This window comes from Lissotriton helveticus, chromosome 4_1 (genome assembly GCF_964261635.1).
Source record: "Lissotriton helveticus chromosome 4_1, aLisHel1.1, whole genome shotgun sequence".
NCBI classification, from domain to species: domain Eukaryota; kingdom Metazoa; phylum Chordata; class Amphibia; order Caudata; family Salamandridae; genus Lissotriton; species Lissotriton helveticus.
The window spans coordinates 1737444817-1737516905 of NC_136063.1; the positions used below are offsets into that span (position 1 = coordinate 1737444817).

At 41.9% G+C, this 72089-nt stretch overlaps 1 long non-coding RNA gene across 1 annotated transcript; it reads left to right on the top strand.

The window, feature by feature from the left end:
• Positions 1-15816: 15816 nt before the first annotated feature.
• Positions 15817-52342, top strand: LOC144827670 (uncharacterized). The gene is made up of 5 exons (XR_013610294.1): positions 15817-15942; positions 32704-32915; positions 33832-33977; positions 34433-34513; positions 51178-52342. It is a non-coding gene; the product is annotated as an uncharacterized LOC144827670 (long non-coding RNA).
• The last annotated feature ends 19747 nt before the right edge of the window (positions 52343-72089 follow it).

Consider the following 72089-nt stretch of genomic DNA (forward strand, 5'->3'; position numbering starts at 1 on the left):
TTGAATGCATCTCCCTGGCACTACAACACAATTTTTTTCAATATGACAAGACAATATACTTACAGAGTCACGGCACCAGTATGGGCAGTACTTTTGTTCCCAGTCTGGCCGGATTATATGTCCACCATCTAGAGCAAAACAGGATACTACATACAAACAACCCATACAGAACCCACATCAATACCTGGAAAAGGTATATTGATGACGTCTTCATCATCTGGGACGGGGAAACAGACACGGCCACCAACTTTGTGAATTGGCTAAACAATCAAAATGCGTATCTGAAATTCACGAGTACGATCTCTAATCAGTCCATGGTGTTTCTTGATCTCAATATCTATGCAGAAGGGGATAGACTCAAGAGCACCACACATTTCAAACCTACGGCGAAGAATTGCTTATTGAGGTATGACAGCTTTCATCCTAGGCATCTGAGGGAGAATTTGCCATATGGACAATTCTTGCGGTTGAGACGCAACTGCACAGAACTTACCGAATTTAAATCACAAGCTGGTGATCTAAAAAAGAAATTGATACAGAGACAATACCCCACAAAAATGATTGACAAGGCTATGAAAAGGGCCAAGAACAATCATAGGGGCGCACTCCTGGAGGACAAACTACCAAATCAAGAATACAACAAAAGACCAATATGTGTCACTACTTACTCCACAATATCTAATGAGGTTTCCAAAATTATAGACAAACACTGGAGGATACTGAATTGTGGTAGTCTTAATCTTAAGAAACCGATGCATGCACACCGCCGAGGTAGGAACCTCAAAGACCTACTGGTTCACACCAGACCCAAACCTAGTACCACAACGAGACAGACCACAATAGGGATACAGAGACATTTCCCTTGTGGAAATTGCAGTAGTTGTCATCTCACGCAGAAAAGCAACACCTTAACATTCAGAAATGGTACGACTTGGGAGCAACGACAATTCACAAATTGCAATACTAAAAATGTTGTGTACATGATCACATGTCCGTGTGGTTTGGAATATGTGGGCATGACCACGAGGCCTGTAAAAACAAGAATGGGTGAACACAAAAGCAATGTCCGCTGCAAGAAGTCCACAACTAAAATGGCAACTCACTATTTAGAGAAACAACACTGTGTGAACGATCTAAAATGGACAATAATCTAACACTTGCCATTGTCATGTATTCCTATAGGTTCTGAATCGATCCCCCTATTCCTGACCCTATTCTAGTTAAACAAACCAACAAGTTAACTAGCAGTCAGCCCATCAGGCAGAAAACCCCCATGATGCAGATACCGTTATCTGACGCAGTCACACTACGGCACAGGAACGTGTTATCTGATTAGGTCATAACGCTTGCGATCTAATTAGACAAGCGATATTCCTCCAGCCCCTGATAAGGCATACGGAGTTCTCATAACAAATCAAACCTATGACAACCTGGGCAAAACCCTGCGGCCATTGTTTTGATTTCACAGAGAACTTCAGTAAAAGAATGTGCTAACGAGCAAGTCGTATGACATCCTTATTGACGTATCTATGTCCATCCTTACGTCAATCTCGGCACCTTAAAGGTATAAATATTACCGATCTTGCCCTATGCAAACACACGCGTGGTGACGAGACGGAGCAGCCATACTTGCCGAAGCCAAGAGCAGAGCAGACCCCGCTGGCAGCAGCCCCGCCTTCCTGACGCGCTGAGAGACGCGCTGCTTTCTCCTGCCGAGAATCCAGCACGGCGTTTCTGGGTAGCCCTCGCAGGCAGCCTGGAATATCGAGACCAGAGAGAGAGATACCATTCCTCATTCATCCTAAGATTCCAGGTACAGAACTGAATAACCCCTCACAGAGAATTCTTTAGTTATTCACTTGGCAAAAACAAACTTAACTTAAACTGTAACTTTCTATTCCCGCCCACGTATTAGACTTAGGTCAGGTACACGGGGTAGGCGTATTTAGAAACACCAGTTGAGTACGTTTAGTCAAATGTATATGTGTATGTAATATATTTTATTCATTTTAAAACATCTTATGGCTTAGAAACCATATCAATGTTTTTACAGTATTATTTTATACTATTGCTTTTAATGTATGCACTTTACTTAGCTATAAGTATTGCAATAATATCGATCCATTTCTCTTGTATGAGAAAAGAGACTGATCAATAAATAACACCTTTTTATTGAACACGCCCGTCTCTTCCTTTTCTCTACATTCTGATGAGACTAAGAATGCACGTACTGACTGAGTAAAATAAATTGCCTTTTGTTCACACGACTCTCGAGATTTACTCTTGATTAGGGGAGAGCAAAGTTGTCATGTTCTATGGTTGTCAGAAACTAAATCCCTTCTTGTCTAATCAGGGAAGTTAAGTCCTCCTTGAACATTCGAGAAAGTTTCTAGTGAACTCTGAGCTAAGCTGGCAAACCCAAAACTTTAAGTCTAGTATCGACAGTAGTAGACCTAGTTAACGTCTGGCCTAGGCCTTTACTGCTGTAGGTATTATTCCAATGCGCAGAGCCTATTGGGATGATAGGAACTACACTACATGGCGCCCAACGCGTTTGGAAAGGGCGATAAAACTAACATAAGACATTTAGAGTAACTCAGTCGTGCTTTCTCACTCAGACCCCTTTTCCCAAATACTCCAAAGACGTCTGGAGTGGGTGAAAGGTTATATCCGCCAGACCTCGCAGGAGGGAACTCCTATGTATGGTTCTTGGTATAGTCAACGTTGAAGGATACACTGTTCCAAAATATTTTGCATCTAATCTTTGTTTCCATAAGAAACCTGATCTGCAAACAAAAAAAATAACCTTCAGGACAGTAAAATGTCAGACAATGAAGAAGAAAGAGAGGCAGTTAGATTAGCAGCTGAACTCGCAGCGGCTGATGCTGCAGCACTAGATGCGGACGGGGATATAATACTCATCCCGGTCATCAAAAGGAGATCTATAACCCTGAAACTTATAGAAAATGGACTGACACCTAGAGGTGGCACAGTCATATTCGTAATTGAGGCACACGAATATCGGCAGACAGAGGTATACTATTCATGGATACATTTTCCAGCAGCAAATGCTGTAACAAAGTACTTCCACTATTACAAAATAGAGGAACCTCCTAATGAGTACACTCCTTTCGAGGAGGTGGAAGTACCACTCAAATTTCAAGAGCATTTGCTCTTATTTGATGGCGCCCTAAAACATAACAATCACATCACCAGGCTCGGTCCTTTAGGTAGACCAGGAGCAACGTGGCCGGTCCTAGCCGGATACACACCACATCCAGACATCAATGGGATGTCTGTAGCAGAGCTGTTAACACAGCTAAAACAATTAATAAAAATTCATAGACAATTAGTTCAGTATGTGATGCGGACATCAACAATTCAGCCAGCGATTAAACTTCCACAGCTGACCCCTCACCAGGGGAACACAAATAAAATTACACCACAGAACATCCAATCCTGCCTAGGTAAAGTACCGGCTAAACGGGAACAAATACCATTCTGGTTGGCACAGAAAATTACCCAAATAGAGGCTGTGTTTCCTGACACCACCCTGCTAGAAAAGCACAGGATTCTGACTATCTGTCTCCCAATGGGAATCGCACCACACATAGAGGACTGTGACACTTGGGGTACAGTCTTTGCTTCCATCTACACAAAAACGCACGGTGTTCCATCCATTTCAGTAATACCAGATGTGCTAAAACAAATTCAAGATGAATATGGTCCTGAACCCGCTTTAACTCTTGGTATGAAATTACTAAAAGACTTCAAGCAGGTCTCGGCTATATTATTAGCCAACATAAAGGGAGAAGCAGCAAACGTGGCGATCCGCCAGAGGTTAAAAGAGACAGATATAGCAGACCAACCAGCTGAAATTGCCAGAATCATAGAAAAATCCTATGAGGAACTAGGTAGAGATAGTTTAGGTGGAATACCAGTAAAACCACAACTGACTGAAAGTCCAGAAAAAATATTTTTTAATAATAATTCACCAAAAAAGAACTGGGATGGAAACAAACAATCCAATCCTAAAGAAAAGAAATTCCAGTCCAGAGGAAGGTCTCCTAGGCGAAAAGAGAAATCTCCGAACCAAAGACACAGGTCACCCCAGAGTGACCCCTCTGGGAAAAGATATAACCTTAGAAATAGGGATAATATAAAAAAGCCTGATAGATATCAAGACATTGATACACGTCCCTCTCAATCTTTTCAGACTTCCTCGCAGAAATCGGAAAGAAGAGGACGATCAGAACAAAGAGAAGAGCACACCAAGTCCAAAGACAAGGAACCTGCTCAGCTAAAAAAGAAATTACAATTTCCAAAAAAGAAGGTAGCCAGTATCAAGGTAGTTAACAATGCCGAGAATACTGAGGACACAACTGAAAAACGGAGAGTGGGCTCAGACAATGCTAGACAGTGCAGCAGAAGTGAGCATAGCTCGCAAAGTCCTTATGAATCATCTGGAGACAGTGGACACGAATGAATATCTTCAAGTGGAAACTGCGGACACCAGAGTTAGCAAACCTCACAAGATATACGAGATAACATTACGTATAGAGGGAGATAAGACTAGGAAAATAAGGGGACTATTTTGGGATAACCTATCCGAGGGCTATGACATCCTTCTAGCTGAAAAAGACTGGCCACCAGAGTTTGTTAGGGAGTGCCCTCATGGCGAAGAAATAATTATGCCTGCCTTCTCGAATCATATCCCGATTCATAAAAAATACACACTTGCCAGAAAATGGGCAGTGGCTTTAGCGCCTGCCTTATATAAAAATCATGTAGGATGGGATGAGGACTCTCCTCCTCACAAAATCCAGTTAAAATCACAACCTACTGCACAAAGGCAGTACCCAATTAAGCAAGAAGCTAAAAAACAGGTAAATGAAATACTAGATCAGCTAGAATACCAGGGGGTGATTGAAACTTGCACCTCACAAATGAACAACCCTTTGTTTCCGGTCTCCAAACCAGACAATTCATATCGTCTAGTTTTGGATTACCGACACCTTAACACATGTTGCAAAACTTTTGCAGTGCAAAACTCACACAGTGCTGCACTAATGAATAACATAGTGCGCAAAAAATACAAAACAACCTTGGACATCTCTAATGGATTCTTTTGTCAAAACATAGCACCAGAGAGCAGATATTTAACTGCATTCTCAATAAATGGCACTCAAAAACAATTCTGTCGGTTAGCCCAGGGGTCCAAGAACAGCCCGGGGGTATTCTCAGCGAGAGTAACAGAATTACTACAACTATATGATGATGAAGCATTATCTTATGTCGATGACATTTACTTAACAGATGATGACTTGGAGACTCACTTGAAGAGAGTGAACACCATAATACTTGGGTTCGCAGCAGAGGGTTACAAATTCAACTTTAAAAAATCGAGAATTGCCCATCTGACAGTCCTATTCTTAGGATATGAGTTATCAAGTGAAGGCAAAAGCCTGGCTGACAATTTCCTAGAGAAATGTGCCGTACTCCAAGCACCTAGAACACTAAAAAACTTACAGTCGATTCTAGGCTTCCTAAATTTCGGAAGAACATACATTGCAAATTACGCAGAAAGGGTCAAACCCCTTTATGATCTGATAAAACCTGATTTTAAAAGATCCAATTGGACTCAAATACACACAGAAATTTTGAGATCCCTACAAACAGACATGCTAATTAAAACAAAATTAGAAACACGTGATAACACACGCAATCTTGTGATTCGAGTCATCCCAAGGAGATGTGGATTCACATACCTGACCTCTAATGAGGGAGAAAAGGTACCAATTGCATTCAAATCACACTTGTACACTAAGGCTGAAATGAAATTTAGCCCTACGGAAAAAATTCTAACTGCAACACAGACAGCTATAGCAAAAGAACGAGCCCTGGCACAAGGTAAACGAATAATAATCGTGACACCGATACCAGCCTTAGAGGCTGTAACAAAAGCAAGCATTCCGAATGCTAAAGCACTCCATCCAAGATGGATACAATGGGCTAACTCTCTTGCTGCAACAGACGTAGCATACGAATTTGATCCCAACTTAAAAACACAAGAATTTCTCCAATATGAATTTGAATGTCCTCTGCCGACCGAAATTCTGCCTCTAGAACAATACGGCTGTATAATATATACAGACGGATCAGCACAACCCGCAGTAGGGGGTAAACAAGCTTACAGTGCTGCGTGCGCGATTGTCAAAGGTCGCTGGCACGAAGGAAAATTTAAACCAACCCTCACTAAAACACAATCTCTAGGAGATTGTACAGCTCAGCGAGCTGAACTACTGGCGTTCAAGATGGCGCTTGAAAATACCGATCGAGAATTCCCCACACTCATAGTGTGCGATTCGTATTATTGCGTTCAGTCTTATAATGAATACTTGCAGATCTGGCTTCAGAATGGCTTCAAGGATGCGAAAGGTGGCACAATCAAGCATAAAATGCTCTGGGAACAAGTAGTTTTATTACAAAAAGAACTACCAAAGACTCACGTGATACATACGCTGAGTCATCAACGTGATGGCGTTCACGTTGCAGGGAATTCATTGGCTGATGAGGCCGCGAAGGCAGCTGTGCAAACGGCTTCCGTAGCTGCCGTCACCCGGTCAAAAACAAAAATAGACAGCGAAATATTACAAGCTGTCAGCGCTTCAGAAAAGGATTCGATAGAACCACTCCCTAAAGGCTTTCCAGTAAAATACTCATACATAACTGATGCAAACAATGTTCCTTTTGCTCGAATCCCTGGAGTGGGGGATAGGGCAATTCCAAACATGGAACATAGGTTAGGACTAATAATAGCGGCACACGAAGGGCTTGCTTCTATACATGCTGGCGTCTCAGCCACAGTATCATTATTAAAACAGAGATACTGGTGGCCACAAATGAGAAGACAAACAAGGAACTATGTTCTAGAATGTGAAATATGTCAAAGAATGTGAAATATGTCAAAGAATGAAAGTATCAACGGTGAGACGTCCAGCTCAGACGCCCCTTCTAATCTCGGATAAACCATTAGCATGTGTTTATCTAGACCACTGCGGTCCCTTACAAAGGGATGGTAACTATAAATATATCTTGGTCGCAGTGGATTCATGCACGAGATTCATATGGATGTGGCCCCAGCGAACGGCTGACGCCAGAACTGTTATAAAAGATTTGCGAGTCTTTATCGGCACATACGCAATTGGCATGCTGCATTCGGACAATGGTCCTGCTTTTAGCTCTAGAGCTTATAAGGAGGCCATGGTCGGAATGGGCGTGAATTTGCGGTACTCTTGTCCATTTCACCCTGAGGGGAACGGAATTGTTGAAAGAAAAAACCGTGACATAAAGCAATCTATAACGGCAAAGGTATTAGGTACGGGAGCTGGGTGGGTCAAACATCTAATAAGTGTCCAACGTAGTCTCAATAACTTGCCAAGAAATTCTCTGAAGGGATTCAGTCCGTACGAATTATTATTCGGAACTAGGATGATTATCTCTGACCTTGACAGTCAGACTTCAGTGGTGAAAGAAAAAAGCTTTGATATCAAAGACCGTTTGGCTATTTTGCAGGACTTAAACAAAACAAGAAAAGACCTGAGCAACATAAAGTTGAAACAACAGCCAACAACCACTGAAGAACCACCACCTGTCCCAGCAAGACCTGTCTGGATTCCTAAAGTCGGGGATCTAGTCAGGGAGAAGATCGCGGTAAAGAAGGAATTTGGGCCTTCTTACAGAAAAGCAGTTCCTGTCTTGTCTGTCAACGGGACAAGATCAGTTGTACTACCGCCACTTGCTGGTAAAAAGGAGAACCGAGTTGTATCCATCGACCTGGTAAAACCACAACATGTGGCCGATAACAAACAGTAGGCCAAGTGGACTCCCAATAAGTAGCAGAACACCAAGGTTTGCTACCAGTACAGAGGTTCTTACGAAGAGGCTCATCACATTCGAAACGCCTACAGAAGAACAACAAGGACTATGCAGCAATGCAATAGAACTCAGACCTCTGAAAACCCAAATAAAAACATTTAGCAGAGACACACCAATCTATAATGAAGTACCAAGTGAAAATGCAACCAATGAACCAATTGGAACAATTGACAGAACTGCTTCCGGCTACTTCATAAACTTCGATGATTCCTCTGAAGGCTTCACTGAATCAAAGACACAGCCATCATCAAAAACCTTTAAAGATAAAGCTAAAGAACTTTTGAAACAACTGAAAGAAACATATCTGATTTCTCCATGGATTGAATTTTGGGTGGGTTTTGGTGCATTTATCCTCATACTTTGGCTCATCATGGTACTTACTTTGGGACGCTTCATTGAGGGAAAATATGCTAAAATGGACACAGCAAGTCAGAAAATCAACTTGATCCTCAAACCACACACATCTTCACACGTCGAGAAAAGAGAACTTTCTTCAGCCAACTTCACAGCCAATCCGATACCTGGTGGGGTAGCCTGGGACAACACTGACTATGAAATTTATGGTCCGGTCGAGATCCTGAAATATCCACACCAAATTAAGATCTCCTTGAGTGACTTTGTAAAACCAAACTCATTTGCTGATGATTGGGACTTCGAAAGCATTAATAATATGATGTCTGACTTAGTAATGTCTGCTAAATTTACCAAACATGATTATTTGCAGGGTTCTACAAATTATGATAGTATGTACTGTTATAACCATTATGGTAACCATTTTCTACATAAATCTGCACAGCCTAGAAATGTTTTAAATTATAATCAATGGGAACATTGTGCAACCCCTCCAAAAGGAAGCTCAAGAACCTTCTATGACAAATATTCATACTTTTCAGGTTTTAACACAAGTAATGCTGAAGCATTCTATTTTAAATTGTCTAACAAGACAGGAAGCAAGACCATGATAACCAACACAATATTGATTTATTCAGACTCATTTTTTGAAAAATTGAATACCTTTGGATTTGATTATTGGGACAAAAATATTGAATTGAAAAGTGTTTGGGGTACAAAAGAATGGCAAGTACAGGGTATAGAAGCTTTGTTTAGAGCCTGCATGATCCCAGAACAAATGATATTTTTAAATGACACTGTTCAACAAACCACCTGTCTTGGCCCTAGCCAAAATCAAAGATTTAATTAAACCGTCTATTCCAAAACCAACAATGTTTAGCAACACTTCTACAGATGAAGAGATAGACGTAAACCATATATTAAACCAAAACAGAACACATCCTGATTGGAAACAGTGGTTGATCTGGCCCACAGATACTAATAACTGTCAAGACAGATTCCTGAACAAAACGCAGGGGTTCAAAATGACCAGGCCAGACCCTAGATATCCCCAAAGACATCACCCAGGGATAATAACCACCTACAGTGTGGGCAAATTATGCCTTCAGTGGCTACAAACTTCCACACTGGCAGAAATTAAACAACACCTAACTTTACTTACTGATGGTGCTGACTTGCGTGATTTCACTTTGGGACCACGCAAACAGCGTCAAAAGCGTTTCATAGCAGCCTCTGTATATGCAGCATACAATGAGGCCTGGAAGGTTACTCAAATTGAAACAGCAGAGAGAATACGGGAAATTGACCGTATTAATTTGGAAAAATCACTTTCTGTAGTGGACAATGGGTTAATGACTCTGTCCTCCAGAATTTTTTCTTTGGACAGCATTGTGTCTTCAGCAATCGATATATTATCGCAAGACTTACTGTTATTACAACACGGTCAGTCACAATTGCGTTCTATTGTACAGCTTGGCTGGACGTTACAAAATCTGCGTTCAGGCTATGTGCCTTGGCGTCTAATCAACACAACGTCATTATTCCAAATCTTTAACCTTACTGATAGACAAATCAGTATGGCACAAAAGGGTGCTGATTATACAATCTTGAGCATTGAAAAACTCGAAAGATTACCAGTGACAATGTCAGAACGACCTGTCAGTGAATGGATAATACATGGGATAATAAATATTCCAATCTCAACCTTCAGGTTTCAATACTGCCAAAAATATATACAGGCTGGCATGTACGAGAAATTGGGAAAGGGGTACCTTAAAACAACATGGAACCTGCCCTATTCACATGCATGTGTCAGTAATAAAGGACAGAAAGTGTTTCTTAGTGGCAACAATTGTGCGATGTCACTAAGTAGCACACTTCTGTGTAACGGAATTAGTTTGCATGGAGCCTGTGAAGGGAATTCATACAACCTTTCATGTCACCAGCAAGGCGCACCTGCAACAGAAATAGAACCATTCTTTCAAAGACTCTATAATGGGAGTTACATTCTTATTGTAGACCGCAGATGTTGTAGTCTTATGCCCGGGACTCCTTATCTAGTAACTACTACTGCAAAGGTCAAGTGCTGTGGACGCTCATTGTTCCCCAGCTCCTTCCCAGACAGGGAGGCAAGGGCATGGCCCGATTTGAAAATTACTTCTTTTCGAATAGATACTTTAAGCAGAATGAAAACAGTGCTTCTTCAGACGCCTACCAGGCTCTCGTCATCAAAAGAAACGTATGATCTACAAGTCGCAAGGACGACTGCAGAGATACATACATTATTATCAACTAATTCCCCCGTACATTTCGCGGAAATCCTGAATGAAATCTTAAATATTTCTGATACCAATGGGGTCTCAAAGGTATTTAAGACAGTATTTTCGATGGCATTAACACCATTCAAAGCCATACTGGGTATTTTTCCAGATTTCGTCCATTCGATTTTTGGCGGACTTCCCCTGATCTTGGGACTAATTGCAGGAATCCTATTCTTAGTCCTTATTTTTCGTTATGGCAACCCATGTCACAGACAAAACTCTTGCGACAAGGGAAGAAACAATCCTAGCCATTGGATACCGGGACAGGATATCAAAAATCCTGGGACTCTCCCGGCTTAGAGACCTGAACATGACTTGGTTTCTATCATTTCGACCAATGTGGCAAAGATGTGTTTTACCTGTATTAAGGTGTCTGCTATGCGGAGAAGAATGCGTGTTAGACACCTGTCTGACGCTACAATCGGATGCGCCGATGGATGCAGAAACATTGTTGAGCCCGATCAAGGTTCATGCTTTGTGCTGCCCTCAAAGGCTACCAATCCTGATGACGGCATTCGTGGGAACTTCACCACTACGATTGATGGGTAGTGAAGTTCAAGATGAAAGCAGCATCGAACAGGTACGACCTTCTGTCAGCAATGCGAATCAGAATGTCAATGGAGACAATCATGCACAAGAATGCATGATTACACCTATTTCCGAGTTAGTGGAACTTTCCCAGGAAGCTGTTGACAGTTTTTTCGAAAGCCTAAATGATATGATGTTCTCACCCGAACAGAAATAGAGACCTTTGAGCAAGCTCGCACACGGCGTTCCCTGAATTCGGCCTTCAACCTTAAATAATAAAGTCACATGAACTATTTTTCACTCCAGTTCACGGACAGCAACTCTTTCAGAAGCCCCAATTCATTTTTTCGGTTTTTCGGGACACTTATCTTCTGCTTAAAGTAAGAAACTATTCCTAAAGAACTAAGATTTCTATTTTTAGATACTTTATAGACTTTAGCTGCCCGCTGGTATGTTCACAAATATTTTATTCTGTGATGGAATGGTCTCGAAACTTTTTTCTGTATTTAAGAAACCATTTCATGTGTAATTCTCATATACCAAATAAGCAATAATGTATACAAATGCGTGATTACTTTAGCATTATTCCATAGCTTGAGTGCATACAATATATATGTCTGCAAATTTTCCGTATATTTGAAGAATTTCAAAATGCATTTATGTATTTTGGGGTGGTAAGGTATACACACTACTCTATAGTATGTTGTACTATGTTATACTATGCCTAGATTAGTAAATATGTCCATAGTTAGCGTGGAGTGGGTGTCATGTATTCCTATAGGTTCTGAATCGATCCCCCTATTCCTGACCCTATTCTAGTTAAACAAACCAACAAGTTAACTAGCAGTCAGCCCATGAGGCAGAAAAGCCCCATGATGCAGATACCGTTATCTGACGCAGTCACACTACGGCACAGGAACGTGTTATCTGATTAGGTCATAACGCTTGCGATCTAATTAGACAAGCGATATTCCTCCAGCCCCTGATAAGGCATACGGAGTTCTCATAACAAATCAAACCTATGACAACCTGGGCAAAACCCTGCGGCCATTGTTTTGATTTCACAGAGAACTTCAGTAAAAGAATGTGCTAACGAGCAAGTCGTATGACATCCTTATTGACGTATCTATGTCCATCCTTACGTCAATCTCGGCACCTTAAAGGTATAAATATTACCGATCTTGCCCTATGCAAACACACGCGTGGTGACGAGACGGAGCAGCCATACTTGCCGAAGCCAAGAGCAGAGCAGACCCCGCTGGCAGCAGCCCCGCCTTCCTGACGCGCTGAGAGACGCGCTGCTTTCTCCTGCCGAGAATCCAGCACCGGCGTTTCTGGGTAGCCCTCGCAGGCAGCCTGGAATATCGAGACCAGAGAGAGAGATACCATTCCTCATTCATCCTAAGATTCCAGGTACAGAACTGAATAACCCCTCACAGAGAATTCTTTAGTTATTCACTTGGCAAAAACAAACTTAACTTAAACTGTAACTTTCTATTCCCGCCCACGTATTAGACTTAGGTCAGGTACACGGGGTAGGCGTATTTAGAAACACCAGTTGAGTACGTTTAGTCAAATGTATATGTGTATGTAATATATTTTATTCATTTTAAAACATCTTATGGCTTAGAAACCATATCAATGTTTTTACAGTATTATTTTATACTATTGCTTTTAATGTATGCACTTTACTTAGCTATAAGTATTGCAATAATATCGATCCATTTCTCTTGTATGAGAAAAGAGACTGATCAATAAATAACAACTTTTTATTGAACACGCCCGTCTCTTCCTTTTCTCTACATTCTGATGAGACTAAGAATGCACGTACTGACTGAGTAAAATAAATTGCCTTTTGTTCACACGACTCTCGAGATTTACTCTTGATTAGGGGAGAGCAAAGTTGTCATGTTCTATGGTTGTCAGAAACTAAATCCCTTCTTGTCTAATCAGGGAAGTTAAGTCCTCCTTGAACATTCGAGAAAGTTTCTAGTGAACTCTGAGCTAAGCTGGCAAACCCAAAACTTTAAGTCTAGTATCGACAGTAGTAGACCTAGTTAACGTCTGGCCTAGGCCTTTACTGCTGTAGGTATTATTCCAATGCGCAGAGCCTATTGGGATGATAGGAACTACACTACACCATCTGAAACTGGTCTTTTCCAGAAAGAACAACGGTGGGTGTTCCGTCTGGGCACACATACGCAAGGTCTGAATGATGATGTCCCCTGGGGTCAACTATCCAGTTAATTAAAATGCCCCCTACAGTAATTCATCGGTCCTGATAACTAAAAGGCCCCTTGCAGCAATTAAGCTGCTCAGCCTACTGACATGCCCCCTCAGCTCTTTGGTTTATTGGAATATGCCGCTACCAATAATTTGCTTGCCCCCATAAACCTTTAGCCAATTGCAAATACCGTTACCAATATGAGCTTATTGGAGGCCCACACATCGTGACTCAAGTGCATTATAATGATCTTTCTAAATGCTTTGCTGCCAAATCAACGTTGGTAGAGTAATCCCAATACGTATGCACGTTAGAACACACATCGCCGCATACAGCTCCAGGCGCAGACGCTTCTCACACGTGCATGCGCCTCTCAACGATCAGAACGCTGAAAATCTAGTTACCAGACGTGTGCGCAAGGAATGTATGACGTTACAACGCCTACCTTTACAACGCCTACCTTTACATCGTAAGTTTTACAACGCATACCATTACAACGCATAATGCTTTTGGGCGCTGGATAGTGAATAGTTTAATTTACTATTCCAACTCCAGTCCCCGTGGATAGTAGGGAAGGTTATTGGATAGTAAATTAACCTATTCCCTATCCTAGAGCGCCCCCCAGAGCAATGCGTTGTAATAGTTTGCGTTGTAAAAGTTGCGTTGTAATGGTAGTTCGTTGTAAAAGTTTCGTTGTAAAGGTTGTATACCGTGCGCAAGCCGCAGATCATTCACGCATGCGGGTTTCTACCGTCCACCGCCGCACCGGGCCCATTTGCTTACGCTACCTGCCTCACCGGACATACCATATATGGTGTGTCCACTAACTGAACGGATTACCCATGCATGGGCATCAGGCACATCCGACAATTAACCTATGACTGCCGAACCATTTAGGGAATCGTAGCATAAATAGCGCACGGCATACATCCCCAGTCACTACCAGCGGAGCAGCGTGTGGGGTAGCACGGAGGCGAACTTGTCCCGAGTCTGTGAGTACTGGGTAAACAAACACCATTTTCCATCCAAAAAGTGAGTAAAAAATACTGAAAACGATCCTTTGTCCCTCTAGATTGCAAAATTAGCAATCAACGTACTTGAATGCTCATGAAGCAAGACATCTTTTTACAATGAGTATGACCAACATGTTTCAAACAGCTTTTTGTGCGTAATCTATGTTGTGTGTCTTGTCTGTCTTTTTCCTTTCCAGGGTCAATATGCCATGTGGTGTTCCAGGTGACTGCACCTGTATGAACCACCCTATTAAGGGTAACCATATTAATTTTCTTTTTTCCTCTTTGTAGATCATGCAAATGCATGGTCTCAAACCGCTGTAGGCACATTATAGCCATTATTTAGTATTAAGTCACTGTATATAGTCCTGCACTTTTGGTTATTTACACAAATTATAGAGATACGTGAGTAAGGTGGGGAAGTTGTGCCCCCGTCCTGAAGAAGGAGCACATGCTCCGAAACATGTCGACGCACACCAGAGGTACTGTCCATAGTTACGACAGTTAACTACCTCACTCTGCACTTTTTTTAATAGTACCAGCCCGGGGTTGTGAATAAAGTTTTTTCCTATACACCCACGAGCCAGGTACTTTTTAAACCTTCACTATATCCCACCACTCACATTTAAATACCCCTACCACTTGCATCACACACACCACACATAGTCAACCTTCAGTGCTCCCGCGTAGTCGTAGGTTGCAGCACGCCGCATCCCGTCAGAGGGGTGCGAAGACCCCGATGATGAAGCATGACACCAAGGGGCCTGATGGTGTGTGAGGGGTATTTTACAAAACACTGTGTGTCCCCACACCTGATGGTGACACCTTTCCCTTTCCACTGTGAGTAGGATTCCTTTTGTTTATGTAACAGTGCCCGTGGAGTAAGAATCCTACCCCTGTACTCTACCTCCCTCCTATTGTTTTTTTCGTTCAGAAGTAAGCATATGCCACAAATACTTCTTCAATAAAAGTTCAGTGCCAAACTCCAACAGACACGAAACCTCGCATGAGACCGTAGACCAAAGGAGGTGAGCCTGCACCGATAACTCCTAACCCCACAGTATAAAGACACTAGGGTGAGCGTGCGGCGAAGCTCCCAACTCTCCCTAAGATTAAGGACGAAGATTAACGTAGCCCTTTTAACTAAGTCTTGAAACCATAACCTGGAAGTAGTATGGTAAGCATAGGAGCCTCATAAATTACAAAGGGTGAGTCCGCACCGATAGAAAGCTCCCAACCCCACAAAATATCACTAGAGTGAGTGTGCGGCGAAGCTTCCAACCCTCCTCCAATTTGATTAATAAAATTAGAAAGGACTGTCTAGAAATGAAGTTGTATCATGAAGGGCAGATGGCACTAGGTCCCAGAAAATTGAAAAAGTACAGTACCTTTAGGAATAGTGAACAAATGCGTGAGGTTGTTGTGTCCTTTTCCTTTCCAGCTGCCGACTACGCCAGTGAAAGATCTTCATGCAGCTGAAAAGATCAAGATGACGCAGGCTTGATTTTACAGTATATTCCAAGTTTATTTCGAAGGAAAGAACCCATCCAATCCACAGCCAGCCCAGGTAACTGCTTAGCATAAACTGAATGTAAACATTCCTGAACCTTCACAACTGAGGTGGAACAGAATCATGTGTGAAGTCATATGTTGCTATGGTACCTTGGCATCTGAAACAGGATATGTCTCAGATGCCACAGTGCTGTTTTAGGTTTCGCACAGGACGCTATCTGGGCAGAGGTCAGCTCTATAATTTATCCTTCTCAGTGTCTTCTAAGTTACCATGTGTTTGTCCTATTTTTCCTGTTTGTGAGGTCTTTGCTTGAAACCAAAAGACCATGATTCCCTGTAACTAGTACATACCAGAGGATAACCCTCTAGCAGTCCTTTCAAACTTTACAGTGCCTTCTTTCTCTGATTACTGTATAGGTCATCTAATTATCTATCATGGAGTCTATTAGTTCATTAAAAAAATCCCCAGTTAGGCATACCTATTACTAACTCTGAGGTGGTTGTTGCCCTTCCCATGTTTCTGTTGTGTTGGGGAGGTTCTAACCTAAAACAGACATACGCACCCAACCAATGTTATGTATATAATTGAATTGGGTGTACAAGAATCGGAGCTGTTTCTTACTGCACTTCCACAGTTTGTATTGCTTTTAGTAGATTAACATTCTCTCTCTTCTGTGTTGGTCCTCTCTTGTACAAGACCAGGTCAGGTTGTCAAGAGCGATAACATATTTCTTTGGGTGGTCTCCACTTGTTTTATTTAGCAGACTGCCTGAAATAATCATCCACGATTGACTACCTATCGCTGGAAGTAAGTGTCTTCACCACCAAGGGATTAAATAGAATATTCACCAAGGCTGCCAGTATCCAGCACATCATGAATCACGCCACTCTTGTCCATAGGTGAAGCCTTAGTTCTGATAGAGTTCTCATTGCTCATCTTTCTGTAATCTGCATCGTCATGAATACTGTAAATTACCCCAGAGTTGAAGGAGCAACGTAATCACTTCTAGGCCTGTCCTAAGGCCCTGGTGGTGTCAATCACACTGAGTCACAAGCATAGCAAAGTCCCTGATGTAGAGTCCTGTCCTGTGGATAAACAAGGCTTTAGTGCTAGCTTTGACCTTGGTTTTGCAGTTCGCACTGTGGCTGAAGCCCCTGTACATCCGATGTTCAGAAGCTTTAGCCCCCCTGTTGTAGCATTATATAGGAATGCTAGGCACATCCCTGTCAGTCCTCTCTGAATGTACAGATGCGTGTAGCTGCCAAAGTAAATTCCTTCTCGAATCAATCTTGGTAGACTTCTGGTACTAGTGAGAGAAGTTTAATAAATGGCCCTAGGAGTGTCTGGCAATAAACCAGAAGGCACTCCTGGTTACACAAGTGATTACATACTGAGCATAAATATGATAAATACACTGCCAATGAGACATCAGTTTAGCCCCTGTAGTAAATTAAGTAGACTTTTCCAATGAATATTAGTAGATATATTTAATAAGATATAAGAGAGTAACAAGAGCGGACTGCTCCTTACAAAAGCGACCAGTAACTGTTGTAGAACAGTACTCTATTTTACAAGCAAACATAGAACATTATGAGAACACATTCTGGATGAAGTAATTAGATTCTACAAAGACTAGAGCACATACTTATGTACTACACATCTTCTTCCTTTCTATTGTTAAAAAACAAAAGAAGAAAAAAAAAAGAAACCGTTAACATAAGAAGCTTTCTAACAAACAAAATCCTGTAAATAAGTTGGTGGTCTTCGATGTCTTGGAGTGCGGTCACTGAGTAAACCACCAGCAGTTAGATTAGACGACTGTAGAGAAAGACTAACTGTGTTGTGGGCATCACCAGCACCCACATCACGTGACTCACCTGTTGGAACTTGCAAAGTAGGTTCAACAGGAGTGTGTGCTAGGAGATAACTAGTATTACAAAGAGAAGAAGCACCATTGTTGACATTTTTCACATTGTTAACATTTTTCACAGAACTTGAAGCACCTCTTGTATAGCGCTACTCTCCTGACATTCCAGCATTCCCCATTGTTGAGAATTACACAATGATCAAGAACTTTCTTGACAGTAAAAGGTCCTTTGAACTTGGACAAATCTTTTTGCACTCTCCCACTCTTGATTTTAACCAGATCCCCTACCATGAAAGGAGAAGGGACTTTAGCAGAAACAGGTAAGGCAGGTGTTTCAGTTTGTAAAGTAACAACCTGCTTCATCCAGGCTGGTACCAATGTCAACCCAGGGGCCCGTCCTCTCATAAGCTGAAAAGTAAAAAGTTGACCATCAAGCAAGGGAGTAGTGCGATAGGCCCATAACATCTCATTAACCATCTTCCGCACAATAGAACCATTGGCAGAGGCCATCTGCCATAATCCCCTTAACGACTTTGTTAGCTCTTTCACATGCTCCATTTCCCTGGGGATTGTACAAAGAAGTGCGATGATGTGAAACACCGCAACTCTTAAGAAAAGCTTGCATCTCTTTAGAAGTAAGTTGTGTACCATTATCAGTGATGATGACTGCAGGAATACCTTCATCTTTAAAAAGATTGCCTAAGAACTTAATAGTTCTTTCAGTGGTAACTTCATTGGTGAACTCTACAACCAACCATTTAGAAAAAATATCAACGACAACGGTTGCAAACCTGTCTTTTTCATTTAATTCCCCCATGGGACTAATAAAATCCAAAGAAATTGTGTGCCATGATGAACCTGGGTTTGTTATGTGTGCATCTTTAGACTTCGGACCTACTTTAAGTCTCTTCTCACCTTGCCTACAAATAGGACAGTTCTCCACCCATTCCACAACATGAGAGTCCATTCCTGGCCACCAGAAGTGATTCTTGAGTCTGTGCTGTGTAAGAGTTTTGCCCAGGTGCCCCTCGTGTGCCAAAGCTAAGAGTTTAGATCTGATACCGAAAGGAGGTATACATTTTTCACCTTTGACCAAAATAAAGTCATTGATAATAGCAAGATCATCAAGGACCCTAATTAAAGGTCTGACAGCTAAAGGAACAGAACTTTCTCTCCTAGTACCAAGTCTGAGAAGTTTGATAACATCTTGAAGAGTTTCATCAGAAACCATGTCATGTTCCCAGTCCTCAGCTTCAAAAACACACTCACCCATGAACACAGCATCTTCCACAGAGGCAACAGCAATGTCATCAGCATCGTCAAAAACAAGATAGTCCGATATAGTACGCCAATCCAGAGACATTCTCGGGAAATAGTCGGCCTGTACATTCCTACACCCCTGAATATATTCAATTGAGAACTGAAACTCCTGAAGCTAAGCCGCCAGTTTGACATGCCTGGCTGAACCTTTGCCAGTACCCCCAGAGAAAGAATTTTAAGTAGTGGCTTGTGATCTGAACTGAAAACAAATTTCATGCCCCACAGATAGGTTCTGAAATACTCCACAGCCCAAGAAGCAGCCAGTGCATCTCTTTTGATAACCAAATAGTTATTTTCGGCATCGGTTAGAGTCCGAGAAGCAAATGCCTCAGTATATTCAGACCCGCCTTTAATTTGAGAAAGCATAGCTCCCAAACCAGTAGAACTGGCATCCACTGTAAGAACAGAGCTGTTGCGTACATCAAATGGTGATAACACTTTTGCATTACAAATTTCTTTTTTAAAATTCTCAAAACATTCCTGATGTTGGAGACTTCATGAAAAACTCACACCCCATTTCAATAAAGATCTCATGCATGATGTTTTGTCAGAGACATTTTTAACGAATTTCGAGTAATATTCGATGAGACCCATAAAAGAACGTAATTGGTCTTTGTCTTTAGGCTGAGGCGCTGAATGAATGGCTTGGCATAAATCCCTTTTTGGTTTCACCCCAGAAGAACTAATCGTATAGCCTAAGTAATCAATCTGATCTACCAAAAACGTGCATTTCTCCCTACGTAGAGTGAGACCCACTGCAGACAGTCTGTCTAAGACCATCTTCAAAGAAAAATGATGTTGCTCAACAGATTGGCCAAAGACTAGAATATCGTCCTGAAAGTAAACAGTATTACTCACCCCCTCAAAAATATTGGACACCATTCTCTGAAAGACACTGGCCGCAGAATTAAGACCGAAAGGGAGGCGTGTGAACTGAAAAGCGCCATAAGGTGTGATGAAAGCTGTCAAGTATTTTGAATCTTTGTGTACGTTGATTTGATGGTAGGCACTCCTAAGATCTAACTTAGAAAACACCTTAGCCCCCGTCAGAGTGGTAACAAGTTCAGAAATATTGGGCAATGGAAACGTGTCTGCAACTACACACTGGTTTAATGACCTTAAATCCACACAGAAGCGGAGCTTGCCATCCGACTTTATTTGTGACCACAGTGGGCGAAACCCATGGTGAAGCCTCAACTGGTTCTATAACCAAACTTGTATCTATTCATGACCAAGTTTTCTTCCTTAGAGTACCTAACTTCTAGTCGAGTTATTGCTTCCTTATATTCATCAGGAAGAGCTTGTCCACTTGCTTGTAGAGCTTGAGGAAGAAACGGAAACACACGTTGACCCTCTTTCCCTAAAGAACCTAATAACAACTCTTTTTTTCTTTTAGCAGAATACTCCTGAGGCGTCCAAGGCATCCAAATAATTTTCAAACATTGGGAACCAATCTTCCCAAGATATGCTTGGCTGACCTGGGTGAGGAAGAAAACTTGGAGGGAATACCACTGAGCCATTCTGTGGAAGATTTTGTGAAGCCATGAGACTCTATGAATAGTCCAAATTATTCTTGAACACAAAAGAATAACTATAAACAAAGGCTCAAAACAAAATAATAAGAAGAATATGCCCCAAATGGCGAAAAGAAAGTACCTGAAATGCAGAGAATGAGAAGCACTGTGGCGTTTGTATCGCCTAAATTAGGGCCAAATTAAAATGTAACGAGGGGAAATCAGAAATCCTACTATATGGCCAGTTTCCTCCTAGCTTTACAGAAGCTTTGTGGCCCTCTGATTTCCCCCGACCTCTATCTCAGGGTGGCCCGGCCAAGAATCTAGGTATTTAGTTTGGAGCAGACCTTAGCTTCGCGGAGCACATCAAGAGACTGACGGGCGTCTGCTTCGGGACGCTCATGTCCTTAGGCAGATTCTTTCCCTTGCTCCCTCAGCCGGCCAAGGAGATGGTCGCTCGGGCACTCATTCTATCCCGCCTGGATTATGGCAATGCGCTCTTTCTTGGCATCCCGGCATATCTGGTAAATAAATTACAACTTATCCAGAATGCTGCGGCCAGACTTCTTCTTGGCATTTCTAAGAGAACCAGTATTAGATCACAAATGAGCACTCTGCATTGGCTGCCGGTGATCCAGAGGGTACAGTTTATGGCTCTTGTCCTAGCACATAGAGACTTACACGACTCTGGTCCCTCCTATATTAGAAAAAGAGTGGACTTCTACACTCCTCGTCGATCTCTAAGGTCTGCTGCCCATCGACTGATGGTGATCCCTCATTTCCGTCGGGCTAGGATGGGTGGCCAGTCTCTTTCAGTTAAAGTAGCCATTCTTTGGAATGCCCTCCCTATGGCACTGCGCCATACTCAGGATTTAAGATGCTTTAAGAAGCTCGTCGAAACTCACCTTTTTAAGCAGGCCTACTAATTCCTTTTTTCTCGCCATCTGTTTGTTACCGCATTGCGCCAGGATACTCAAGAGTAGTTGCGCGCGCTACAAATTTCCATCTCCGAGACGTCGTCAACTTCTCCCTCAATTCCGCTACCTTCCCGGAAAGCTGGAAACATGCCGAACTCAGCGCCCTTCTGAAGAAATCCACTGCAGACCCCACTGAACTTAAGAACTTCCGCCCCATCTCGCTCCTCCCATTTCCTGCCAAAGTCATTGAGAAAGCCGTCAACAGTCAGCTCGCCACCTTCCTCGAATCCAACAAATCCCTCGACCCTTCACAATCCGGCTTCAGAGCCAAACACAGTACCGAGACTGCCCTCATCGCAGCAACAGACGATATTCGAACACTACTGGACAACGGAGAAACAGCTGCCCTCATCCTACTTGACCTCTCCGCAGCCTTCGACACAGTCTGCCATAGCACCCTTATACAACGCCTCAGCAATGTCGGAATACAAGGAAAAGCATTGGATTGGATCATCTCGTTCCTCGCCGGAAGAACCCAGAGAGTCCGCCTTCCCCCTTTTAGATCAGAGGCCACCGAAGTCATCTGCGGCGTACCACAAGGATCATCACTCAGTCCCACCCTCTTCAACGTATACATGAGTCCCCTCGCATCCATCGCGCTACAACACAACCTCAACATCATCTCATACGCAGACGACACCCAGCTGATCCTCTCCCTCACCAAAGACCCAAACACCGCCAAAACCAACCTACACGAAGGAATGAGTGAAGTAGCCAAGTGGATGAATAACAGCCGTTTAAAACTGAACTCGGACAAAACGGAAGTCGTCATCTTAGGTTCATCCCCTTCCGCCTGGGACGACTCATGGTGGCCACCGGCCCTGGGGAATGCACCCATACCAACGGACCACGCACGTAACCTGGGCTTCATCCTGGACTCCTCCCTCTCGATGACCAGGCAAGTCAACGCCGTCTCATCATCATGCTTCAACATCCTACGTATGCTCAAAAAAATCTTCTGTTGGATCCCCACCGAAACAAGAAAGACGGTCACCCACGCACTGGTCACAAGCCGACTGGACTACGGAAACACCCTTTATGCCGGAACCACAGCCAAACTACAGAAAAAACTTCAACGCATCCAAAACGCCTCAGCCAGACTCATACTTGACATCCCCCGCCAAGCTCACATTTCCGGTCACCTAAAAGACCTCCACTGGCTCCCCGTCAACAAGAGAATAACGTTCCGTCTCCTCACCCACGCACACAAAGCCCTCTACGACCTAGGACCCGAATGCCTCAACACGCGCCTGTCCTTTTACACCCCCACCCGCCAACTTCGATCGTCCAATCAAGCCCTTGCCGCAATTCCACGCATCCATAGATCCACCATGGGGGGAAGATCCTTCTCCTACTTAGCGGCCAAAACCTGGAATTCTCTCCCCACCCACATCTGCCTTACACAGAACCACCTCTCCTTCAGAAAACAACTAAAAACTTGGATATTCGATAAATAAAGTACCCCCCTCCCTCAAGCGCCTTGAGACCCTCTGGGCGAGTAGTGCGCTATACAAATGTTGAACTAGAACTATATAACACAGCATAACATAAAACAGAGCGCCTCCAAAATGCAGGTCTCAGATACACAGAAAGCGTGTGTATCGCTGACGTAGAAGAAATCTCCTTGAAGATCTGAAAAATAAACAAGCTATGAGACGCGTATGTCTGTGCGTCCGTAGAAACCAAATGGTTGCCAGAGAAACAAACAAGCAAAAGAAAATGGCCGCTACGTCGTGCGTGATGACAGCACGAAGGTAAAAGTACGGAGGCTGGAGTGCAGAGCTGATGTGTTAGAAGAAACGAAGAGGAGCATCATGAAAGCTCCGCTAAACCCTTTGAACATTCGGTGATGTCATCACTTGAACGGAGACAACAGAGAAGGAACAACCACTCCAGACTGCAAAAATTAACGGTGAGTTTGGCGCAGGTCCTCAACACAAGCTATTCGACAGCGTTACTGTTTGTCCTCGCTGACAGATTTTCAACACACTGTACTGAAAGGCGTTACAGCTTGCCTGCATAAATGAAAAGCATTCTGCACTTTCCTATACGCTGCCTACAAAAATATAAATAGTGCGCTGCGGGGCTTAAGCGTAAGGTTAAGATACAGGTCGTGAAGATAAATGTTGCGCATTACTTAACGCTGCCTGGTCCGGTTAGTACGCAGGACGTAGGCATTTGTAGCTGAGAAGGACAATGCTTGCACAAAACGCTGCTTATACTGCAGGACTTAAGATTTATGTCCGAAACAACCGACACTGCTGCCTGATTCACTTGTGCCACAGAGACGACGAAACGAAGGAATAGAGAGCTCACCAGAAATGTAGATGTTCAAAGTTCAGTTTCCTTCAGTGAAATTTCGATGTGGAGAAGGAACCGGCAGGGCTGTTCTTGTCCGCTCTTGTTGAAAACTGCTGATTCAGTAAATTACTGAACTACTGAACATTGGGTGAAAGACCTCATCGTCGCCAAAAGTAAATGAATTAGACTGTTTCCAATGAATATTAGTAGATATATTTAATAAGATGTAAGAGAGTAACAAGAGCGGACTGCTCCTTTCAAAAGCGACCAGTAACTGTTGTAGAACAGAACTCTATTTTACAAGCAAACATAAAACATTATGAGAACACATTCTGGATGAAGTAATTAGATTCTGCAAAGACTAGAGCACATACTTATGTACTACAGCCACCACGTTAAGAAATCAAACATTAGAATGGCCACTTGGATGGATGACTGCTGGACTGAGTTGCGGGGATGTTCTGTGTATCTTGTATACCTGTCATGCTGTGGACATTTGACTACTTGTATGATGGATACTGTTGTGCTTCTACATTGTCTTTATATGTGTGGTGTAAGGGTAATGGTTGCTTTATGGTTAAAAATCTATAAAAGTGTTTAAAAGAAAAATAAGACAACAAACAGGACATCAATTAGGGAGGAATGGTGAAAGGCAACTTAGTCTTACCTTGTGCCTGCGGTGGTGTGTGTCCCTCCCTTTGCTGTCTCTGATACGGAAGAGAGCCACACAGCACCAAATGCTCATCTATCCCTGTGTCAAGCAGCTGGAACACAGGGTCATTGTCTGCATTATAGTCCTCAAACACACTGTCAAACAATTTGGCTTTAGTTAGTACAGGACACAGAACACTTTTATGGGGAAGGTGCTCTGTATGTATAAGAAAAAGGGGCAACCCAGTTATCCTGGGACCTGGGTGATTAAGTAATAAAGAAACAGTAGTTCTTCAAGGGAGAAGTGTAAACCTCTACTTCATTGGAGAGGGTAATTGTAACCATCAAAAGATTGGCTCTATTTCTCAATAAGTCAGTTTTATTTCAATTTACTTTCGAAACATTGACCAGACACAATAGTGTATTATTTCTTTTTATTTGATTCTGGAGCATTTCACTCAGTGTCAGAGTGTATCAACCACTTCTGCATCCTATATAAGTCACTATTCCATGTACATAGGTTGTATAGCACCAACTCACTTCACTTTTACTGCATAGTTACGCCGTTTGGGATCATCTAATTTTAAAATGTACTTGAGTAAAACATATCAATGATTTTCTTCTCCAATTGTTAAAGAAATTGATGCAAAACTGTCGTATTGAGAAATGGAAGCAATCCTAAATTCTTTAATTAGCACAGGGTACAGGGCAGCTTTATAGGGGAGGCACTTTGTGGCTGCCTGGCTATCTGTTTAGCTTCTTTCAGCTGTCTAGTTTAGAATTTAATATCCTGTAAACCTTTGACTTTCCCTTGTGTGACACTCTTAAATGACTCTTCTTGCCAGTGGATAAAATAATTCCATTGTTCTAATGTTGCTTTAAGGCCAAATTTCAACAAAACTGCCTTCAAATAATGTAAATATTTAATATTAAAGGTACTGGTTTGTGGAAATCTGAAATCCCTCCTATCCTCAGTATACCTTTGCCACAATTTTACCCCTTGCAAAAATGGGGCCCCCTTTGAGAATGAGGCACAACCTTTAAAGATGTGAAAGTGGAGAGTCAGTGAGCAATAGTAATTTCACATATTTCGATATCCTGACAGTATTGCGTTTATTGAAGACGTTGCAAGTTACAGCAAATGGACATAGTTGATCAATCTGTGTTTATCTGTGTAGATTCAGTGAAGGTAGTTGGTAAAACCAGCCTGCTTACTAGGCCCATCACAGTGCCTATGGGGTTTGAGTAAGTTAAGGCATCTTAATTAGATTGGTATTGTTCACTTTGTGAGCCACTATATTTATTCCTTATGAAGGTGGCTAGACCCCCATTTATAGTTGCCTTCTTTGGCCCATGACTCCTTCGCTTTTTACTTTCAATGCCTTCGAAGACGTCATATGTGAGTCACATGTCTGGCAGACTAACAGTTGGGCTATGTTTAGGTTTACTAATGACATCCCTACATATTCCTTTAAATCAGTAAACACTCCGAGGATTCCTTTTAAGTTATAGACTACAACTTTTCAGGAGTAGATATTTTGTATTTGGACACATTTTACTGTGGAGATCTCTTCCTTCCACCCTGCAAAGAGACCTACCCAATCTTTCATAACCAACTGAATACGTAGAGCCTTATTTAGATTTTGGCGGCCAGGATATTCCAGTACAAATATAGTGGAGTACCCTGTCTGCCAAACTGACAGGCGGATAATCATGTTTCTGCCACTAGAAACCTTAGTCCAAGAGAGTTCAGGGTGTCGTTCTACCCTATTTAAAGCACACAATCTGACAAAGTTGTGTCTGTATTTGAGACAATCGGGAAAAACCTTGTAATCCTTTTATACACTGATGACTTTATAGGTGAAGCTAGGCGACAACTATTGGACACAAACTGTTATGAGAAATTACCAAAGACACACAGAAAAAACTGAAGGCCAAACTTCAAGAATGGTATTACCTGAAGCTAGTCACATAGGAAGAGAAGACTAATCTCTACCTAGAACACCCTACAGTGGCCACTTTATATCTACTACCAAAGGTTCCTAAAAAAGCATTGCCCCACCCCCCAACCAGGGAGCACTATTTATGCAAGCATTAGCTAATCTGCTTACACCTCGAAGAACACACTAACCATCATTTGTAACCTCTCATGAGAAGCTTTCTCGACTATATTTGAGATACTAAGGACATCCTACTCCCATTGAATTCCATATTATGGCAACAAAACTACACATCATCAGCTATCTATGTAGTCCGCCTATATACCTAACTCAAGCATACTGATGGAATCATTGCAATACGGAGAGTACTGGGAACCAAACCAGCACAGTTTATGGAATCTAACAGTATGATCATTGAAATGTTATCCTACTGCCTATTCAACAACACCTTCAGTTTCAATGGAGAATATTACAAGCAAATACAAGGGACAGCAATGGATAAAAAAGTTGCCCCACCATATGCATGCCTATTCATGGGATTATTTGAGGGATTATGACTATGGCATTATCAATTTCTATAAAACACTTTCCACAATATTTTGGGGCAGGTATATTGATGATGTACTTTGTATACGGCAAGGCATTGAAATCAATTTAGAGAACTAGCTTGTAACAATTAGCTAATTCTACCTTGAGAGCAATAGTTCCCACCCTTACAGTACTATCAGAAATATCCTTAAAGGAGAACTGCAGTACATCAAGTGTACCTGCATTGAAAAAGAAGCATGAATAGCAGCATCCCAAGAACGATCAGGTTGGAAAAAAGAGGTTATGATAGACATTATCTTCAGACAACTGCAAGCGGAATTGATCGTAAAAACATGTCACACCTTTCTACAAACCAAAGCCCACTAATTGACAGAATCGGAAAACTCCATAATATTCCTAATAGACTTTCATGAAGGCCATTACATAATTAGAGAGGTTCTCAAGCGATATTGGCACCTGTTGATTAATAATTTCTCCATCAAGAACAGTATATTGAATAATCCCCAAATAGGTTTTCGTTGTGCCAAACATTTCAGACCACTTTCATTCAAATCTGAATATGTCAACGAGAAAAATAACATGACACCTTCCTAGACAAACCAGTGGGCTTTTATACCTGCCGCAACTAATATGTGCAAACTAGGTATCTATAAAACCAAGGAATTCAAACCAGAACCTGGAATCTCGATACTGTTGATGGACTGTATCAGTTGCAACAGCACTTACATAATATACATCATTCAGTGCCCTTGTTCCAAACTATATGTAGGTAGCACCATCAAACCACTTTAAACTCTCATCCATAAATACTACAGAAATATTAGCATATCTGAAATAGACCTACTGTTAGAAATGGTCCTCTGTTTGGCAGTGGTTTGTACACTGTCGAAGCAGGGACCCTCACTCTAGTCAAGGTAAGTTACAACCTCAGAATAGCCCATGCCCACCCCCTTTGTAGCTTGGCATGAGCAGTCCGGCTTCTCCTCAGAGGATCTGTGTAAAGTATTTGTACACATACAGTAACAGTGAAAATGTCCCAAAAGTACTCCACACCAGTTTACTCCACACCGGTCTTGTTTAAAACAAGACCGGAACAACAAAAATCCAACATGCACAATTCGAAGTATGAACTCTCAGTGATTAAATGCAGTTATAGCACCTAGAAACACAATAGCTGCAAATGGGGCTATAAAGACAGGGTTGACTGAGTCTAATCTCATAGTTTGTGACTGATCGAGTTCGGCGCGCGGGCCAGCTACGGAGCCGTACAGACCCCGTTTACAGTACCTTGGAGCGATGACAAACCCAAGACGTTGCGATGGGCCGGGAAGGGTGAGGTGTTGCTTACTGCCGGTGCAGGTCATTAGCATGTTGGTGCTCGGGATGGTGCATTGCACAACGGAGGTGAGGCATCCCTGAAGCAAATGAGGTGTCAGTTTGTGGAGGCAGTGCGGAGTCATTGAGTTTGTGACACTTGGGACATTGCAAGGCACAGGAGATGTTATGAGGCGTTAGTGGCGAGGAGTTGTTGTGGTGCGGGGTCAATGAAGTGTGGAGAGTCAAGCCACGTGGTGTCTATTTCACAGTGTTCATATCACACCTTGAGGCCACTGGTGAGGTAGAGTCGGGCGCCACAGACTTCGGTGACACAGTACTCTGCAGCGCCATTGGGGCCTGTGTTCCAAGTCGTTGCTTTGAGCGGGGACCACAGCTCTGGTGCAAGCATCAGCGTGGTGTCAGAGCGCACTAGCTCCGAAGTGACACTCAAAGTTGAGGTGCTGATTCCTTCTCTCTTACCACATCAAATTCACTTCCAAGACCCCAGGAAACAGATTTGGCACTACTTGGCAGAGTAGGGCTCTCAACAGAAGAGTCCAAATGCTGCAGGTGAAATCTTTGATGGCCCTGAGGCTTCCAACATGAGGCAAGCTCAACTCATCAGCACCCGCCCCCCCAGGGGTATCCAAGGAAGGGCACTGGAGGCTATGGGGTCTACAGGGTGAAGCACACAATTTAAGCTACTCGAGGATTGTATTCAGTTACATTACAGTATCCCACTCAGCACTACTTAATAGGAGTGCTGAGCACACACGATAATGTAACTGGTTGTCCTCCCACACCACCAGGTGTCATGCCTCATCATAGGACAACCATCGCCCTCCGAAAACTTGCTTTGGAGAGTGGGCCTACACCTGAAAACGGGGAGGCTCTTCTAGGTTAGAATGGGCCAGTATAAACAGTGAATTAAAAGCTAATGTTGAACCCTTTCTAGATTCTTCCCTCCTCCTACCCATCCTTGCATCAACTCGTACTGAGGTTCTTTAATTTTGACTCCATTTACATTTGTCGTCATTTTTGTGTTGCCTTTACACAGGCTTCTCTAGTCATGAAGTGACTCTGCCCTTTGGACTGCAACGTGTTGAAAACCCCCCTCTGTCCTTGCTTTGAAATCAATCTCAGACACCAGCTGGCCTAACTGCATACATTCATGTCCTGCCATTACTGATTGGCCTATAGGTGCTGTAATTAATTTACTTGTGGGTTGGGCAGGGGGACGTTCTGGTTACATGATGCTTTGTACTGAATGTTTTCCTATTGGCTAATATTTTGCAGATCTTGTATGTCCATATTAGGTATTTTGCATGCTTGCAAAAGCTAGGACTGCCCCTTTTCTTTTGTGCTGAGTTTGTAACCCTAAGCATATAAAAGGCCTCTACGGCCTCTGTGTGACGTAGTTTCACTCATTTGAGTTTAATAAAAATGTTCTCTTTATGTTCCAGCTTCTGTGTCAGATTCTTCTTTTGTATTAGTGAGACCCCTGAGAATGAAGACTTGAGTTTCTTCAAATGGCGCGGCCAACGTGGTCTTCATCAGAGAAGTGACTTTCTGAAGGAGTGATCTTGTCAGGAGACTGAAATCTACTGAGGAGGACAGGACGGGACTCTACTACTTTGTGCACAAGGATTCTGGAGATTCTTTGTCTTTGCAGCCCAGTATATTTCTGATCTTCCTGATTTTGATCCTCCACATGATGTCACTCCTGACTGAGAACCTTTTTGGCGTGAGTATTCTAAAAAAGGACCGTTAGGTCATTTAGAACTTGGCAGTTAGAATTTGGACAATCTTTTGATTGGGAAGAGTAAGGTAGTTTAGTAACGCTTACTGTAGCTTTGGAACTTTGGAATTTGTGTTGGCCAACTTTTGATTTGTATGGATTTGATATGCAAATTGCAATTTGTGTAGACGGGTAATGAGGAGATTTTTAGGTCTCGTTGGAGACCTATTGCAGTTGAGTCGGCTCTCAAGGGACACAGGGCTGGGCACGCGCGTCGATTTCACATCGTGGACGCGCACGCCCAGCCCCCCCCCTCCGAGCCGTGCACTTCTCTTGCTCCAACTGTGCACAGCCAGTCAGCCTCTCACCTCTCAATCGCGCGCGTGCACACACAGACACACAGACACACAGACAGACACACAGACCCACACACAAACGCTCCCCCTTACAACCAAGCCCCACACCGCACACACAGACACGCGCACACACACATTCTCCAACCCCCCCCCCCGCCTCCCCCCCCTCACCCCCCCCAACTCACCGGGCTCTTTCCGCCTGTCCCTCTCCCTCGGCAGCAGGTCAGTCTCGGCATCAGGCTCCATGTCTTCTCCGGCGATCCTCCTCAGCTTGCGTGCACGCTCACGACGACGTCTCGTGCGCTTCCACCTCGTGCACGACTCATGCCTGAACCTGGGGAACGGGATCATTTTTGCGGGTGTCTCGCGTTGGTGCGCGTGCATCAGTTCTCCGGCGGTATGTGTTCCTGCTGGTTAATTATGTTTTCCTTTAGGGGAACTATTGTCCCTCTTCTGTGTTCGGGTAAATTGCGCATCACTCTCCATGCGTGAGATTCCTAAGCTGCGGTGACAGGTTGGGATATTTAAGGTGGTCCCGCGCGCGGCCCGTGATGGTTCCTGCTGCCGGGCGCCTGAGCGCGACCTTGATGCTCACGCAGCACCGCGCGCGGGGGGCTGTCTGGGCCGCGTTTCTGTTGCTCGGATTTGGCCTGCTCCTACCCGCCTGGGCAGTGGTGTCACTTCTGCTGCTTGCGGGCGGTGCTTGGTGCCTGCACACTGGACCTCCGGGGCTGTGTCTGCTGCCGGAGCCCCCGCCCAAAGCCTGTGCAAACGGCGGCCCTTCTCCCTCTCCTCGTGTAATGCTTCTGGGCAGCTATCTCGGCCACCCTGAGGCAGGCGTCGAGAGGGCCCGGGGTCAGCAGCAGTGTTTGCGAGAGGCATTACACTGGCCGAACCCCGCCGTACCAAGGCCGCAGCGGAGGCTTAGTTACGGGTAAGGGCGATGGCACTTGAGAGTGCGGATCTTTAATTCATAGTGTGTGTTCGTGCCATATGACTCTCTAAAGCTCAGGGCAATAGGTGCTTTTAGTGTCCATAATAAAATTGGAAGGATTCTGTGTAGCAGTAAACTTGTAAAGAGCAGTCCTAAGATCATCCCTCAGAGCATCCCTCTTAACCCCATGAGTTTACAATCACGTTGGGGGCAAGTGGTTTTGGAGGATGTTTCTATAGAAGTAAATGAAGGTAAACACGGTCTACAAGGCTGGCGATCTAGTTGTAGCGCATGGGGGGGGGCACTTTGCTTGTTTGAGCTGGTGGCGTGCGTTGAAAGGCGTTGTAGTGGTATGCATGTGAGAGCGCACCTGTGGTTTGGTTGATGGGATCAACACGAGCACAAGCAGTTTGAGAATATCTAGAAGCTTAGAAGATGTTGAGTGAGCACTCTGTAGGTGTTTCTTGGGACGCAATTCTAATTGCCACGTGAGCCGTTATGATACTGTTTTCATTTTGAGTAGGTGAACAATATTTACTGGCACGTCTGTTGGGTTACAGGCGATGCGTTACATAGAAATAAAATAAGTTTGTAATAATGAAGCAGGTCTGCAGGAGTTCGGTTCGATAAATGAAGCTTTATTGTGACAGCCGGCAGTAACCGTGATTACAAGAAAGGCATTCACTGTTTCAGAGTACCTGTTTGCTACTGTAAGTCCTACAGGAGACATCCGCACTGAGTAGAAAATGTTGCCCTCTGCTGTGGATGTGATTGATGTATACTTGATTCTTGATAGGTGTCTGCGAATGACGGTGCTGTCAAAAGCTACATAAAGTTCACCTGCGGGTAATACACGTCTTGAGTGGCGCATGTTTTCGATCTTTTGCGCACTGTTTTTGTGACGAAACAATCCAAGCCCTGCATCACATCCTACTGACCTAGCAATATATTTTCGAAGGATGAACGCATTTGTGGGGCGGGTGGGGTTGAAAGTGTGCGGATCAATATGCCAGGGTGAACACGTAGCACTCCTTTCAACATCTGCCAGGTTAGAGGCTCCCGACTAGTTCTTTGGATTACAAATATTAAAGTTTGCAAAGTAATTTTCTAATGAGGGGGATATACTTCTTCACGTAGCGCAGAGCTGGAGATTGTCGCTTGGTCCGTCGCTTTGTCACCGGTTATCTTTAACTTCTAAATACATTGCATTGTGTCTGTTCTACACACGATTGTATTATCTATAATGCTTGGCGAGTCTCGGAGTTTGCTGCTGCTTTCTCCAGCATCTGATAATTTAACATGCTTGAATGGCCTTGCTTAGTTGCCCAGTATTTCATTATTTTCTTTTCAGAGAGCTCCCATGTATGAATCGCTTTGCTCTGACACCTAGACGGCGGTATCCTATTCAACAGACACAGTATGCTATGACGGGGGCAATGCCTACGGTGCACTGGGATGGCTACTAACGCAAGAACGTGTTAACGGCTAAAAACGCCACAGTGATCCACAGTCCAGTTACAGTGAAGATTGCTCCCCAGATAACAAGATTGCCCGCTCTCCCATGTAAGTGTATAGCGTCTATTTGCTGTTTTTGTGCAGACAGCTGGACATTTTCAATAAGCATTAATATTTTGTAGCTATCCTTGCATTGAATTTGAGCATTTTGATGTAAGTGACTTATTCAACACTTGTTCAATTGTCTACATATTCGGCTTCCTGTATGCATTGCTGTGATTGCTCCTGATGTCTTGTAGACTTCAACTTTAAATCAAACTGTTGGTGGTACCGATGGTTCTTTTGTTGGAGCGTTGTGCATTTTTTTTATAGCTGTTGTGCAACTCGAAGCTTGCTTAAATTGCTGCATGCTTTTTTGCAATTCATTCTTATAACCTGTTCTGTTTTCCATTTGTTGATGATCTAAAAGTGGATTTTGTTATATAGTTGGGGGCACCCTTCTACCCCTTACCCCTCTCCCCAAACCATATATGCCCGGCAAAATAAACTGACGAGAAAATCCCTCCCAGCTCTACCTCTCTCCACACATCCCAACTCCCCCCTCCCCCCCACTATAACCCTTACCCTAATCTTTGCAACTCAATTCACCTCTCATCTCACCTTATTCATGCACCATACCTGGCAGCCTGAGTCTGTTAAATTAACCTTGCTGAATGCGTATAGTATAATAATGTTACGACATCCTCCTAATGTTATATTTTCTTGCTCATCTGTCTAATACCCATTTCGTTCATTGTTATTTTTGTGTACTGTACTTGTTTGCTTTTTCTTTTTGATACATTTGTCCTGTATTCTTTTTACTATCATACCTACAATGTAAAGCGCTCTGATACCCTTGGGTGAAGCCAGCGCTATATAAAACTTCAATAAATAAAAAGTAAAAATACATTTAAAAAAAAGCACGGAATAGCATCACTGCCAAAAATGTAAAATTAGTAGTCTCACTGAATTCTTGTCTCTGCAGCTTTGACCAGTTGACATCTCCAGTCCGGAAAACGGCACACCAGACCCATGTGCAAGAGAGACTGTGCTTAATGCCCTGAAAGCAAGTCGAAAGAGGGTTGTGGAAGAAGATATAACACGTTTAGATGGCCAGGAAAACAAACGGAGGTAAACGGGTATTACCTTAAGGGCGATAGGGATCCTAGATACAAAGCCCATTTTTTCAGCAGCCTTCTAACTATGATTCAGTTTTTTCATTGAGCCGCCTTGCCTGGTCCGTCTTGCTGCCATGACCCTTCCATGTTTTTAACATTGTACTAGTTGTCGTGTTATAATTTAATAAACGCAGAAGTTATCAGTGATGAAGCATGTTGCATTCAGCTCGTCTTTTAATGTGGCTTGTGGATTTCCCTACAGTGGATGGTTACTGGCTTTGCTCTAGGGATTGTGTTCTCTCACGGCCCATATGGACTGTATTCTACCATGACCGTGGTATGCTTAAAGTGCTTTAATTTCTATGTGATATGTATAGTATCTCTAGAACAGTTGTGATTGTTTCTGAAGTGGAATCTTGTTCTGTTGTCTCCTATTTTATTTGCTTATGCTCTGTCCATCTTCTACAGACGCCATGACAGCAGTGGCAGTGGACAGTCTGCATTTGAATCCCTAGTGGCAAACGGCTCGCCTGCGTCCCTGATACCAAAGTAAGTAAGAAGGGAAAAGTCACATGGATAAACTGTTTCATATAGGGAGGGGAGGTTGCATTGGGAATATTAGTTGATGCGTGTAAGGATTGTTGGTTGTTGCTGATGTTTTAGTTTAAGGCGAGAGCATATCTGGTCTAGAGACAAACTGATTCTTCTCGATTTCCTTTTTCACAGTATTGCAACAACCTTCTTCTTCAAGCTGATTTCTAAGTATTCCCTTTTCCCTTTTTTTTGTCGATGATGGTCTTTGTTGTGAGGCATGATGGATTTCCTTAATAGATAAGATTGTTTTAAGTGCTTTTTACATAACTGATGTAGTACGTTACAAGCCAAAGAATAGTAAAGTAACACAAGTAATACACAAGGTTATCAACCAATTCCCTTAGTTAATAATTTCAGCACATAGTAGTAAGCTGGGGCTTGCAATTTCTTTAAGTTAAGAGAAGATAATTTCAAAGATGGGTGAGTTATCTGGGGCATGGCAGTTGGGACTAGGTAGAGCGGTTCAGAACATTCTAGAGTAGGACCGATTCTTGAGGAATCAGTGAGGTATGGGGTTTTAAATGATGGGTAGAATCCATACAAGTAGGTACTTTTTCAGACTTTTGTCATAAGCAATATGAGGCATTTGTGTCTGTAGGGATGCTGTTCTAAATCTTCATTGAACTTTTTAAAATCGCGGAGTGCAAGCATAGTACAGTTTTGCTATCTAGCACTCTATCCACCAGAGATGGTTACCACCTTTGCCTTAATTTAGCAATATTGCAGTAGATGGAAAGGCTCCTTCAGAAGTAGGAATTGTTGGAACAGCTCTGGCTTCTTTTGTTAATTTTAAGTTGTCTCATAGTAATACAGCTTTGAATCAGGAAAGCGGCTTTTCGATTGGAAAATGGTGCTGTTTCGGTTAATCATCCAACGTCATCTGAATATTTAGTAGTCTCACATTCGTACTGCTTTTTAGGTCTCTCCTGAGCCAGCGCATACGCTGCTCTGGCGAGACATTTAGTAAGTGGGCTCTTAAAAGTCTAACCACACACTTTTGCTGGCCTCAAGCTTGCGGTTACGTGTGTGAGCACGTGCACAGCCGCCATCTGGCTTTCCTCGCAGCACCCTTGCAGCGCGCCTCGCTCCGCCCCTCCACCACTACAGAGCGCGTCCCCACAATAGATTTCGCGGCTGCGTTAACTTTTACTTCTCTTATCTCCCATTCCCCATTTAATCTTGAATAATGGCGGTCGAGTGGCTTCATATAAAGCAGGTCACCCAAATCTTTTGTTTTTAACTGTATAATTTTCAGTGCATATGATGGCAGCGCGTCTTTCTTATAGCATGCACTGCCAAAATCCTTATTAAGAAAATGCAGCACGCTGAGCTTGTGTTTTTTGGTGGCACATCGCTGATTTGAGGGCGCATGTTTGTCAGCCTCCCAACACCGTTCCGCTTCGCAGCTTGGCCCCAGGCCACTCCGATTTCCCCCCGAATCCCCGTTGCAGCATGTATGCTTTATCCTTGAATCAGCCCAGACCATTCTGCTTTCCTTCCCTGGTACGTTCACTTCAGGCTGCGTGAATCCTCTGCATGTGTATAGGGTAACATTCTGTTGCGCCTGTCTGTGCTTAACTAGTTACGTGCTGGATTCTTTTAGTACAGTTTCTGTTCACTAGATGTTCCAGAGATGAAAAGTTAATTGATATTTTATAAAGTGCTGCATGCAAAGCTTAATTTTTATCAGCACTGTTTTCTAAGTGTGCCTGTTCAGTTCGGTCTCCCAACACCATTCTGCTATGCAGCTTAAACCCCCCCCCCTTACCTCCCTATTAGCTTTATCTATGTTGGCCTCGTAAATGCTTGTTATTACAAGACACTGGCTAAACGCTACATCAGTCAAACCTGACCTAAAAATCCCACCCGAAAACGTTACAGAAAATGTAGAGTTTATGAAGGTCTTCCAGGGGATATGAGAAGTAGATTGTGTGTTTTATTGCCTGTAAACTGATGTTTAATGAGCATTTACAGTCGCACGTCAAAGCAAGTCATTCTGATCACGTCACAGTGCTCCGGCCCGGTCGTCTAAATCTGTTCATGAGATGACCACGCTTGAAAACACTTCATTACGGCACCGGGGGTCAGCAGGCACGGGTTTAAAGCAGCTCTGCTAGCACAGCGATACTGTATGCATGTAGTGTCTGTGGAATGAACCGTCATCTCTTTCCCCGTCTTACATCCTCGGGTTAGCTTAGAATGGAAAGGGAATTCGGTGAATGAAAGACAGACTGCTTTTTGGCCATCACAAGGTACCTATGCCGACTGGCCCATCTGGCAATGCCAGAAGGACACATTTGGTAATAAGTGCATTTGTATGATAAATTCTGAAGCGGAGAGCTGAAACGTGCACACACTTTCTCGCCTCCTTATCCTGTTTACCACCTCTACAACCAGCAGGCAGGACTTCCACCCATGAGTGTAAGATATATCACCCCAGTTTTTGGGATCATGGGAGAAAAGGCGACGCAACAAAGGGGATTAAAAACTCCAGGGTTAGTAGGGACGTTAGCGCTTTGCTGAGCCATCAGCACACTAAAGTGCTACCTACGATGGTCCTGCTTTCGACCTTCTGTCCTGTCCCTAGTACTTGTGACCAATCTGTAGGTTATGCAGTGAGGCAGAGTTCTGTGCTTGAGGACAAGAGAAGAGCAGGAAAGGGGGAGGAAGTGGTTTACTGCCTGCAGCATGCCCTGGAAGAGAACCAGTCACCCACTGGCTGGCAGGCATAGGCTGTGGGCAGGTTAGTGCTCCTGGCCCTCCTTAACCATAGCCCTACCAAGTTTCCCAGTTCCATGAGTTATGAATTGCTCCAATCCAGGTTCTATTATTTGTAGAGGCAAAACTGTCACCTAAAAAAAAGTCATCCTGACACTAATCTAAATGTAGACCCATCCAGACCTGACATGTAAGAGCTTTAGAGCTTACAGAGCCCGCTCTTTAAGGCTTTCCTAAAGGCACAGAGATAGCTAACAGAATGAAGATAGTCCAGCATACTGTCCCATAGCCAAGCCACTTATACAAAAAATGTTCTACCACTAAGGTGAGCGTTCTTAAATTTGAGAACTCTGAGCAAATTGGCATTCGCAGAGTGTAATGACCTAGTTGGAAGATAGCGTTGCAGCTGTTGTCGAAGTGTAAGGGGACCAGTGTGATGAAAAGCTCCATGGACGGTGCTTCAAAACTTTATACGCTTGGCCATGGGGGAGAAACCTGCTGACTTCTAGAACATAGTACATAAGTAGGGGGTCCCAGTACAGAACCATTGAAAGGAAAGGTTGAATAGAAAATAAAGTTTTTTAACAGAACAAATATACATACAACTTAGATTCAATGTTATTTAATCACAATGAATCCAAACATAGGTTTCATATGCAGATTATTGAGTCATAAATTATGTTGTCCAAAATACGACAAACAAAAAAGTGCCCCAGGGAGGGTGGAGGGGGGAAGGTGAGGTCAGTGCAAGGTAAGTGCGAAGGTTTGCTGGGAAATCGGAAAGGAGTGCTGGTCAGGGTGACCTACTTCCTTGAATAGTTAAAACCGTATTGACTAAGAAATGTAGCCACACTTATAACATGAATGTTCAAACAATTGCATCATAAGCCATCAGAAGGGAAACCATTGCAAATAAATCAACAATATGGTCAAAATGCAGGCACATAGGATGAGCGTCAATGTTTCAACCCCACAGGTTCTAGGTAGCAGTGTGAATTTAGGAAAGGGTCTTCTTCAGGACAAAAAGGGAATGAGGAACACAGGGGTGTGGGGGGGGGCCGGGAACCTGGGAGACAAAGGCAACAAATCAATATATGAGTAGGCTCACTAAATGGCAATAAATGGTAGCTAATGTGGCAAAAAGGGTTAATTACCGTGATCAGCAGTATCACAATGTGGGATTTACATGGTATTAATGGGCCCGCAGGACTCCAAAAGCGAGAAGAGATGACATAATTGGGTGTCTGGAGGAGGAAAATAAAAGATAAAATAACTAAATTCTATGCGTGTTTACAGAAAGCAATCTGAACAGCAAGGTAGGCAGTTACTCAATACACTCACCCCGCGTGATAATCACAGTATTCAAGAAGTGCGGGTGCCGCCAGGAGCAGGTCGGCATAGGACGTGGTCTGGCTTTCCTCGCAGCACCCTTGCAGCGCGCCTCGCTCCGCCCCTCCACCACTACAGAGCGCGTCCCCACAATAGATTTCGCGGCTGCGTTAACTTTTACTTCTCTTATCTCCCATTCCCCATTTAATCTTGAATAATGGCGGTCGAGTGGCTTCATATAAAGCAGGTCACCCAAATCTTTTGTTTTTAACTGTATAATTTTCAGTGCATATGATGGCAGCGCGTCTTTCTTATAGCATGCACTGCCAAAATCCTTATTAAGAAAATGCAGCACGCTGAGCTTGTGTTTTTTGGTGGCACATCGCTGATTTGAGGGCGCATGTTTGTCAGCCTCCCAACACCGTTCCGCTTCGCAGCTTGGCCCCAGGCCACTCCGATTTCCCCCCGAATCCCCGTTGCAGCATGTATGCTTTATCCTTGAATCAGCCCAGACCATTCTGCTTTCCTTCCCTGGTACGTTCACTTCAGGCTGCGTGAATCCTCTGCATGTGTATAGGGTAACATTCTGTTGCGCCTGTCTGTGCTTAACTAGTTACGTGCTGGATTCTTTTAGTACAGTTTCTGTTCACTAGATGTTCCAGAGATGAAAAGTTAATTGATATTTTATAAAGTGCTGCATGCAAAGCTTAATTTTTATCAGCACTGTTTTCTAAGTGTGCCTGTTCAGTTCGGTCTCCCAACACCATTCTGCTATGCAGCTTAAACCCCCCCCCCTTACCTCCCTAATAGCTTTATCTATGTTGGCCTCGTAAATGCTTGTTATTACAAGACACTGGCTAAACGCTACATCAGTCAAACCTGACCTAAAAATCCCACCCGAAAACGTTACAGAAAATGTAGAGTTTATGAAGGTCTTCCAGGGGATATGAGAAGTAGATTGTGTGTTTTATTGCCTGTAAACTGATGTTTAATGAGCATTTACAGTCGCACGTCAAAGCAAGTCATTCTGATCACGTCACAGTGCTCCGGCCCGGTCGTCTAAATCTGTTCATGAGATGACCACGCTTGAAAACACTTCATTACGGCACCGGGGGTCAGCAGGCACGGGTTTAAAGCAGCTCTGCTAGCACAGCGATACTGTATGCATGTAGTGTCTGTGGAATGAACCGTCATCTCTTTCCCCGTCTTACATCCTCGGGTTAGCTTAGAATGGAAAGGGAATTCGGTGAATGAAAGACAGACTGCTTTTTGGCCATCACAAGGTACCTATGCCGACTGGCCCATCTGGCAATGCCAGAAGGACACATTTGGTAATAAGTGCATTTGTATGATAAATTCTGAAGCGGAGAGCTGAAACGTGCACACACTTTCTCGCCTCCTTATCCTGTTTACCACCTCTACAACCAGCAGGCAGGACTTCCACCCATGAGTGTAAGATATATCACCCCAGTTTTTGGGATCATGGGAGAAAAGGCGACGCAACAAAGGGGATTAAAAACTCCAGGGTTAGTAGGGACGTTAGCGCTTTGCTGAGCCATCAGCACACTAAAGTGCTACCTACGATGGTCCTGCTTTCGACCTTCTGTCCTGTCCCTAGTACTTGTGACCAATCTGTAGGTTATGCAGTGAGGCAGAGTTCTGTGCTTGAGGACAAGAGAAGAGCAGGAAAGGGGGAGGAAGTGGTTTACTGCCTGCAGCATGCCCTGGAAGAGAACCAGTCACCCACTGGCTGGCAGGCATAGGCTGTGGGCAGGTTAGTGCTCCTGGCCCTCCTTAACCATAGCCCTACCAAGTTTCCCAGTTCCATGAGTTATGAATTGCTCCAATCCAGGTTCTATTATTTGTAGAGGCAAAACTGTCACCTAAAAAAAAGTCATCCTGACACTAATCTAAATGTAGACCCATCCAGACCTGACATGTAAGAGCTTTAGAGCTTACAGAGCCCGCTCTTTAAGGCTTTCCTAAAGGCACAGAGATAGCTAACAGAATGAAGATAGTCCAGCATACTGTCCCATAGCCAAGCCACTTATACAAAAAATGTTCTACCACTAAGGTGAGCGTTCTTAAATTTGAGAACTCTGAGCAAATTGGCATTCGCAGAGTGTAATGACCTAGTTGGAAGATAGCGTTGCAGCTGTTGTCGAAGTGTAAGGGGACCAGTGTGATGAAAAGCTCTATGGACGGTGCTTCAAAACTTTATACGCTTGGCCATGGGGGAGAAACCTGCTGACTTCTAGAACATAGTACATAAGTAGGGGGTCCCAGTACAGAACCATTGAAAGGAAAGGTTGAATAGAAAATAAAGTTTTTTAACAGAACAAATATACATACAACTTAGATTCAATGTTATTTAATCACAATGAATCCAAACATAGGTTTCATATGCAGATTATTGAGTCATAAATTATGTTGTCCAAAATACGACAAACAAAAAAGTGCCCCAGGGAGGGTGGAGGGGGGAAGGTGAGGTCAGTGCAAGGTAAGTGCGAAGGTTTGCTGGGAAATCGGAAAGGAGTGCTGGTCAGGGTGACCTACTTCCTTGAATAGTTAAAACCGTATTGACTAAGAAATGTAGCCACACTTATAACATGAATGTTCAAACAATTGCATCATAAGCCATCAGAAGGGAAACCATTGCAAATAAATCAACAATATGGTCAAAATGCAGGCACATAGGATGAGCGTCAATGTTTCAACCCCACAGGTTCTAGGTAGCAGTGTGAATTTAGGAAAGGGTCTTCTTCAGGACAAAAAGGGAATGAGGAACACAGGGGTGTGGGGGGGGGCCGGGAACCTGGGAGACAAAGGCAACAAATCAATATATGAGTAGGCTCACTAAATGGCAATAAATGGTAGCTAATGTGGCAAAAAGGGTTAATTACCGTGATCAGCAGTATCACAATGTGGGATTTACATGGTATTAATGGGCCCGCAGGACTCCAAAAGCGAGAAGAGATGACATAATTGGGTGTCTGGAGGAGGAAAATAAAAGATAAAATAACTAAATTCTATGCGTGTTTACAGAAAGCAATCTGAACAGCAAGGTAGGCAGTTACTCAATACACTCACCCCGCGTGATAATCACAGTATTCAAGAAGTGCGGGTGCCGCCAGGAGCAGGTCGGCATAGGACGTGGTCTGAAATGGAAAGGCCAACACTTAAAATAGTTGTGGCGGTCCGGGGACCGCAAGTACACCAGCCCACTCAGTTTTGAAGAGTGGGACCCCGCATGGAGGGGAATGAACACAAACAGCCACACTCCAAGGCAAAGCATACAGGCTTTACTCACTTGGCTCACGAGCTCGTTGAGCGCGAGGACGTCACGCCAACGCTAGATGCGTGAAACCTACAGGTGGTAGGGGGAGTGGTTGCGCGTCGATGCAGACGCTAGCCTGATTGATGTGGTTGCCTAGGTGACACTGACACCATAGACATAAAAATACATATACTTAAAAGGACTGAGACTATCATGTGCCATAGTAGATGACCGATTACTGGGATAGACGCCACTGTGCGGGTGAGTGTACATAAAGTATCACAGTCGAATAGTTTAGGCCGCGGCTCTAATTCACTGGGGTGCAAAAGCTGTGTCAAACGCGTATCTCTGGATACGAGAGGACAGCGGGTCAAAATGTAATGACGTCAATCATTTATAAAGTTTTCTTGAAAGACAAACGAGCATATTAGTGCGTTGCCACAGAACTATCGAGTACTTCACATCGCAGGAGAGTAAAAGCGTCTGTTCGGATTGAGGAAACCTTCAATGGTCTAACACGTCATCCTTCAAAACAAGGTTGTCCAAATAATTTATATATTGGCAAATTGAAGCCAGTACCTCTCATCGCGGGAGGGTAAAAGCTCCAGTATAGATCAGAAGTACATTTCAAGAAACATAGCAAGTCATTATTAGCTAGGGAAAGGCAGGGATTGCAGGGAAAGAATTTATATGGGCATATTCCAGCCAGTACCTCTCAACGCAGGAGGGTTAAAGCGTCTTGTTCAGTCAAAAAATCAAAGCCCTCGATAGCAACTTTACATAGAGAATGAAAGACCAAATTTGAAGACAGGATAGATTCAAGGACAGATAGTTGCCAGTTGGGCATGGCTACTTTCTATTTCATTCAGACCATTCACAACAGAGTCAACAAGCATTTGCAATGCAATAGGTCTCGCATTAGGAAAGTTTGAGCTATTGGTATTGTAAATAACACATTTTTTTATTTATATGTTGGTTTTGAAAATAGCTAAATTAATAGCTTTGTCATTTACAATGCCAATAGTTATAACTTTCGCAAATGTGACACCTATAGCCTTTGTAATGCAATATGTGTTGTATTTACGTGACTTAGATGTATTGATATTACAAATAACAATTGCTTTTTTTTAAAAATAATTAATACTTAAATAAAAGTTATTGTAAGTTATAATGGCAATATCTTAAACGTTTGTAAATAACTTTTGTGAAGATTATGTTCAGTGTATTTTATTGTGACGAAAATCCAAGAACAGAAGTGAAATATTAACATTTTTTAGTGACATTTGTAATAAAGCTTGAAACATTGAGAGAATATATTTGAACCAGTTGTTGTTGAATGGTTGCACAGATTGATGCAGTGGTGGCGCTGAGTGATGCTGTGGTGGCGCTGAGTGATGCTGTGGTGGCGCTGAGTGATGCTGTGGTGGCGCTGAGTGATGCTGTGGTGGCGCTGAGTGATGCTGTGGTGGCGACGAGTGATGCTGTGGTGGCGACGAGTGATGCTGTGGTGGCGACGAGTGATGCTGTGGTGGCGACGAGTGATGCTGTGGTGGCGACGAGTGATGCTGTGGTGGTGACGAGTGATGCTGTGGTAGCACATAGTGATGTTGTGGTGCCCCTGAGTGATGCTGTGGTGCCCCTGAGTGATGCTGTGGTGGTGCTGAGTGATGCTGTCGTGATGCGATAGACACATAAATAAAAATATTGTCTTTTACAATGCCAATAGCTCTAAGTTTGGCAAACGCGAGACCGTTGCATTGTAAATGCTTGTTCTCTATTTGGTTTTGTTGAACGGTGCACGTACGAAAAGTACATTAACCCCTTCCATGCTAATGACACAGTGAACTCGTCATGAGGCACACTGGAGCTGTGCTCATGACAAGGTCAACTTGTCATGTATAATGGGAAACATCAAAGCTCAGCGCAGGAGGGGAAAACCCTCTAGCAGCCAAGGTGTTAAGCACTACTTTGATTATAATGTATATTTTGCAATATTTTTGGCATGCCTGTTTTCAAAGCTCACATAGAAGAATGTGTTGCTTTATTTGGAAGGTACCATAGTGTGATGTGAAATTAATTAGCCGGCTCTCCTAGAAGGAATACCTAAATAGGTTTAGGTATACAAACATATTTCTTCCTTGGTGATTCTGTATCCCCAGGGAATTAAAATATGGACATAATACATACAAGGATCCTTTGTTCTGTGCAATTTTATGAATGAATATATGCAGAGCGATTTTTGGTATTCTGCTAGCCAAAGCTAGTGAATTGAGTGTATTTTCGCTTCTTGGACATACATCAGTCTGTTGGGCTGTTTTTGCAGTCTTTTGGAACACAATTGAGAAGCGTTTCTTATAAATATGACACAACTAGTATTTACAAATGGTTTGGTTTAAGTACAGTCTGTGGGCTGTCCTTTGTTTCTGTTCTGAGTATTGGTTTGTGGGTTAAATGTGTGTTTAAATGTCTATGTGGTTTTCCCATTAGTGCAATTTCTGTAAGTGAATAGCGATGGCGCTATTCACGAAATAAATGGCTAAAGCGCGCCGTATTGTGTGCCCTGAGTGTTTGACCCCTTTCTGTTTATGTCTGAAATGAGCTCAAATGTGTGTTTGTGTTTCTTTTTGATGTTTTCAGTCTATTAAGCAAAATGTCTAAATGCTTAAACTAAAATGTAAATTCACATTCACTAGGAATAAAAAAAGCCCCCAAAAACGAAATTGGGTGTTTTGCAAAAAATAAATAAACTTACAGCATTTTCCTTAGATATATTGTATTAGATATTAACAGTCAAACACATCATCTGAATACATTGGACCTTGCTGTATTGCACACGCATTTTGAAACTTGAAATGTCTTAGTTTTAGTTTTAAATAGACAGCCACCGTGCTTATGTTACAAACATTGAGAGACAAGCTAAATAAACAGGAATATTTATTCAGCCAGGACTTTGCCCTCAGTTGCACGGGTGAATCTTTGCATTTCAGAATGTTGTTTTAAAAAGGTTCCAAAACTAAGGTTCATTATTTTGTATTATAGGAAGACATGTCAATTAAGGGTTTTCCTCTCTTTAAGCATTTCTGTAAGCATATTCTTGGCTCTGTTGCTAAATAATAATTACCCCATGTAATGAAGAAACATTTAAAAAGAAAGAAACAGTAACAGATGCTGAAACAAGATAAGGCAAGTGCAAGGAAACTAAAAAGTTAACGATGTCTTGAACATTGATTGGCAATTTCAGATAAAGATCAATCAGGGAAATTGGCTTTGCGAGGTCAGTTTCGGGTGAAGAGGTCAGTTTCTTACAGTTTATTTCAGAGTAAATCTGGTTAATGTGTACATGACCTGGGGAGGCCAGACCACCTTGTTCGTCAGGCTATCTTTGCAGGCCTACGTGGCACAGAGAAAATTAAAAAAAAAAAGAAAATGAAGTCAGATTCGAGGAATTACAGAACCTTAATATGTGGAATTATCAAAAATGATTGGGTTTATTACAAATAATTATTAATTAAGCAAAATAAATATTAAAAATAAGTGGTAAAAAATTAGTTTTTTACTATTCATGAAGCTTAATACTTATACTGTGACCTCCTAGCATTATAATTTAATTTAGGTTAAGTTATGTTATACTGCATAATGAGGACATTAGCATATAGAATTTCACTTGGAGCAGGCGTGAAAAACTCATTTTTCTCAGGATTTGCATGAGATATGTCTAATGTCCAATCTCTGCAATTTGTAAAGAACATTCTGAGGATGATTAATAAGTAATGCAATTGTAGGATCTTTATTTTTAAGTGCCCCAAATATTAAAGTCGAATTTGGGCATTTTTGACTTTTACAATAGCTTTAAAGTGCTTTAGGCTTCAGTAAATGCATACATTTAGGTATAATACAAATTTGCAGGTTGTTCCCATTTGGGTTTGCTTTTAAATGGCTCAGTGAGCCAATGTGCCTGGTGCAGAGGTTTGAGTTTAATATCAGGGCGGAAGGTTTTAACTTTGGCTGGACATAACTGAGACCTTCATCCATTTAAGGTTGATGAAATGAGTACCATTGCAAACAAGCATTTGTTCTAAAAACTGGTATGTGTGTTATTATGTTCTGCGAATTAGTCACTGTAACTGTTTTAATAATCTAAGTATAGAAATAAATTGTAGCCCTAACAGGAGTAATATATATATCATGTGTTTTTAAATAGGGTTGGTTATTGCAGGTTAGAAAGAGTTGGGAAGGTCTTAAGGTCAGTGAGGTAGGATAGGAGTAAGTGTAAACAGATGGAGAAATCATTGCTTGGAAAAGCAGGGCCTCAAAGGGTGTTGGCGCACGGGACACGCAGAGTGTCTGTGAAAGAGTTTTTGGGACGTCAAATTTAAGGTGGTTTAGTATGTTTTCAAAGATGGTTAGTTACAGTTGATATTTTGTGTGTTATGTGCAGTGTCAGCAGTATGTTGAAAAAGATGTTTTTTTTATTATGACTTCTTTTGAAAAGAAATGTTTGTGCGTTTTACATATTTTTGCATTTGATCCTTTTATGAATTGTTCCTGCTGGTCCTGTGTGTCAGAAGCGACACAGTAAGTTGTGTTTGACTGCCAAATCTCCACTAACTGGTGATCTGCTGTCAAAAGGAGGGTGAGGATTTTAAGCCTGACAAATTAAGCAGGCCTGAATATTCTGTTTTGGGCTGTAGGTTCACAGTGCATAAAGTGCATGCAATGGTGTTGTGTGTTACCGCTTATTTACATATGCTATTGTACTTTGTCTATGCTTTTTGTGCTTGATATACAGCGAGTATATCTGATGGCTTGGCTTGTGTGTTTTTATTTTTTTATTTTATGCATGTTTTTGTTTTATGTTGCTGCTTTAGATACTATTACAAGTTCACCTGTGTTGTGAAGGGTTCTACATGACGATGTATATCGATGCACAACAGTTGGATGAATTTGCGCTGATACTAAATTTCACAGATATGATTTACAGACAACACTTCACCAGTGTATGTCAAATTTGGCTATATAGTATTGAAGTAAAATAAAAGATATACTGGATCAAAGTGCGTCACCTGCTGTTAGTCACGCTACTGCCCCCCATTCCCTTAAGGAACAGGCAGCCCTAAATTTATGTATCCTGATTGGACGTAAGGATAAATTATAGATTTGTGACTCTTGTACATGGTGACCTAATTTCTATATTACATTAGTCAGTTTTGTTCTGCTTCCTAAGTAGTGTATGGCTTTATACCCTAAAGGAAACAAGGTTTAATTTTTCCCTGAAGAAGGAACTGGAACATTAGCTGAGATTACCGTATATGGTTTAGCGGGCAGCGGTAGAGCTAACATTTGTTAACTATTTTTGATTTTTGTTCACCCAAGTAATTCCTTGTTCTTCCTATAGATTTTTCTTTTGTTACTTCTCCCCTGACCGATGTCGCATCGTGCCTAGCTATTGGGGATTTTAGCTGTGTCCTAGTTCCATTTCTCTTTTCCATATTCCTTTCACCAGTTAGCTCTTTTATTATTTTTGTATTGTTCAGGTTCACACTTCCAGATTGCAGTAATGTACCAGAGACACCCATATTATGTATAATTCCCTTTTGTATGATCAGACTGGTTTTCAAGAATTTTCTTTAGGCCTACTTTGATGTTTTCCAGTCTGACTGTCAGGGTAGTGATGGACTGGTTAACTGACTCAATACTATAGTAAGATAAGTTTTCCACCTCAATAGGAGACACCTTACTTTTTTTGAATATGACAAATTCAATGCCTATTCTAATTTGTTTTTTAGTTCCTTTTTTCTGCTGCTTTAATTTTTGGTGGATTAGATGTGTTCTAAATCATGGAAATACCAGGACTCTCTAGTTCTTCTCTTTTGTTTCCACATTTTGATCATTAGCCTTTGTATTGTATAGTGCACCTGATGGACAGTTATTAAAAGGGAGGTATCTACATGTCCCTGATAATCTGTATCATGTGATTTCTCTTTTGAGGTGTTCTAGATAAGGAATTTAGGAACACCTAGACGTAATCCTTGAGGGAAAAAAATGTTTGCCCCATTAGACAATGCCACCATGTGTGAGGACATCCATTCAGATAGAATTCCCATGTCGCTATCTACCCTTAGATGATAGAGGATATGCTCTCATATGGAAACCAATTAAAGAGGCTAGAGGCACTGTTTTGCCTACTGCCTTTGTCTTTGTATTGCCTTTGAGAATGACAGTGTATTTTAGATCACAATAGTCCCATGGCGTATGGCCATTCCTTTGAAGATTGCAGGCCACTTGCTTGCAGTCCCCTTGTTATACAATGAACTGTTTTTGTACTTAATTGAAGGAAACTAACAACTGTGTCACATTTCCTACGTCACTAGGTTCTGCGGGATTAAGTCATAATAAACTGCGGAACTCACCCACAATCCCATCAGTGACAGCTAACAGATGAAAAGTCCCAGCACCCAGACAGCGATCGCCAGCGTGCCATCAATGGTAACTCCAAAGTATTGTGCTTGCTTCATCAAAAGGCGTTGAACATCAGAAAAGAAGGAGGAGCTGGTTTTGCCACAGAACCAGAGTTTCAGTGCAAAAGAGTGAAAGAATTGAGGCTTCAGTTTTCCACCTGTCATGTGCTGGTAACCTCGGACAGTGTGCAGTCCCTTGAGCCCCTTGGCCTGAGTTTTGGCCACCCCCCCCCCCCTTTTCTTTGCTCCAACGGAAAGGCAGTGCGCCTGAGGATCCAGGATTGGCAAAAGGCACTACATTGTGGTACCTATGATTAAATGAAAGAGCAGCCCGAGCATCCTCTGACACTGAATAGAGAGTGTTGGAGCCTGAGAGTGTGACAGTCTGTTGCTCTTTCCCGATTAATAGTACTTGGGTCTGCATGAGATGATCTGTGCCCATGACTAACGAAGAGCACAATATCTGTAGTGCCTGCAGCACAGGAAATATTGGTGCACTGCATTGAGACATTGAGACTTTTAAGTGAGCTGTGAGTGTTTGCCAGGAGGGCACTCCAACGGATACTGAGAAACATCATTTTCATGAAAGGCCTGAATGAAGAGGCCCATGCGGAAGGAAACAACAGAAGCAGATTTGATGGACAATAGAAGCCTGCCAGAGAGGCTTCGACGGACTCTGGGTATTTCCCGTGCGTTTGCATAGAATGGGTGTTTGGAGACTGATTCTTATTGTTTTACTGGCATTGTCAATAGTCGCTGAAATAACTAGGAGACCTGAAAATGTTAGCAAAATAATTTTAGGAATTGCCTGTGTAATGGCAAAAGGAGGGCTGAGGTTCTTTAATTTTGACTCCATCTTACATTTGTCGTCATTTTTGTGTTGCCTTTACACAGGCTGCTCTATTCATGAAGTGTCTCTGCCCTTTGGACTGCAACGTGTTGAAAACCCCCCGCTGTCCTTGCTTTGAAATCAATCTCAGACACCAGCTGGCCTAACTGCATACAGACATGTCCTGCCATTACTGATTCACCTATAGGTGCTGTAATTAATTTACTTGTGGGTTGGGCAGAAACACGACGTAAGGGGGACGTTCTGGTTACAAGACGCTTTGTTCTGAATGTTTTCCTATTGGCTAATATTTTGCAGATCTTGTATGTCCATATTAGGTATTTTGCATGCTTGCAAAAGCTAGGACTGACCCTTTTCTTTTGTGCTGAGTTTGTAACCCTAAGCATATAAAAGGCCTCTGTGTTTTGTACTCTTTAGACTGCCTCATTCAGTTGCTACGGTTTCTGTGTGACGTAGTTTCACTCATTTGAGTTTAATAAAAATGTTCTCTTTATATTCCAGCTTCTGTGTCAGATTCTTCTTTTATATTAGTGAGACCCCTGAGAATGAAGATTACAGTTCTTCAGTACCTCTTTTTCTATTCAGATCGCCCAAACAAACCTTTCTAAACCCTTCCCTCTGACTCTTCCACATCCACCTCCCCTTTACACATCCCAAAGCCCCTCCTACTGCTATGAACTATATTAAAAAAAATATAAAATCAAAAACTTTCTTGAGCCATCCCTCTTCTATCCCTCCACTATTCTTTTTCAATCCAAATAACAGACTAACATATCCACCGCTCAAGTTAATTTCCCTGTACTAATTCCCCACTAATCCTGTTTGCGTTCCGAAGTAATGTGCTACCCACTAAAAATCGCTTTCACACCTCATCAGGGGTAGCAAGCGCAATATAAATGCAAACCCTTCATTCTTCCATCCCTTTACTATTGTTTTTAATCTCAATAACAGACTAACATATCTACCTCTCAAATTAATTTTATATTTCTCTGTACTGATTCACTACTAATCCTTTTTGGGTTTTAGAGTAGCGTGCTACTCTCCGAAGAAGGGCTTCAAAGCCTCTTTAGTAAGCACTATATAAATGCCATTACAATATTTGCTAATTAACGCAGTAATTTCCGAAACTCTCTCCTAGGGGCAAAAATCTTAGTCACTGACATCAAGGGGCACAAATTATCCATCATCTTTCAGATGCTGTTTTGCACTCTGTCAGATCCCATGGTGCTGGTGCGGAAGGTGTGGACAAAGGTCTTGGGGCTGCTGGAGGATGATGACTGTCTTGAAGCGGCAGGCGTCCCTGGGGAGGTTGTGATAGCTTCTTTCACTTGATTCTACTCAAACTGCTACACTGCATGTACCTCACTAGGAGATGGCTGTTCAAAATGGGGTTGATTGCTTCAGGAGATTGCCTGCACTGTGGAGACTCCAGGGGAGACCTGCTACATACAATTTGGCATTGCCCAGCCTTGTCACACTTCTGGGAAGGGGTGTTGGGGATCCTGGAGACTGTATTAAGCCTGACAATTCCTAGAGACCTGAAACTGATCCTTCTACACATTACAAAATACATAGGGGAGGCAGATGCTAGAGGGCACTGCTCTGGTTGGGACTGCTGATAGCCATGCATGACATCACAATGGTGTGGGAAGACTCCATCGCCTTGCCCTCGGCTGGGTGGGCCACAGGCATGGACCTCGGTATGGGTATGGAACGCCCAATATAGTTGGCCAGCGTGTTATATCTTATGGTTATTTATTATTTCTGTTTATTCATCATTTTGTTTTATCATTCATGTTTCTTTAACTGTATTATCAATGCATCTTTCAATTGATAGAGCTTAGCAGTTTAGAATGTTGGGCTTGTACTAGCCAGTATGAGCTGTAGCTGATTGAAGAAACACTCTGCTTGGATCTGAGTGCTGTACTTGCTTGAGAATAAATCTATTCTTTCCAAAATTACCTTCTCATTTCTTCATTGGATGCAGCATAAATTTGGCGACGGGGTGGTCAAGTCAGCACTCTCTGGACCCATCGCTTTTGGCCTAAAGAAGATCCTACCTGCAGACCTACAGTGTTTCATATTTTATGAAAATTCTACTCATCTTTAAGAAGCTCATATTCTTCATTTTGAGATAAGTGACTTTGATAAAAATATATGAACTAACTAAAGCAAACAACTTTAGCAAACAACTTTAAATATTTTCTGCAGTTTTGAATTATACTTCACTGCACTTTTATTATTTAATTCGATGCAGGCTCGTAGTGTTTAATCCTCAACTTGAGCTTCCTTCCATTTATTTGTGTCATCTCAAGCTCTATATTTAATAGATTAATATTTCACTATTGGGAGCTTCGCTGCATTTATTAAATCGTTTTTGCTTTTTGAAACTGCCTTCTATTGACACTTTACCATGAAGATTTCTAACTTGGATTCATTTAATCATTTCATGCTCTTTCAACACTGCCAACTGTTGACACTTGGCTCTGAACTGTTGACACTGGGCTCTGACCTCACAGCATACATCAAGTGAATCACTACTTCGCATGTCATCTCTTTTGCATTTCGCCTTTTAACTTTCATTATTTTCATTTCATTTTTAAAACTATCTCGAGTCAGCATTTTTAATCTTTATGACATTAACTGTGATGGAAACATAAATCGGCAATTTTTACACAGCAGAAGTCAACACGGAACATATTATTTGCTCTGCATCTTTTAAAATTACCTCGAGACAGAATTTCAGTTCTTGGTGACATCAGATGTAACGGAGTTTTCAAACAGCATTCCTTAACTCAGCAGGAATCCACACAGAACTTCCTCAAGCTTAAAACGCTGACTTTGTTTGATCTAACAACTCCTCCGTAGCTCTGTGACGTTGCACGTCTTCACGTCCTGCCTCATTTCTCTATGAGTGCGCCGTAGACTATCTTCACTATTCATCTCGCTGATTGCACGTTGTTGCATGTCTACGCTACGTTCTTTTTCTCCTCAAGGAATCAGCCGTTTTATTGAAAACACTTCACAAAGCATTTTCCAGAAGCTTTTTCGTCTAAATGGATTTGATGACTCAATAGTTAACCGGTATTTTCTGTTACAATAGCATACATTTTTATTCATTTTCAGGTTTTTGTGCATTTTCACACTGGTATGCACAGCTTTATTGACAGTGAGTTATAGACATTATTTTAACTACTAAATCGCTTTATGTATTATTAATTAACCTTATAAATTTTAATTTTCAGGTTTAGTGCATTTTCACGCTGATATGCACAGCTTTAGTGACAATTGTTTTCTGTATTATTAATTAACCTGTATTTTTAGAATAATTTGAAGCTAACTTTCAATTACATTTCAGAGCATAATGGTTATTGTTATGTTTTAGTGCCATATTTTAATACTTCACTCACTTATTTATTTTATTATGGCCCTACAAACTGCTGTTCTTCCTTCGCCTTTTCTCCCTGAACCTGGCACTCCTAAAATTAAATGGACCCAATGGTTTAAAGCATTTAATAGTTATATTATAGCCATTGATAGAGTGAAATTCCCTCCCATTAGGAAAAATGCTATGCTATATAGCGCTTTGGGCGCAGAAGGTCAAAGAATTTTTGATCATCAGCCTACAATATTGCGCCCACCTTCTGATGATTGGAATGAATATACTGAGGCGATAGCAAGATTAGAAAAACACTTTAAAGACCAACCTAGCATAATTGTTGAAAGACACAAATTCTATACTAGAAAACAAAGAGAATATGAAAGCATTGATACTTTCTTAGCAGAATTGAGAGTTCTTGCTGTATCTTGCGAGTTTGAAGGCCCTATTGAACAATATCTCAGAGACCAACTTGTGGTAAATTGTTTTAATAATGAGATTCAAAAGAAAATATTGTGCTGTAGAAATCCCTCACTTGAGGATACATTAGAGTTAGCAAGAGGCATCGAGAGATCCGTCTCTGCCTCAAAAGAACTTAGTAATAATCCAGTCACACCTACTATTTCTGAATCTATAAACAAAGTATCTCAACAATTTACTCAAGTTTCTCATAAAGAAAAAACTTTCAACAAAAATGAGACAAAGAAGCCTGAAAAATCTTTTCAGTGTTTCAGGTGTGGTTCAAAAGTTCATCTCGCTAACTCTCCTTCTTGTCCAGCTTTAAAGAAACAATGTACTAATTGTAAGAAAATTGGACATCTTGCCTCTGCATGCAAATTCAAGTCTAAGACCATGTTTCTTGAAATGGATAACTTAAATGAGGTGGGCATTGTTAAACATAATGAATCCATTAAGAAGGTATTATTATCCGTTGATATGGTTGATTCCCTTCAAGATTCTGACAGTGGTGATCCCGTATGTGATATGAAAATAGGAGAAATTCCTGTAGTAGTAACAGTTGACTCTGGTTCCCCTGTCACTATTCTATCTGATATATTTTTCTTTAAAGAATGGAAAAATGTTGATTTAATACCCCCCGATATTCGCACAGTAGCTTTTAACGGCCAGGAGATTGCCATGATGGGTTATTTTAATGATAGCCTTACCTTTGAAGATAGGATCATTGAATCTAAGATATATGTAGCGAATAAGGGTTATAATATTCTTGGTTGGAAAGACCATGGGAAGTTTGGCATGGTATTAAGACCTGGCACTGATAATCCCATTTCTCTTGATTGTTCAAAAAATGTGAGTTCTGTAATCGCTGATACTTTGTCATTAGATGATGTGATTGATAAACATCGTGATGTCTTCTCTGATACTTTAGGTTCAGTCAAAGGGTTCGAGCATAAAATAATTTTGAAACCAGATGCCTTTCCTACTATTCACAAAGTTAGACATGTTCCTCTCAGTATTAGAGATAAGTTAAGAGAACATCTTGTTCAATTATGCAACAATGGGGTTATTGAGCAAATTGATTCTTCACTCTGGATTTCTCCCATTGTAGTCGCTCTTAAAAAGAATTGTGATGAACTCAGACTGTGTGTTGATCTGAGATCATTGAATAAGAATATCCAAATTGATTGTTTTCCACTACCCCGCATCCAGGACATGTTGGCTCAGTTAAAGGGAACGAAGATTTTTTTCATCATAGATTTAAGAGCTGCATACCACCAAAGTGAATTACATGTAGACTCCAGAGACCTGACTACATTTAATACGCCATTTGGTGCTTTCAGGTTTCTGAGGTTGCCGTTTGGCCTAGCATCTGCGGCTTCTGTTTTTCAGAAGTTAATGTACCAATTGTTTGGAGATGTTAAAGACGTCTTGGCTTATCAGGATGATATTTTGATTTCTACTCATTCAGTACAGGAACATCTTATCAAACTAGGTCAGGTTTTAGGCATATTACATAAATATGGTATGACGGTAAAGAAACAAAAGTGCAAATTCCTACTAGATCAGGTGGAATACTTAGGTCATGTTATTTCTCAAAGAGGTATTAGTCCTAAACAGGATTTGTTAAAGGCTATTCGGGAATGTGCTAGACCTGCTAATAAAGATCAATTGAGGTCTTTCTTGGGCTTGAGCAAATTCTATTCAAGGTTTGTTCAAAATTTTGCACTGATTAGTGAACCACTAAGATTATTGACTAGGAACAAGGTTAAATTTATGTGGAGCAATGAACAACTTTGGCTTTTGAGAAACTTAAAAATTTGATAATTACTGCTCCAGCTCTCAGACCCTTTAATCAAAATGATTCTTCGTATATTACGGTTGATGCCAGCAATAGTGGATTAGGTGCTGTCCTCAGTCAGATGGTTGATGGAAATGAAAACATTATTGCATTTGCATCACGTCAACTCTCTTCCTCTGAGAAGAACTATAGCACTATAGAAAAAGAGGCTCTAGCTTGTGTGTGGGGTGTGAAGCATTTTTCCACCTATGTTTGGGGTAAAGAATTTACTTTGATTTCAGATCATAAGCCCCTAATTTTTATGTGGAATGATAAGGGAACAAGAAATGCTAGTCCTAGACTAGTTCGTTTATTTTCTAAACGTTATGATTTTAATTTTGTTATGAGGCACATACCAGGAGGTAAAAATTTTAAAGCAGACTTTTTATCCAGGTGTCCCTTACAGGATTCAGGATTTGATTCTGTGTTGGATGATAAAGAAGTTGTAATCAGTCTGGTTGAAGGTTTAAGCTTTATGGAGAATGTTGTTTCTCAATCTGATTGGGTGGAAGCTTCAGCAGTAGACCCTTCTCAAGAAATTCTTAGACGATTCATATCTGTGGGATGGCCAAGGGAGAATCAACTTGATAAAAATGTACTTCCTTTTTCTAAAATAAAGGATGAATTGAGTCTTGAAGACAATTTCATTTTAAGAGGTTCTCTACTCATTCCTCCAAACTCAGTCAGAGATAAAATAATTGCACTAGCTCATAAAGGTCATGGGGGAATCACAAGCACAAAGAAGAGATTGAGGCTACACTACTGGTGGCCTGGTATGGACATTAGTGTTGAGACTTTATTAAACAATTGTGTCGAATGTTCTCATGCTGAAAAATCTCTTCGCACTTATAATTCTCCGCTATCTCTAGTTGACTTTCCAAAGAATCCTTGGGAAAAGTTAGGAATTGACTTTGTGGGTCCTGTAGGTGGCTTGAATCAAGGTTTCAGATTTATTTTGACCGTTGTTGATTACCATTCCAAATGGGTGTCTTTCAAATTCATGAAGGATCCCAATACTGAAAATGTAGTCAAATTTTTGAAGAAACTGTTCAGATCAGAAGGGGTTCCTGTGTATCTGGTTTCAGATAATGGCATACAATTTGTTTCATATGTCATGAGAGATTTTTTGGGTACTCTGGGTATAAAGCATTTAACTACAGCTCTTTATAGCCCACAAGGAAATGGTTTAGTAGAAAGAGTAAACCGTGTGGTAAAAGATTCTGTCCAGTTGGCTATTTCTTCTGGTTTGTCAGTACAAGAAGTGGTAGGGGACAGAATATGGTCATACAATAATACTCCACACTCTACAACTGGAGTTAACCCTTTTGCCATGTTGAGAGGGAGAGAATCGTTTAATGAACTTTCCCCAGAATGGGTTGTGAGTAAAACTAATTTTGACAAAAGTGTACCTAATTTGGAGTTAGTTAAAATGAATGTGAAGAATGCTCAAGATAAGTCCAAGGCTAGATATGATGTTGATAAACATGTAAAAAATCAAGACTTCATGGTGGGCGACAAAGTTAGAATTAAAAGACCTTTTAAAGTTAAAGGGGCTAGATTCTATCCTGATACAATGATTGTTAAAGTTGGTAAATATTCTGTTATGGTTGAAGGTGGTAAATGGTGGAGCAACAGAAATGTTGCTAGAGTGAATAAGTCTGTAGAAAGGAACTCCAAGAAGCATTCTACTCAGTCCTTTCATTGTTCATCTAATATTATGCCAGGTTCATCTTCTAATGTAAGTGATGTATCTGTGTGTAATGATTTTTTCCAATATTCTCTTGATGATGGGCATACTCATGATGTTGGGCATAAAGCTTCACATAATCTTGCATCAGTTTCTGATGTGCACTCTGGAAACGATGCTGTGTCAGTCTTAGATACACAATTGACGAATGTTGCTATTTCTCCTCCAGATGGATGCAGTTCTTCTGTTAGGTCTAGCACTAGGTTGAAAGTTACACCTAAATATTTGGAGGATTATGTCACTTAAATTTTAGATATTGAAAGGTGAGGAGGTGTGTTATATCTTATGGTTATTTATTATTTCTGTTTATTCATCATTTTGTTTTATCATTCATGTTTCTTTAACTACACTGTATTATCAATGCATCTTTCAATTGATAGAGCTTAGCAGTTTAGAATGTTGGGCTTGTACTAGCCAGTATGAGCTGTAGCTGATTGAAGAAACACTCTGCTTGGATCTGAGTGCTGTACTTGCTTAAGAATAAATCTTATTCTTTCCAAAATTACCTTCTCATTTCTTCATTGGATGCAGCACAGCGGTTGCCCACTTAAACATCAGAAAGTCTGGTGAGACTGGGCCAGGCACAGGGGGATACATCTGGAGCCATTCCCACCCCCTCATGGTCCTTGGAGAGGGAGGTACAATACTTTGGGGCTACCTCAAATTGACTTTGTGACCATGTTTAATGATTTGTTGCCCCCTCCTTAGCCTCGAAAGTGGGTAGAGGGATGGGGAGGGGGGGCCTGTGGTGCTCTCTCAGTGGTGCTGCAGAGTGAATTGTGAAGGTTGTGTTGTATTTTATTGTAGTATCTGTACCAAATCTGATTGTGTTAGTAAATTAAAATTCCATAAAAAGTTTTGTTTTTTTAAAGTTCTTGGCTTTCAGCACAAACACGGGCACCTTGCCACCAAATGCTTAATATTAGCAAAGACTGACTTTCCCCATATTCTTTATGGAATGGGGTGGATTTCAGTGTGAATCTCAGTGTAAAGCGCACAAATATTGAGGTAAAACGTACTCCTACATTATAACGGCAAGTTTGTTTGTTTTCTTTTATCCCTTTTCTGTTTTTTCTTTTCTTCTACCACTTATGACTAATTTTATTATGATTTACACTATATACTGTATGTCTGCTTTATTTGTTATGACGAATCACTGTATGTACACGATCATGTTTATATTATGTAGCCTTGAAAAAGCCCCAGGTCTGCATGTCCCTTAGGGGGTGAAACATGTGTTCGCGGGCCCATCAATCCTTAGGACATGCTTAAAAACTTTTCAATCTTTTACTCTATAAAAGTGTTATTGACTAAAGACTAACTATTTTCCCCTCAAACTCTCTAACCTACAGTTATGTAACTATATCTGTGCCTATGGGCTTAGTTATGACAGTTGCATCTGCAACTATAGCCATTTGAGGGTAGCGCATCCCCAGGATATTATTTACTTCGTCCTGCCTATATTAAATCATGCCCTGCCATCAAACTGGGAGTCCCATGGTAAAAATTATGTTAGCTGTTAATATCAAATGTTCATAGAAGCACAGAACACTTGCATTAGTATCACATTCAACTAATTTGGAAATACCCAAAATCCAACCAATGAGGCACATGCACACTGAACTGCCCTCCCACAGAGACCACCGTACCTCAGAGTTTTAACCAAATGTGGAAGGATTTTGCCTTTCCTTTAGGAACTTGACTTTTTGAGCCAAAATCATTACTGATCAAGCTCTTGGCACCACTTCTTTTAGTATTGTATCTTTGAAAGTTATTTTTCAATATTTTTCAAATCATGACTGGCACAGATACAAAAAAAAAATACTTCCACCTTGCATCATCTGGTAAGATGGGACTCTTTTCTGATGTGCCAAGCTGGGACGGTATTTCTTGCCTTTTTCCAAAGGACATATGGCTTGTTCCACTTCCTATACGAAAACTATTAATGGCCTTGAAGGCAATATCCTGCGTTTTTTTTCCAGAAGAATGAGCTGTGCAACCTTCCTCAGATGAGGAATCTTCTCCAGCAAAGAAAGTCTGCCAAGAGACATTTTGGGCAAGAGAAGCATGGCCAAAAGATGATGTCTGGCACTGTGGTGTCACAAGAACTACCTAAATAGGCTGCTAAAAAGTCTGACAAGCAGTCAGAATGGCCAGGCAAATCATCTGAGGAGACGCCTCTTGCATTACTATGTCATTGTTGTCAATCTCTTCTTACATTTCTCCACTTCACATCAACAACCTGATCTGTGGCCACTGCATCCTTGTCGCTGGTATGTTTGTCAAAGACACCTGTACTGTCAATGGCTCCTCTTATCATTAAGCCAACAGTGAAGACACTGTCAACTGTGCTTCTGTAAATGTTGCCTGTAGTAACTTTACAGTTGGCAAATTCACCAAATGTGAATCCTATAGCAGGGCATGCCGGAAAACCTTGCAGCAGTTTAGTGCTGCAGGCTACTTCTCCGAGCAAGGTTTTTCCTTTCCCTCCTAAAAATGTCTTGGATCAGAAGGACATTTGGGACATTTGTCACTGCTACTATTTAAGGACAACTTCATTACACTGCTCTGGTTGTGGTTACAGAGATGATGATGAGGAGATATCAAAGTGGGATCTGGTCACACTTGTATCGCCAAGTATATGTATTGTGAGGATGTACCTTCTGGGCAAGGGTGCATTGTTACGGTTGAGTGAAATCGCATGAGCTCACAAGTTTAGTAAAAAAGGAAAAACAGCAGACCGAATTATGCAAGCATGGTGCTCAAGGAGACACGGTAGGAAAGTTACATGAATCATTGGAGGCATGGAGCTATCGGGAATTTAAAAGTCTGGTTGAATGGGGCAAAAGGTTGTGACTCATGGTGTCCCGTTTAATCTACTGTTGATCACCTGTATGCTTGTTCAGCATTTTTACGTAACTATCATGAAAACACCCAGGGTGCAAATTGGAAGCAGTTGGCTTTGAAGCAGACTGTTTGTTAGCCAACTGGGTGACCAAGAAGGGATAGGTTAGTGAACAACCACTGAAGCCTGCCATCTATTTTGAATTGTCCTCTTACTGTTTGAGTTAGAACTGTTCATATAACCTTTCATGTTTGGCCAATAATTGAAGACAAGGTTCCAGATAGCTATGACTCGGTGTCCAAATATCAATTTAAAGGTGATAAACCAACCCTTTTGTCTTGCCTTTTTAGGGCCCTACCCTGTAAGTAAATATGAAACATGAAACTTCCAGTTTATGGGAATTCAAAGTCCCAAACATTTTTTTATGCAGAGTATCCTGGATAGCCACGCTCTTGACTTTTGCACTCTGCAGGCAACTAAGAAAATGCTTAGAAGTTCACTATACAAATTGCATGTCCAACCTGCCTTGAACAAAGTTCTTGGCCACATCAAACCCCAGAGATTGTTTTACTTTTTCTGTTGGTGTATTATTGGGTATGTACATATGCTTTGTGTGAGCTGTCACGAGCACTATGTTAATTGATAGCTCGTGACAAGCTCGTGCATTAAAGGGAATGTAGGTATGCGTTATGACTTGAATATCTAGAATGTAGGCAGTAAGGTAGTTAGAACTATGATGGACATTAGGAGCCTGTACCTGAAGACGAGAGCATGTAAATAAACCTCGTCCAACTTTAACTCATCTCCTGCGTATTTATTCTACTATCTGACTTCTCAACACTGGCGACGAGGATGGGATTCGTTACCTGCATCAGAGGAACAAGAAGTATTTCCTCAATTTTGACTCAGCTGTAAGACTCGAGTGGGCATTATCAGGATTACCCCGGAGCGGCAGAGATATCAACAACTTTAATGGGAAGCAGAAGCAGACTTTGTTTAAAACAAGGAAATTGAAAGCGAATCTGTTTACATCAAGCGGCAGATTTCGTTTAAAGCAGGAAGATTGAAAGTGATTTTGCTTACTTCAAGCGGCATTTTTTGAAAACTCTCGACTTCGAGGCTGGTGGACTCGTGAGCATTCTTTTGTCCGCGTAGGAGTCAGCGCGTAAGAGCCTGCGCCGGAGCATTAAAGACGTTGGAACCAGCGTTGCTTTTCTCGCGTCATCACGCGACTATCACGCAGCGTAGGAGCATTAGAGACGTTGGAAGCCAGTCTCATAGTTTCAGTAACACTCTTCTTTCGTCATCATGTATCCATCGTGCAACATGGAAACAATAACAACGCGACCTAAACTACCAGTTTGTTCACAACGCGAGTGAGGAAAATTATACCTGTTGGAAAGGTTTTCTGTGATACGCACACTGCGTATTCTGACTACAATTGGAGACATTTCATTTTGAATTTAATTTCCTTTTATTGTTTTTTTTTTTGCATCTAGACTCGTTTTGCTTACAGTACAGTATAAGTTTAAACCTCATTATTTACAATGGCTGGCATTGTTCCTCCTCCTCCATCATTCTTGTCATCACCTGGTGAACCACCCATGGCTTGGGAGATTTGGGAACCTGTATTCTTAGCCTACGTAGATGTGTTAGAGGAGGGTGAATGTGAGCCAGAAAGGAAATTATCACTTTTAAAACATTGTTTGGGGGGGAATAGCATTGAAAGAATTCAAAACATTACCAATTTTAGTAAATCCAGGGAATATAAATGTGTATGAATATGCTTCATTACAGCTAAGCTTAAGATATGGTAAGAAAAAGAATATTGTCATGGAGAGGTTTATTTTTTATTCACGGAAGCAACGTGCAGATGAACCTATAGAAGATTTTGTTTCAGCTTTAAGATCTTTGGCTGTTACATGCAATTTTGAGCACATATCTTATGAGCAAGTTTTGAGGGATCAAATTTTGATGAGGACTAATAACAAGAAAATGCAGGAACGTCTTTGGACAACATCTGATATGTCCCTTAACAATGCTATAGATATTGCAAAGTCGATAGAACATTCAGAGAAGTTTGTCAGGGAGATTAGAGGAAACGATAAAAGTGATGTTTTTAGTGTATCTAAAGATTATGACAAGTCAAAGAAAAGTTTTTCACCAAGGAGTGAATTTTCATCTAGAAATGATAGTAAGTTCAGGAATCAAAAACATAAAAAAAAAAAAAAAAAATTACTGTGTTTTAGGTGTGGAAGCGATGGACACTTGGCTGATAATAGGAATTGTCCAGCTTTAGGAAAAACATGTTCAAAATGCAACAAGAAAGGCCATTTTACAAGATTTTGTAGGTCGTTATCGGGGAAGATGAATTGTATACATGAATGTTGCGAAAGTTATCCTTCAGATGATGAAGAAGCATTTCAAGTAAACACTGTTATCAACGTGTGTGAAGGTGGGGATTGTACGAAATTTCCATCTTGTATGATAACTATTGATGACATCAGATTGGAAATTTTCGTAGACTCATGTGCATGGTATACCATCATTTCTTTAAATGTTTTTCGGGAGAAATTCCCCAATAGGAAGTTGCTTGAATCAGATGTATCCCCTGGTGGCTACACAGGCCACAAGACTGATCTAGTAGGATATTTTATTGCGAATATAAAATTTACTGACCGACAGACATCTGGAAAAATTTATGTGTCAAGATCTGGATTATCACTTTTAAGTTGGCCACACCAACACCAGGGGATGAAAATTGATCCCAGAGCTGACCCTCCTGTTTACGTTGTGCAACCATTGACTATGTAAAGTGCTCCTAGTAGTAGTTCACTACTAGTAGAGAGCTTACGTAAATCATTTCCTAATGTATTTAGTGACACTTTGGGTCGATATAAAGGTTTTGAACATGTCATCAAGTTAAATGAGAATGCTACGCCTGTTAGACATAGAGTAAGAAATGTTCCTCTGTCTTATAGGATCAAACTTAAAGAAATGTTGAAAGACTTATGTGAAAAAAATATCATTGAACCAATAGAGTCCTCACCTTGGGTTTCCCCCATTGTAATTTCGGTTAAGTCCTCTGGCGAACTTAGGTTATGTATTGACCTCCGCAGTGTTAATGGTGCCATTTGGGTGGATTCACATCCTTTACCAAATCTTCATGAAATGGTTTCAACCTTAGCTGGTGCACAAGTTTTTTTCATGTGTTGATCTGGCCAGTGCTTACCATCAGGTGGTACTTGCTGAAGAATCTAAAAACATCACTGCATTTATTACGCCAGAGGGTTTATACAGGTTTTGTCGTATGCCTTTTGGATTGGCGAGCGCTGCATCAGTGTTCCAGAGGCTTATGAGAGATACCTTGGAGGGGTTAAATGGTGCTATAGCATTCCAGGATGACATTTTAGTGTATGGAAAAGACGACCTAGAACATGACAATAATTTGAAATGTGTGATTGCTGCTTTATCAGAAAAAGGACTTACTCTTCGTCTTGACAAATGCAAATTTAGGCAAAAAGAGGTGGAATACCTAGGTCACACTATTAGTGGAATGGGAATCAAACCGAAGAAAAATCATGTTGAAAGTATCATAAATGCCCCTGTGCCTACATCGAAAGAACAACTAGTGGCATTTTTAGGTCTTATTGAGTTTTATGCTAAGTTTATCCCAAATTTTTCAGCAAAGGTTGATCCTTTTAGATGTTTGTTGAAGAGGAATGCGAAGTTTCTTTGGACTGATGAAATGACGGAAACTTTTAGGTCTTTGAAAATGTTTGTGGTGAATGCTCCGTGTCTTAAACCCTTTGTGATTGGTGTAAAATGTATTGTTATGGTAGATGCAAGTTCTTCTGGTCTGGGCGGAGTACTTCTGCAGAAGGATAATGAGAAAGAGTGGGTTGTAGCTTATGCATCAAGAGCCTTGAGAGATGCTGAAAAGAATTGTTCTGTCATAGAAAGAGAGTTGTTGGCTTGTGTTTGGGGAGCTGAGCACTTCAGATCTTTTCTATGGGGTACAAGATTTTTGATAAAAACTGATCATAAGCCCCTTGTGTATCTCATGGCTCCAGGTGGAGGCAGAACTATGTCGGCGCGTCTTGCAAGATTTGCCTCAAGATTGCAGTCTTTTCAATGCAGAATTGAGTATGTTCAGGGTAAAGCGAATGTACATGCTGATTGCATGTCAAGACTGATTTCTGACATGAGTTGTCCTGAAGTGGTTAATGAGGATGATTGTGAAGTTGCTTTTACCTTCCATGATGTCAATTTAGTATGCGGTGAACAGTTTTCCTTGCAGGAGGATGATTGGTTGAAAGAAATGAGTAAAGATTTGGAATTGTGCAATGTCAAGAGGTATCTTGTACATGGTTGGCCGGAACAGAGGAAGTTATCTGGAAATATGATGGGTTTTTTTAAGGTTCAAGAAGAACTTGCTGTAGAGAGTAATTTAATTCTTCGGGGAGACAAGATTATCCCACCTTTTTCCATTAGGAATACTCTTCTTAAAATTGCTCATGAAGGACATTTGGGGATATCCTTCACCAGAAGACGTTTAAAGGAGTCTTTCTGGTGGCCAGGGATTGACACTTGTGTGGACCATTTTGTACGTTCATGTTCTTATTGTTCTAACAGTGATAAAACAGCTGTTGCTTTGCGCCCAGAACCTTGTCCAATTGACTTACCTTCTGGTCCTTGGCGGAAACTGGGGTTGGACATAATTGGCCCATTTAGCTGTTTACCTAAACAGGAAGTTTTTGGTATAGTTCTTATTGATTATTATTCCAAATGGCCAGAGGTCAAGATGGTTAAAGAGGTTACTTCACGTCAGGTAATAGAGTTTTTGGATGAGATCTTTTGCAGAGAAGGAATTCCTCAGGAAGTTGTGACTGACAATGGCCCACAGTTTGTGAGCAAGGAAATGGAACAGTTTTTAGTTAAATGTGGTATCATTCATAGGAGAATTGCGGTTTTCCATCCAGAGGCGAATGGCCAGGTTGAACGTTTCAACCGTGTGATCAAAGAAACTATTCAACTTTCTATCAAAGGTAAATTGAATTGGAGAAATGCATTACAATCAATGTTGTTAGCTTACAGAACTTCACCTAATTCAGTAACATTAGTCACTCCTTTTGAGCTCTTAAGAGGACGGAAGCCTAGTACAAAGTTAGTACCCTGGTGGTTAAAAAAAAATTTGGCTGGTTTTGAGAATTATTTGAAAGTAGATTTTGAAGCTGTTCAACACAGGGTTCAGTCATACAAGGATAAGATGAAGCATGATATGGTTAGGAGAATTGGCTCTACATCCAGTCGTTCTGTTAATGTGGGTGATTTTGTTCGCATCAAAAAGAAAGAGGGTGTGAATAAAGGTTTCCCAGTGTGGTCAAGCCCTAGGAAGGTGATTGAAGTTTTTAGGAATGCTGTCAGGGTTGATGGTGGTTCTGTGTGGAATTTAAGCAGAATTTCTGTGTTTAATGGAATTATTCAATCGGAGGAAGACTATGACAGCAATGTTTTTTTGGATGTAGGGGAACAGAGTGATAAAGAAAAATGTGCACATACTGAATACAATTCGAGCAACACAAGAATTGCACGTTCTCACCGTATGCCTGTTAGGTTTAATGATTTCGTGATGAACTAATAATTTAAAAAAAAAATGTTTTATTGTTTCTTTGTAATTTTAGTTTTGTTTTCATTTTAAGGGGGGAAGGTGTGTTGGGTATGTACATATGCTTTGTGTGAGCTGTCACGAGCACTATGTTAATTGATAGCTCGTGACAAGCTCGTGCATTAAAGGGAATGTAGGGATGCTTTGTTATGACTTGAATATCTAGAATGTAGGCAGTAAGGTAGTTAGAACTATGATGGACATTAGGAGCCTGTACCTGAAGACGAGAGCATGTAAATAAACCTCGTCCAACTTTAACTCATCTCCTGCGTATTTATTCTACTATCTGACTTCTCAACATGTATGGTGTATGCAGAAAAAGTTGCATCAGATTTCAAAGTGTTTGCAGCCATGCTCTTGTTAAGGAAATGCAGTGGTTCTACTTTCCCAATTCATTGCATCAATGTTCGCAGTATTTTGACCGGGGCTTTAAGAGGAATGAAAAATGGGGGTGGCTCTAAAAGGGGAGTGGCATATGTAATTAAGGGTGTAGCTTAAACTAACTTTATGTGATTCCCATAGTGTGGCACCCGACCAAGGTTTTAGTTCCTTTCAGCTTTCTATTCCTGCATCCAGATAACACACTAACTGACATACACCTAAAACCGGCCAGGACTATTGACATTGTCAGTGGTTGTTAGATGTTTTAAAATGATAAATGAGAACCAACAAAGATTTTGTTTTAAATGATTAATATTTAAAAATAAAATGTTTATATTCTGAAATTGTGATACTGTGAATTAAACATAACTGAGGCCTACAGAAGGGTTAGCAGTCTTCAGAGTGTCTCAATCTCCTGTTATGTTCACTCAATATTAGACATGTACACCCTTTTCTTGCCATAAAAAAGTTTGCTGAGCAGCCACATTAAACGTTGTGGCTGTTCAGTAAACTTAAAATGCCTAGAGACTCTCCACCGTGTTCGTCGCTCATTTGAAGCCACCGAGATCTCCACGTGGCTGGTTGTAGTATGCCATCTACCATGGCCTTGTTCTTCACCCCACTGTTGTTATTTTTGCGTTTTTCACCCCGAGTGGGACGGGTATGCCCAGACGTGGCTCCCATACTCTCCTTGCCACTGGAGTCAAGCTATCCTGACTGATGAGGGCTGAAAGCCTGAAACCGGTCGTACGATGCTTGGTTCCAGTCCAGGAAGGACATGGCCTGGCAATTCGGGCTGGACTGTACCCACTGGGCGCCGGGTCAAGACTGATTTGCATATGGCTGGGTCCAAACTACTTAGGCATGGTGAGCAAAATAACAATGGATTTAGGCCCAGATCTCTGTGCTGGGGTGAATGCATGACATTGTTCTGCATTCTGTCCATCAATTGTTCTTTGTTCTTTTTGAGTTTGTCACCTAGAGTGGGACGGGTACGCCCAGACGTGAGTCCCGTGCTCTCCATGCCACTGGAGTCTGCATTCTGTCCATCAATTGTTCTTTTTGCGTTCTTCACCCCACTGGAACAGCTGCTTCTCGGTAAGCTTGATTACCGGACCACCCAGGGTGGAAAAGTCTTGCATAAAGTGGCAATAAAACTTCGTGAAACCTGTGGATCCTTGTATTTCCTTGGAATTGGTTAGTTTCAGCCAATCAAGATCTGTTTAAACCAATGTGGGATCTATACTAATACCTTTTCCTCAGATTTCAAAACTTTTGAAGGTGGCCTGGGTACCCCGGAAACAATGTTTTCAAACTTAGCATAGAGGAAATGTTGTCTCATTCAATACTTTATTCGGTTTCAATAAAACCCTATAAGTGTGGACACAGTTATAATAGTTAAATCCATATCATACAGTCACATATAAAAATATATAATACGATTCAGCATCTTCATTGTTGTAGAATGTCCCATTACCTCATAACTCGGCGATACAGTTCCAATGATTGATGTAGTCCGCACCTACAGACCCCCCAAGATATAGCGGCATGGATTAGCAAATTTAGCGGCACAAATATGGAAATTTAGCGGCACAAATATGGAAATTTAGCGGCACCATATTTTACTCATAATCATTCATTTTCAGCTTTAAAACAATGGAAACTGTTTTAGCAGAGTGTTCCACCTTGAAATAGGCCCTGATGTGATGTCATTTCATGTGATGTCCCTTCCACTACTCCTAGCATTTTAGTGAAATAATGCCCATGCTCTAGTTGGCCATGTTACCCCCTCACCTTCCATGTCCAATGTGCCTGTATTTAAAATATATCTTGATGCGTTGAGACAACCCATACTTTCATATATTAAAGCAACTTCTGAATGTGAAAGTAAACAACTAAAACATTGCACACTGTAAAGAAAGAGAAACATACATCGAATTGAGAGTATGCATCAGGGATTATCTTTGTGCTGCAGAAGGAGGAACTAGCTCCTGTTGATAATAATTGGAATGGAATGAGTACTGTATGTGATTTGCAAACTGAAGCCTTACCAGTTGGATGGAAAGACACACAGCTTAGGAGGAGGAGCTACATGCATGCGAGCTGCCGAAGCTACTGAAAACGCCAACCTCACGCCGCCCTGCCCAGTGCCTTGCTGCCCATCCATTGCCGTTCACCGCTCACCCCTTCCAGGCTCCATTGAGTCGTGAGATGACATGCAGCAGGTGCCTAGCCGACAATGGACTCAGACGTGAGTCCCTTGTTCACTTGGCCACTGGATTCAAGATAGCCTGGCTGATGAGGATTATGAATCCGAAACCGGTCCCAGGATGCTTGTTTCCGGTCCAGGGAAGACATGGCTTGGCAGTTCGGGCTGGACTGTTCCCATAAGGCACAGGGTCAGACTGATTTGCATATAGCCATGTCTGAACTGGGGTGGCTGAGTGAACTAAAGAATGGTGATGGATTAAACCCAGATCAGTTGACTGGGGGTGAGTGTTTGATTTGTTCAAACGCTCCGTCCATCATCCCCTTTTGTATCGCTTTAGCCGACAATGGAGCCCGCCAAATCAGGCATATTCTGCCATCGCCCTCACACCTGCGGACAGTGGTTCCAGTAAGGCCGGGTGTCCGGCGGCGGTTTGCCGAGGCTGCAGTTCTGGGCGCGGAAGACTTAGGCCCCACAGCATTTGAGAAAGTCCCTGGTTGCAGATGCGGCCAAACCAGATTCAGGCGCGGCTTGCCACGCAAAAGATTTAGGAAAATTAGATAATTTGCTTCCAGGAGACCTGGTTGGCAGGTGATCCGATCCACCAAAGTGGGTTTATGCAGTTTACTAAAGGAGGACCTAAAATAGGTCCAGACGGATAAGAGGTGGCCAATAACAAAAAATGTTGTGTGCATATCAACAAATAGAGAACAACATTGCAACATCACTTTTGTTTATTAAGTCGATTTTATACTCACTAGTCTGTCAAAATGATTGGCGCCGCCCTCTCTTGTTCTAAAACCGACATCAAGATCCCACAACTTATCACAGCAAAAACACGCACCCAAATCAGGAATGGATGCAATTTAATAATGAAATGAAATAGTCCAAAATCAGGAATGGATGCTTATTGTTGACGTTTTCTTGAGTCTACGGAGCATGGGCTTCGGCTGCTGGATGTACTGTTTTGTGCAGGCCACGTCTGCCCTTTCTCCTGTGTACCCGCGCTGATTTATTTTTGGTTCTTGCATTCATTCGCTGCGTGCCCCACTTTTGTTTTCATTTCTGAACTTTACTGTGAGCTGTATTTAAGCCTGCTACTTATTGAAACACGGTCTGTAGTGGCATAGCTGCCAAGGTTTTTCAGATTGATATATGTGACAGTTTTGTAATATCACCACATTCGTTTGCATCAGTCTTTTAGAGTTTTTTCGTTACTCAAATGGGCCTTGTTTCTGATATTTTTGTTTCCCTGATCTTCATTGCTTGATTTTTTTCATCGCAAGAAACTGTCACTCCTAGTCGTTGAATTGTCACTCTAATTACATTGAAAATATGAATATGTCACACTTAGCAATCTGAAGCCTTGGCAGCTGTGCTCAGAAAGCCTCATCCTTCACCACAAGCACGTGATCTGCCCAGGATCACAGGAGCCGCATCGAGGCTCGAACCTAAAAAGACAGACCGTGGCCCAGCCAGCGCAGAGGTGACAGCCCTGCAAAGAAGAGGGTAAAAACCTTAAACAAATTGCTTCCTCACTATTTAACTGGGGAGGGAAGCATAGGAGGCAACCGGGACAAGCACTGCTCTGCAGAGGCTCCAGGAGAGAGGAACCCTCGTGCCTGGTACCCCGGGCAGTCTCCCCTCTCATGCATGACCAGGCCTGCAGTAAAAGCCAGCAGCAGCACCCAAGGTCCAATAACGTGGCCTCGCCTGAGACCCGGAGAGTCCAGTCTGAAGGCAGCTCAGCAGCATCCCCGGCCATGAGAAACACCCACACTACCCACAATCCTTTGCGTCATATCTACCAACAGCCCCACATGGAACTTCTCTTTCATTTTTGTGGATTAAAAATTATGTATTGATTCATATGTAGTACAGTATGCTGAGCCAGGTAGCGCACAATACTATCACTGCACTGTTGATAATTTTGAAGGAGAGAACAAGAACTGCGAGGCATAATGGCAGCAGCATCCGTGTTGAATCAACTGTGTCTCCCTTTCTTACACTAAGATTCAGAGACATGTGCCCTTAAATAAACTATATACTATCTGGATTTCGTGGGCACTTTTGTAAAAATGCCGCGATTTTTAAAAAAGTGCCGATTTTCGCGGGCACTTTTGTAAAAATGGTGGCATTTTTACAAAAGTGCCGATTTCGCGGCGAACCACGAAATTGCGAAATCGTGGAGGGTCTGAGTTAAAAGACAATAAAAATGGGTGATGTGTAGGTCCATGCAGGCATGCAAGACAATATTGTAGGCAAACTCTGCCGAAGGAATCCACTTGCTCCATTCAGACGAGTGGTCCATTCATTAACTTCGTAGGTACTCCTCAGTGCTCTGGTTCAGTAGTTGTCTATACATGTGCAGATGGTAACTCATAGACTTATAGGGCCTCATTTATGAGGTTTTGCTGTAGGGAGGCGCAGCAGGCCTTCCTGCTGCGCTTCCCTATGACAAAAGAAAAGGGCAGGAATGCGTCGTATCTATAAGATACTACGCATTCCTGTCCGTTTCCCCTGTGCCGGCGCACAATGGGCTGCCTGCGCCAATGCAGGCACCTTTGCACAATGGTGCAAGGGTGCCTGCATTGTGGGGATGATTATTTTTGTACAGGAAGGTAACCTTTATGTACAAAAATAATCACAAGAGGCTTTTCCTCTTTCTATGTGTGCTGAAGAATGCAGCACACATGGAAAAACAAGGAGAAATAAAGATATTTCTCCCCGTTGCGCCTCCCTTATGCCTCCCCTGCGGAGGCGTAAACTTTTGGCACTGCCTCAGATTTACGATTTCTCGTAAATCTGGGGCAGTGTCAAAAGGCCATGGATGTTGCTGGGAACGCCCCCAGCAACACCCATTGCACGCCCCTTTAACGCAGAACACTGCGTTAAAGGGACTGATATTTATCAGGCAGCATTAAGCCAAAAAAAGTGGCTTAGTGCTGCCTGATAAATATCACGCAGGCTTCTGCGCCACCGAACATCACAAAAAGTGACGTTCCGTTGGCGCGAGGGGTCTCGTAAATGAGGCCCATAATGTGCAATAATGGTCTGTTTCCTCAACTCAGTCATAAAATGAGCCATGATCACTGTTAATAGTATCAGGAAACATATGAAGTCTAAAAATGCTTTAGAGAAATATGTTTGACAGATCTAATGCTGTGGAAATTTCAACTTCTTGAGAGGTATGAGATGCCCCCATTTGGTAATGTACAACCACCAACAAAATGTTGTAATCATTTGAATCCGGAAGCTCCTCAATCAAATCTATGGGCAACATGACCAAGGGCTATTATGGAATATGCAGGGGTTGCAACAGGCTTGCTTATCTCATAAGGGAACTCGTAGCCTGACCACAGATGGTACAGCGGAGAATAAAGTTCTTCAAAACCTGAAAAAAAACATTAGGCCTTTAAAAATAATACACTGCCAAGTCTTTCATCTCCTATTCTCCTGCATGCCCCACAACTGGAGACTGATGACACCAACTCAGAACATGTTTTTGAAGACTCTTCTCTGGTATGTACAAAGCACTCTGATGGAATAGTAGAAGCCATTGACTTTTGATGTAGTCACTCTTCCATTAGCCAGTAGGATTGAAGATAAATGTGTCGATGAATAGATCAGACATAGTGGAAATAAGCCAAGATACTTGGAAGATTCAAACTTTCATTACTCTTATATGTTATAGCTTCCCCAAGTCAGGGGACGCCTCTCTCACCTTTTCTTTCTAGGCAACAACAGGAAGATCACCATTCTTGTTCTCTCCTTAGCTATGAATCTAGTTAGTTGCAAGAGAAAGAAGAATGTTGAACCAACTACAGAAAACGGGTGCTCCTTTTATTACCTCCTCCCAGAAAATCCAGCCCATACATCTTTCAATTTAAACAGTATTTTATAAGGTGTGCAGAAGAATAGTCCTTGGCATATTATTCAATGCTCTCTGTGCTACATATGTTATTTAGCCAGGGTGTACTATTACATAAAGCCCTTGCTGCAAAGGCGTGCTTAAATGCGGTCTCTCTCTACCACCCTGTTTTAACTAGGCCAAAGCAATGCAATAAGTGAAGATGCACTCCCACTTTGGTAAGTGCCTGTGATATTACTTTGGTAACAGCTGGAATGTGACATGAGTGAATGAGATGCACTCCATCCACTCCTACTGGACACATAGTCTATTGCTACCATGTGAGCCGTGATCTGGTGCTGTACCACACCCACATAAAGTGACTACAAGCAACGTGCTACCAGTATGCAGTTATATTTATTTGTTGGTTTACTCTGACCGACGTGATCTAAGTGAATTATTTGGAAAGATTGTGCCTCCTTAAAGAGATGTGTGGTGGTTTATTTATCGTAGGTTTGATCCAT